The 69057-nt window shown below is 36.4% G+C and overlaps 2 protein-coding genes and 1 long non-coding RNA gene across 11 annotated transcripts; 1 reads left to right on the top strand and 2 right to left on the bottom strand.

Moving 5' to 3' along the window:
* Nucleotides 1–13251: 13251 nt before the first annotated feature.
* LOC131383341 (uncharacterized) lies at nt 13252–31195 on the bottom strand. The gene is made up of 3 exons (XR_009213326.1): nt 29927–31195; nt 22998–23074; nt 13252–13335 (listed from the first exon to the last, which is right to left on the bottom strand). It is a non-coding gene; the product is annotated as an uncharacterized LOC131383341 (long non-coding RNA).
* Nucleotides 31196–37250: 6055 nt separating this feature from the next.
* Nucleotides 37251–49406, bottom strand: ABHD13 (abhydrolase domain containing 13). Of its 4 annotated transcripts, XM_058438060.1 has the most exons (3): nt 48631–48822; nt 46841–46933; nt 37251–38408 (listed from the first exon to the last, which is right to left on the bottom strand). In XM_058438060.1, the coding sequence occupies exon 3, from the start codon at nt 38386–38388 to the stop codon at nt 37375–37377; it is 1014 nt and encodes a 337-aa protein (XP_058294043.1). In that variant the 5' UTR covers nt 38389–38408; nt 46841–46933; nt 48631–48822; the 3' UTR covers nt 37251–37374. The 4 variants fall into 4 exon arrangements, with proteins under 4 accessions (XP_058294043.1, XP_058294044.1, XP_032007200.1 ...); XM_058438061.1 differs by lacking the exons at nt 46841–46933; nt 48631–48822 and adding an exon at nt 49270–49406; XM_032151309.2 differs by lacking the exons at nt 46841–46933; nt 48631–48822 and adding an exon at nt 48937–49204.
* On the top strand, nt 49247–60132 carry LIG4 (DNA ligase 4). Of its 6 annotated transcripts, none has more exons than XM_058438058.1 (3): nt 49401–49434; nt 52983–53055; nt 56356–60132. In XM_058438058.1, exon 3 carries the CDS (start codon nt 56505–56507, stop codon nt 59037–59039), a length of 2535 nt encoding a protein of 844 aa, XP_058294041.1. In that variant the 5' UTR covers nt 49401–49434; nt 52983–53055; nt 56356–56504; the 3' UTR covers nt 59040–60132. The 6 variants fall into 6 exon arrangements, with proteins under 6 accessions (XP_032007198.1, XP_058294041.1, XP_032007197.1 ...); XM_032151305.2 differs by lacking the exon at nt 49401–49434 and adding an exon at nt 52093–52146 and having other exon boundaries at nt 56276–60132; XM_032151307.2 differs by lacking the exon at nt 52983–53055 and having other exon boundaries at nt 49247–49434; nt 56276–60132.
* Nucleotides 60133–69057: the final 8925 nt, after the last annotated feature.

The raw sequence follows: 69057 nt of genomic DNA, 5'->3' as shown, positions 1-69057 counted from the left end.
TTTGGGGAATAGGTGGTATTTGATTATATGATTAAGTTATTTAGTGGTGATTTGTGAGATTTTGGTGCACCCATCACCTGAGCAGTGTACACATTGAGCCCAATTTTTAGTCTTTTATTCCTCACCCCCCTCCCACCCTTTCCCCTGAGTCCCTAAAGTCCATTATATCATTCCTATGTCTTTGCATCCTTGTAATTTAGCTCCCACTGTGAGTTAGAACATACAATGTTTGATTTTCCATTCCTGAGTTACTTCACTTAGAATAATAGTCTCCAATCCCATCCAGGCTGATGAGAACATCATTAATTCATTCTTTTTATGGGTGAGTAGTATTCCATTGTATATATGTATCACAGTTTCTTTATCCACTCATTGATTGACAGGCATTTGGGCTGGTTCTGTATTTTTGCAATTGTGAATTGTGCTGCCATAAACATGTGTGTGCAAGTATATTTTTCGTATAACAACTTCTTTTCTTCTGGGTAGATACCCAGTAGTGGGATTGCTGGATCAAATGGTAGTTCTACTTTGAGTTCTTTAAGGAATCTCCACACTGTTTTCCATGGTGGTTGTACTAAATGATCAGGAAAATGTAAAACAAAAGCAAGGTGCAATGCTTCCATTTTTTCATTCACTTTTATTCTTTAAGTTCAAAGTATGAATGAAACATTTTTCAGTTACGAACAGTGCTCTAATAGATATTTTCTACAACTGTGCTTGTAACGTCTGCAAGCGTTTCCCAGCAAATGCCTACTGAGGGAGAAGCACATCTTCACTTTTACAGGCACCACCCAGTTACCCTCTGATGAGTTCCCATTTCCTCATTGTCTTACTACAAAATGACGCAGTCAGACTTACTTGTTTTTACCATTAGGATTGTTCCTTTTTTCTCTTTGCGTCTGCAAGTTTCCAAGACCTTTTTAAAATAACTTGTTATTATCCTGGCCCCCAAAAGAAGCTGCTTTCTAATTTTTCTTACCTATAACTCCCACAATAAGGTGACTGTGCCCCAGTCTAACAGGTACGTAGACAAAAGGTCCTCCATCAACCTTCTCAGGTGGAAGTCTTCTTTTATAAGGATGTTTGTAAACCCTTTTGCATCAGGAATGACACAGTACAATTCTTTTCTGTCAGTTCTTGTGCCAGATCAATGAGGGTGAGTCATACGGAGTAACCTTGCCATAAAAAATGGAATTCATATGGGGATTGTATGAAGGCCTTCTTACTGAAAGTAATTGAGATCCTTTAGATTACGTATTTGTGTATTCTCATGACTTAAATACATGCAGAAATGAAAGGAGGCAAGGCAGTGCTAGAAAGCAATTTCTCTCTGCGTTTCATTCAGGGTTTCCTGTAGCCACTGCTTCTCTCCGTCCATGGACATTCTCCCACTTCTGATGAGTCATTCCCCTCCATATCCCTCAGAGACAATTCTGAAGACAAGGAATGATTTCACCGCTTTAGGGAATTCCCTCTGCCTTCGTCACTCTGTTGGGCAGAGCCTTTCACGCCTGACCATCTCAAAAGAGAGTCACTGGCCAGCCTACACTCAGCCATTTTTAAACCAGTGGCCGATGTTTGTTGTGGCAATGAGCCGTGCCATGCATAAAATGGGCGAGTGCTTCTTCCACGAAGGGCAGCCATCATGTCCCTCTGGCTAGAGGGACAGCAAGCAGGGATGGCAATGTGCACGTCCTCCACAGGGATCTGACAGTTGCATTTTCTCTAAAGACAGGTAGAAAACGAAGTGACATTCATGACTCTTGAATCTCTGATTAGATGAACAAAAGGAAGTTATTACTCCATAAATCAAGAATGTGTTTCCTGAAGAGGAAATGGTTTGGCAATAATTTAACAGAAATTCTGTTAAACAAGAAGCATGTTCACGTTCATTGAATAATACACCACACCACAAGTTTATTCAGAGACAAAAGGCCACTGTATCTGAGCCACAGATTGTGCAGCGATCTTACTATACATTCAGTGTTTACTGTCAGTATTTAGCTGCCTTTTACACACATTTTTTCTCAATGTAAGTGTAAAGCATTCTTCTGTCATTCAATAAACAATTGAGATACTAGGGCTTTGTGATTGACGAAACTGTTCTTTCTATCTACTCAGAAATAGGCAGATAGGATTGAAAAGAATATAACTTGTGAGTTTGTCCGGGAGTCAGAAACAGCAGAAAATAAACATTCACTCTCTGACTATGTTCTTACATTGACAACCTCAAAAATATTTTTTAAAATCGATTATAAATTTCTGGCTAAATAGTGCTATAAAGAATTACAAGTTTGAGGAATCTCTCCTTTGCCTCTTTTCTTTGAGGAAAAGGGTGTTTTTAACAAGGATTTAGACCAGTCAAGCATGGCGACAACAGCTCTTCTAGATCTGTGAATGTACTAGATCTGTAAATGTACCTAAAATTATATCTACATAAAATTGGTGTCCTAAAGCACTCAGAATATGGAAAACAGTATGATATAGGTTAAGTATTGCATTTCAGGAAAATATGCTGTATCCCATATTTTATATTTATGTTTTTATATATTTATATATTTATATTTATGTTTATTATATGTTTTATATATAATATATATTATATATCATATATAACATATATGTTATATATAATTATATATGTTATAATATTATATAATATGTTATATTATTATTATATATATAACATTATTATTATTATATTATTAATATATAACATATTATATATGTTATAATATTATATAATATATAATTATATATGTATATATATGTTATATATAATTATATATGTTATAATATACAATTATATATGGCATATATAATTATATATGTTATGATATACAATTATATATGTTATATATAATTATATATGTTATAATATATAATTATATATGTTATATATAATATATAATTATATATGTTATATATAATTATATATGTTATAATATATAATTATATATGTTATATATAATATATAATTATATATGTTATATATACACACATATATAATGGAGAGAGAGAGAATGTGCATTAAGTTATTATGGTTATAGTTAAACTTGATTTGAAAGGCTAAATGTTAATCACTGTGTATAATTTTTAATTTTAAAAATTTTTAATTGACACATACCATATATTTATGAGATACAGTGTCATGTTTTGATATAAGTATACAATGTGTAATGATCAAATTAGGAAAATTAGCATATCCATCACCTTAGACATTTATCATCTCTATCTGGTGAGAACACTGAAAATCCTGTCTTCTAGCTCTATTGAAATATACAATATATTATTGTTAACTATAGCCGCCCTACTATACAACGGAACACTGGAAATCATTCTTCCTATCTAACCCGGACTTTGTACTAGATGACAAATCTCCACCCCAATACCTCCGGTAACCACTCTCCTACTCTCTACTTCTATAAAATCAACTTTTTAAGATTGCACATATAAGTGAGATTACACAGTGTTTGTCTGTGCCTAGCTTATTTCACTTAATATAATGTCCTCCAGGCTCATCCAGGTGGCTACAAATGACAGGATTTTATTTTTTATGGCTGAATAGTAGGCCACTGTGTTATACCACATTTTAAAAATTCATTCATCTATTGATGGGCACTTAGGTTGAGTCCATATTTTGGCTGTTGTGGACAGTGCTGAATCAACATGGGGATATTTCTTTGATACACTGACTGCTTTCTTTTGGATATAGACCTAGTGATAGAATTGCTCAAGTATGGTAGTTCTATTTTCAGTTTTTTGAGGAACCTCCACACTGTTTTCCATAGTGGCTGTACTAATTTACATTCTCACTAACAGGGCACCTGCGTTCCCCTTCTCCACATTCTCACCAGCTAGAGGTCATTATGCTAAATGAAATAAGCCAAGCACAAAAAGACAAATATCACATGTTCTCATTCATATGTGGGAGCTAAAAAGGTAGGTCTTATGAATATAGAGAGTAAATAGGTGGTTACCAGAGGTCAGGAAGAGTAGGAAGAAGGGTGGAGGGATGGAGACCGTTGATTAATGTTAGAAAAAATAAAACCGAATGCTTGATCGATTAGTAGGGCAACTATAGTTAGCATTAATCTGTTGTGCATTTCAAAATAGCTAGAAGAGAATCATTTTAATGTTCCCACAAAACAAAAAGATAAATATCCAAGATGATTAATATCCCAGTTACTCTGAATTGTTCTTTTCATATTATATGATGTATCAAATTATCACATATACTCTGAAAATATGTGCATCTGTTTTGTATCAATAAAACAAATAAATTAAAATTAAATAAACGGACTGAAAATATTTTAATGCTTTATTTGAAATTTTGCTTATTAAATCTTGAGAAGAGGATGCAGTTAGGAGTGTAGGCTCTGAAGCCAGAAGCGTCTGTATGCCCAATTTTGCTTCACCATCTTAACAGAATCTTTCTTGCCCCAAATCTAGAAGCTGACTTTGTTTAGGTATCTATCTCTGTGGGATGCTGACATAATCTCACACTTTAGGGAAGTCCTAATCATGAAATCTACTCATGATGACTCCATCCACATCACCACTGATTGCTAAGGGTGGACAAATGAGAGAGGCTTTTTACAGTTGGTTGTGAGGTGGTCTCCTGGGGGGACTGCTAAGAAAGAGTTCCTCATTCTTAAAGAGATTGACAAGGAAGAGATGCTCTTCTTCCACTAGACATTACAAGCCTGTCCGTGATCACCGAGAACTGCCATCCTGCAACTGTCGTCAGGCCCAGACTGAAACACTGACAGCAAGAACAGGATTCTGGAGGGAACCCGGCTCTGTAAGGACATAATTGTCCTGCTGGGTTACTCAACTCTTCATGCTTGTTATTTGGATCATACTATTTCCTAACTGTTTATGCCAATGTGAGACAAGATTAGGTGTTAATTCATCCAAAGACATCCTAAATCTGCTAGTTAGATTAGCAGTTGATTAGTATCCAAAGACATACTAATTCTGCTAGCTGTAAGAATTGTATTCTTACAACCAAAGAACTTTGTATAAGAGAGTTTTAAATGTTCTTTCAGAATTTTTCCAAACATCCACTTTTTGAAACTACGGCGTAAAGAGAAAAGGTCAACACCCACAAGCTAGAAAAACTAATTCATTTGTTAAGAAGAGTCTTACCTCCAGTTTAAATATAGTTATTTTTTAATAATTTAAGCTGTTTAACATGTTAGGAATCTTAAGAAAAAGTACTATTATGTGAAGATGTGTTTAATGAATCTGTCTTTTCTGTGTGGAACCAAAATAAACGTAGTCAACTCTTTCAGAAAAAAAAAATGCAAAATTAGAATTTGTGTATCTCCATGTAAGAAGGGAATAATTTCAAACTAAGAAAAAGTAAGAGAGGTATAGTGTATTCTGAGAAAACTGCAACATGAATGCATCTTTCTTCTCCTTTACTAACAACTGTAAATTATCTTTCCTCTCTGAGCCAAATTGCAGTAGAACTTAGAGATAATTGGGTGTTAGTGAGGGGCTTTTTGCTCCAATTGGCCCTAGATAGAGAAAAATAACGTTTGAGGTTTATTTCTCGAGAGTATTTGCAGTACTATATGTGAGACCCGAGTCTCAGTGGGTCTTAGATAGAATGGTTGAGCAGAAATCTGTGGGCCCCAGGCAGTGGCTAACATCAGTCTCACAGGAATATGCCAAGTTTCCTGGGCCTCTGAGCACCCACAAAGGGAGTAAGTGCTTAGGGTTAGTCCTCCCTGTCCCTAAAGCTGAAAGACTATCAGGGGATCACAACAAACAAAAGCCTCCCCCAGATGCCTCAGAGTAGACTGGAAGTTTCTCTGCTAGTCCAATCCTGGCTCATAGGGTTAGACAGGACTTCATTTCCCATCTCCTGAGGCTAGACTACCCCAGCTGGGCCATCAATCAAACATAGGAGGTGTTTAAGAGAGAAAGCTGGAAATTGGGATATTGGGAGAGATGCAAGAAGTGGCTGGATGTATAAGTAGTAGCTAGACTGTAGTGTTTTTGCATGCACAGCTATGGTGGTGTGAAATGTGAAAATGAAGCCATTTATATATTTTTTTAAAAAAGATTATGGCAGAGGGTGGGGTGGAAGTAGGGAAGATATGTATAGAAAGAAATGATAAACTAAGAGCGTTCAGCTCCATGAGTGCAGAAATGTGTGGTTTCTAGCCTATTGTATCTCTAGTGCCTGGAACACTTGTCCTTCATGGATTCTGTTATTCTCTGTTAAATGCTGACTAAATAAACATCTTCCAATGAAAATTACAAAAAAAAAGAGAGAGAGATAAGCCATCAAAGAAGGAGAGCACAGAACATCCCAGCATACACACAACGCAAAGGGATAGAGACAACTTGAATTTTAAAAACTAATAGAGGACTTAAGATTCAACTGAAGAAATTTTTTAGGAACTAAAAAATATCTCTATAGTTTTCAATTAAACAATTTAATACATGCATTGAAGAAAAGGATGGTCACTTTTGAGCACTGAGTTACTGGCCTGCAGGCTCAAATAGAAGTAAAATCTCTAAACTCAAGAGTGTTTTGCAACTCACATGCAAGAAAAATGGGAACATAAAAGGAGGGAGAGGATATAGATTAAACAGAGGCAATGATATAAAAACTTACAGGAGAAAAGAATAATGCTTGTTAATCTATGAAAGACCTGAAACTACAGTTTGAAATTGCTTATCAAGTCCTAGGTTAAAATGCTGAGAAAATCTGTATGGGTAGCTTTTTGGAAAAGAAAAGGAAGAAAGTAGGCCAGGCGCGGTGGCTCATGCCTGTAACCCAGCACTTTGGGAGGCCAAGGCGGGTGGATCACGAGGTCAGGAGATCCAGACCATCCTGGCTAACATGGTGAAACCCCGTCTCTATTAAAAAAATACAAAAAATTAGCCAGGCGTGGTGGCGGGCGCCTGTAGCCCCAGTTACGCAGGAGGCTGAGGCAGGAGAATGGCGTGAACCCAGGAGGCGGAGCTTGCAGTGAGCTGAGATCTCGCCAGTGCACTCCAGCCTGGGTGACAGAGCATGACTCTGTCAAAAAAAAAAAAAAAAAAAAAGAAAGAAAGGGAGGGAGGGAGAGAGGGAGGAAGGAAGGAAGGAAGGAGGGAGGGAAGGAGGGAAGGAAGGAAGGAAGGAAGGAAGGAAGGAAGGAAGGAAGGAAGGAAGGGAGGGAGGGAGGGAGGAAGGGAGGGAGGGAGGGAAGGAGGGAAACAAGAAAGGAAGGAAGGAAGGAAGGAAGGAGGGAAGGAGGGAAGGAAGGGAGGAAGGGAGAAAGAGAAAGAAAAGAAAGGTGCTGAGAAAAATCGACCCAAGTAAGGTCCGATGGTATTACTGAATATAGAAAGAGTTGTTAGGATAGGATGAAAATAAAGTATATAAAATCTTGTAAAATGCATTTAAAGCTATTTTTATGAGAAAAATGATATCTTTGATGGCATGTTTTAAAAAGAAGATGGAAAGAAATAATCTGACCATATAGCTCACAAAGCCCTAACAAGTTAAAAGGTGAAAACAAATTAAGCTTAAAGATAGGAGTAAAAAATATAAAAGAGATTAATGAAATAAATAATAACTATACAATAAAGAGAATTAAAAATTGGTCATTTGAAATAACAAATAAAATTAATAATTTGTAGTAAGACAGTACAAAGAGAGAAAGTATGAAATTTCGATAACAGAAATTTTAAAAGCGGGACATTTTAGAGCTATTACAGATCCTAAACAGGTAAGAGGATGTTATGAATAAATTTGTGTGTAAAATTAAGGGGAAATTGGAGTATACATGCATTTCTCTTGAGTACAAAAAAAAATGAAATAACAAAGTAGGTAAACCAATTGCAAAGGAAGGATATTCACCATCCACTCTTTCAGTATTGTTCTAGGTACTAGGCATACAAAAATTAAAACAGAGAGAAAAAAGTCAGAAAGAAAAAAGAAAATTCCTGTGTCATGGAGTTAAATTCTATTGTATAAGATTATTTTAAACGATTTCAATTTTTACTTGATAAATTTATACAAAATAGTTTCTCATCTGGTTTTCCATTTCTTTTGTATCTGTGGTTAAGCATTTTTTAAAAAAATTATCTGCATATGATTTCTCCTTTTATTCTTGAAAGAATAGCTAAAATTTGTCTTTTGTTAGTGTCAAATAAGTAATCAGCAGATGGTTCTATTTATTATCCTTATGATTTGTCTCATTCTACTTAAGTTTGTTTTGTTGTTTTCTTTAGTCTGACTTCTTCAGTTGAGTGTTCAAACACTAATTTCCTTTCTTATTTGTTGATAGGCTATTAAATTTCCCAAGAGCATTGCTTAGTAAAATTCAATGATATCAAACATATGAGCCAAAGCAGTACTCATTAAAAAAATTATAGCATTGAAAACAAAGCTACAATATAAACACAATGATGTTCAAAAGAATTGATACTCATCCAAAGAAATTTAAAAAGGAATAAGCCAAAATAATCCAGGTAATGAAATTAAATAAAGATAGCTAACACTGATGATTAATTATATATTGTTAGTTAAAATGTGAGTAAAAGTTATTCTATATATATATATATATGTATACTTTAAGTTCTGGTTTACATGTACAGAATGTGCAGTTTTGTTACATAGGTATACACGTGCCATGGTCATTTGCTTGAAAATGTAAAATAATAAGGTTGTTTTGGAAGCCAATCTAATGATACTAGAAATATTAAAAACATATCTACACTTCAACTCAACAGTCTCACTACTGAGAATTTATCCACAGTATCCATGGTGAAAAAAAAACATAGAAAAAGAGTGTGTGTGTGCGTGTGTGTGTGTGTGTGTGTGTACATGACGTCAAGTAAAATTAAATTCTATTTTGTTTAGTACTCTATCAGAGATCAAAGATTTCTCTTGTTTTTCTGCTACTCAAATATAAAGACTCTTGTCCTCAAATTGTTTTATTACCATGACTGATTGCTAAAACAGAAATATAATTTTATATGAAAACTCACAAAATCTGTTTTAGATACTTTCAGACAGTCATAAAACATGTCTAGTAGTGGAGACAGTATGAGTTCATAATTGCACTTGTCGTTAGTTACTTCTAAATTTACTAAATTTAAAATGTACTTGCTAATTTTTTTGTCTATTTAAAATATAAGCCTCTGGTTATTAGAAAGTAAACAAAAACTGGTGGGTGATTCCCAGAATTTTAACCAAAAGCATAATCTGTTATCTCATGGCAACAGCTGTTTACATACTTTAAATTGAATAATGAGCTTTCAACAATTTCAAAATTTAAACACAATCGAGACCAATGTTGATATTTCCACACCCAGGACAAGTGGCTCAGTGTAAAATTCATGTGAAAATCTCATCACTATCAACCACAAACACTAGCAACAATTAACCAAGGATAACAAGTCAAATCAAATAAGTATAAACTGTACTCTACTAGTGACTATTGAAAATTCAGCATTTCAGAACACTAATCTTCAATCCTTTATCAAAAGCATTTTTTGACTTTAAAAAATGTGGTAAAATACACATATATTATACAATTTACCACCTTCATTATTTTTAAAGTCACTCTGCAATTTCTCTTTAATATCATTGACTTGTGAATTTATAATTCGCACTCTGTCCCAAACAAGGAAACCTATTACATTTTGTAAACTTCTGCAGGCCATGAATTTTGCACCTCAAAGAGGATCTGTGTGTTGTTGAAGGCTTAAAAGAACAGTAGTGTGTGAAACAAAGTCCTGGACTAGCACTCAGAAAAAAATGTGTTCTGGTTCAGTTGTTTGACTACATTTAGTCATTTGACTCTTGAGTTTTATCTATGTATTCTTTGTGAAAAGATATTATCTTTTCTTTAAGGTCTTTTCCACTCTAACGGGTAGCAGAGAAAAGTGTTTGGATTCCCAGGACTGTCTTCTTTGCTTACAACATCTCTTTCAGCCCTCGATTTTTTTAATGTGATTTAAAAACACAAAACTTTAAAAGTTACCATCTTAACCATTTTAAGTGTACAGTTCAGTCATTTAAAGTATGTTCACATTGTTGTGCAATCAATCTCCAGAACCTTTTTAGCTTGCAAGAATGAAACTCTATGCCCACTGAATTAGCAACTCCCCATATATATAGTAAATATATATATTTATTTAAATATACCATATATAGTAAATACACATAGTAAATATATATTTTATATAAATATATCATATATAGTAAATATATATATTTATATAAATATATCATATATATAATAAATATATATTTATATAAATATACCCTACATAGTAAATATATATATTTATATAAATATACCATATATATAGTAAAAAATATATATATATATATTTAGTAATACCTGATATATCCCATATCTCCAGCTTTTTCTTTTTCTCTGGAAAGCTCTGACTAATCAAAATAATATTTTGTTCATCCATCCATCAATGTTCACTTGGGCGGCCTCCACCTTTTGGCTATTGTGAATAATGCTGTTATGAACATGAGTATGCAAATATCTCTTTGAGGCTCTGCTTTCAATTCTTTTGGATATATACCCAGATGTATAATTGCTGAAACATATGGTAATTCTATTTTTAATATTTTGAGAAACTGCTATATTGTCTTTCATAGTGGCTACATCATTTAGCATTCCCACCAAAAATTCACAAGAATTTCAATTTCTTCCACATTCTTACTAACATTTGTTATTTGTTTTTTTTACATTTACCATCCTAATGGTTTTGAGGTGATATTGCATTGTGGTTTTGATTTGTATTTTCCCTAATAATTAGTGATTAATCATGACATGTAAAGAAAAGATCTTTAAAATTGTTCTTAAGTGTAATACAAATGCTATTTTATCTACAATGTAAAATAAAGCTGTAGACCTTATAGACAACAAATTCTTGTTCACCGATCGGCAAATTTTCTCAAATATGCTGATTCATGGGCAAATATACTAGTGGGGTAAAATCAGAAGTACAAGGTTGCTGACTTGACCAGGGGATTTAGTTGGATTAATTTCATAGTTATCATCAACCAAGCTATCCTGATAAACCTACTTCCTCCACAAGGACAGGGTGAAATAGTCTGTCAATCTGATTTTTGTTTACTAAGCCACTTTTACTGACCAACCCCACTCTAATTAAAACATGATCTTTCCTTTGGATTTGTTATTCTTGTTTCATGAACTATTCTACTTTTTAAGGTGATTTAGCATAGATATAATCTATTATAACTAGTATTATAAAATAAAATATAAAACTGAAATGCAATGTACAAACCAGATGAATATCCTGTTTCCAAAAAATATATATTGAAACTACATGGATTTCAAATTTCTTTTGTATCAAAATAAACTTATACTAACTTGTTATAGTATGTCTAAACAAGATCCAGTTTGAGGCACTAAGAAGAATAAGACATCAGTTTGAAAAGAGCTCAGTCAGAGCAACATGAATTCTATAAATTGAAGCAAGAACAAACATCAAATTTGTGGTGAAGCTTGGGTGGAAGAATGGTGAAATCACTGATGTTTTGGAAGGATGGTGAAACCATTGATGATGTTTTATGAAAAGTTTATGGGGACAATGCCTGATATGATTTGGCTGTGTCCCCAACCAAATCTCATCTTGAACTGCAGTTCCCATAATCCCCACGTGTGACAGGAGGGACCCTGTGGGAGGTAATTGAATCACAGGGGCAGTTACTTCCACATTGTTCTCATGATAGTGAGTGAGTTCTCATGAGATCTGATAGTTTTATAATGGGTGTTGACCCCCCGCTTTGCTCTGCACTTCTCCTTGCTGCCGCCATGTGAAGAAGGACGTGTTTGCTTTCCCTTCCACCATGATTGTAAGTTTCCTGAGGTCTCCTCACCCCTGCTGAACTGTGAGTCAATTAAACCTCTTTCCTTTATAAATTACCCAGTCATGGGTATGTCTTTATTAGCAGCATGAGAACACTAAATTGGTGCCACAGAGAGGGGGCACTGCTGTAAAGATACCCAAAAAATGCAGAAGTGACTTTGGAACTGGGTAATAGGCAGAGGTTGGAACAGGTTAGAGGGCTCAGAAAAAGACAGGAAGATGTGGGAAAGTTTGGAACTTCCTAGAGACTTGGAGGGCTCAGAAGAAGACAGGAAGATATGGGAATGTTTGGAACTTCCTAGAGACTTGGAGGGCTCAGAAGATAGGAAGATGTGGGAAAGTTTGGAACTTCCTAGAGACTTGTTGAATGGCTTTGACCAACATACTGATAGTGATATGGACAAAGAAGTCCAGGATGATGTGGTCTCAGATGGAGATGAGAAAATTGTTGGAAACCAGAATAAAGGTAACTCTTGCTGTGTTTTAGCAAAGAGACTGGTGGCATTTTTCCCCTGCCCTAGAGATCTGTGGAAATTTGAACTTGAGAGGGAGAATTTAGCGTATCTGGTGGAAGAAATTTCTAAGCAGCAAAGCATTCAAGAGGTGACTTGAGTGCCATTAAAAGCATATAGTTTTATCTATTTACAAAGATATGGTTTGGAATTGGAACTTATCTTTAAACGGGAAGCAAAACATAAAAGTTCAGAAAATGTGCAGCCTGATGATGCAATAAAAAAGAAGAAAAAACATTTTCTGAGAAGAAATCCAAGTCTGCTACAGAAATTTGCATAAGTAACAAGGAGATGAATGTTAATCACCAAGATAATGGGGAAAATGTCTCCAGGGCATGTCAGAGACCTTCATGGCAGCCTCTCCCATCATAGGCCCAGAAGCCTAGGAGGAAAAAATGGTTTTCTGGGCTGGGCCCAGGACCCCCATGCTGTGTGCAGCCTAGGGACTTGGTGCTCTGCATCCCAGCTGCTCCAGCCATGGGTAAAAGGAGCTAAAGTACAGCTCAGACCATGGCTTCAGAGGGTGCAAGCCCCAAGCCTTGGCACCTTCCATGTGGTGTTGGGCCTGAAGGTGCACAAAAGTCAAGAACTGAAGTTTGGGAACCTCTGCCTAGATTTCAGAGGATGTACAGAAGTGCCTGGATGTCCAGGCAGAAGTTTGCTGCAGGGGCGGGGCCCTCATGGAGAACCTCTCCTAGGGCAGTGCAGAAGAGAAATGTGGGGTTTGGGCCTCCACACAGAGTCCCTACTATAGCACTGCCTAGTGGAACTGTGAAAAGAACTCCAAACCCCAGAACAGTAGATCTACCAGCAGCTTGCACCATGTACCTGGAAAAGCAGCAGACACTCAACACCAGTCATGAAGGCAGCCAGTTGGGGGGCTATATGCTGCAAAGCCACAGGGGTGGAGCTTCTCAAGGCCATGGGAGCCCACTTCTTGTATCGGCATGACCTGGATGTGAGACATGGAGTCAAAGGAGATCATTTTGTAACATTACGGTTTAATGACTGCCCTATTTGGTTTTGGACTTGCATGGGGCCTGTAGCCCCTTTGTTTTGGTCAATTTCCCCCATTTTGAATGGGTGTATTTAACCCATACCTGTATCCTCACTGTATCTAGGAAGTAAATAACTTGCTTTTGATTTTACAGGCTTATAGGTACAAGGGACTTGCCTTGTCTCAGGTGAGATTTTGGACTTGGACTTTTGAGTTAATGCAGAAATGAGTTAAGAGTTTGGGGAGCTGTTGGGAAGGCATGATTGCATTTTGAAATGTGAGAACATGAGATTTGAGAGGGGCCAGGGGTGGGATTATATTGTTCAGCTGGGTCACCACCCAAATGTCATCTTGAATTGCAGTTCCCATAATCCCCATGTGTTGTGGGAGGGACCCAGTTGGAGGTAATTGAATAATGGGAGTGGTCACCTCCATGCTGTTCTTGTGATAGTGAGTTCTCATGAGATCTGATGGTTTCTTAAGGGCCTTTCTTCCACTTCAGTCTGCACTTCTCCTTGTTGCTGCCATGTGAAGAAGGGCATGTTTGCTTCCCCTTCCACCATGATTGTAAATTTCCTGAGGACTTCCAAACCCTGCTGAAATGTGAGTCAATTAAACCTTTTTCCAGCTGGGTGAAGTGGCTCACACCTATAATCCCAGCACTTTGAGAGGCTGAGACCAGCAGATCACCTGAGGTCAGGAATTCAAGACCAACCTGGCTAAAATGGTGAAACCCCATCTCTACTAAAAATACCAAAATTAGCCAGGCTTGGTGCAGACACCTATAATCCCAGCTACTCAGGAGGCTGAGGCAGGGGAATCACTTGAACCCAGGAGGTGGGGACTGCAGTGAGCCAAGATCATGCCACTATACTCCCGCCTGGCTGACAGAGCAAGACTCTATCTCAAAAAAATAAAAAAATAAAAAACAAAAAAAAACCTCTTTCCTTTATAAATTATCCAGTCTTGGGTGTGTGTTCATTAGCAGTGTGAGAATGGACTAATACAATGGCCCCAAATAAATCAGCAGTTTACAAATAGATAACTCACTTTAAGAAGGGATAAGACGATGTTGAAGATAAAGCCTGCTATGGCAGACTATTTACAACAATTTGTGAGAATTTGTTTATGCTCTAATTGAAGAGAACTGATGATTACAGCAGAAAGAGTAACCAACACCATAGACATTTTAATGGGATCAGTTTACAAAATTCTAAGTAAAAAATTAAAGTTGAGCAAACTTTCCACTTGATGGGTACTCAAACGGTTATTCCCAGATCAGCTGCAGACAACAGCAGAGCTTACAATGAAAATTTTAAGCAAGCAGGATCAAGATCCTCAAGCACTCCTCCAAAGAATTGTAAAAGTAGATAAAGCATTGCTTTGCCAGTAAAATCCTGAAGACAAAATGCAATCAAAGCAATGGTTATCAAGAGGTACAAGTGGTCCATTCAGAGCAAAAGGAGAACAATAAAGAGCAAAAGTCATGGCAACAGTTTTGATGGGTACTCAAGACATTTTGCTTGCTTACTTTCTGAAGGACCAAAAAAACAGTAGCATGTGGTTATTATGAGAGATTTTGAAAAAGTTAGCCAAAGCTTTAGCATAAAATCACCAGAGTCTTCCTCCACCACAGCAATGCTTCTGTTCGTTCCTCTCACAAACAAGGGCTATTTTGCAAGAGTTTCAATGGAGTATCATTAGCATTCACTTTACAGTCCTGATTTGGCACTTTTTGGCTTCCTTTTTGTTTTCTAATCTAAAAAATTCTGGAAAGAGCACCTATTTTTCTTCTTAATAATGTAAAAAAAGATTGTATTGAAATGGTTAAATTCCAAGGACCCTCAGCTTTTTAGGAATGGACTAAATGACTGGTAATCATAGCTTACAAAAATCTTTTTGATGGAACTTATGTTTAAAAATATAGTTTACAGTTTTTAAATTTTTATTTTTAAATTCCATTTTCCATGAACTTCTTGAAGTTCCCTCATGTTTTTGTATGTGTGTGTAGTGTATAATATATAAATACACACACTATGTACTCTATATGCTATATTATATATAATGTATGTAATATATAATGTACATATACCCTATATAATATATAATAGTATATGTTCTATATATACCATATAGCCTATGTATATATAGTATGTATACACTATAGAGTCTATGTATGTATAGTATATATATATTATAGTATATGTAATATATAATATATGGTATATAACATAACTATATAACATATACCATAGTATATATGATATATATACTTATATACATGTTGTATATGTATTATATATAATATATAAATATGATTGGATATATAGCATATATTTAATGTACAGCATATTGTATTATACTGTGTATACACTATATTATACTATATATTACATATAAAATATTAATATATAGTATATACACACTATATATTATATAAACTATATATAACAGTATACATAGTATATATATATCACTTTATGTATATGACATTTTAGACTATTCTGTCACAGTTAGTGATTATAATTCCAAGTCTAAAAAAATTAAAAGTAACAGAAAGTCTAACTATAAATGCCATAATCCCTCTCTAGCTTAATCTTTATCTTTATCATAAATATGTTCACCTCTGCCACTTCTAAGGATCAAGCTAAGGTAAAGAAAAAAACATAAAGATTAAGTCTATTGCTATTTTTATTTTGAACCTAGTAGAGTTGACATTATTAAGTAAATAAAGGTGAAGAAATCCAATAGTAATAAAGGTTGTTGATAATACCTGTCAATAAACATGACCAAAATCCATCATCCAAAATAACAAATCTTACTTGAAAGAAAAAAAAAATTGAATTAAGTTGTATGTTAACAGATGTATGTTAACAGAAGTGTTTCAGAAAGTAGTCAATTGCTTTTGGTTGCATGTAAAGTAAATATGTACTGAGAATCTCCCCTTCCCTCCATTTTTTCCTGTGGATTCTGCACTGTAATAAAAGAAGACTGTTCTTTGCAGTAGCACTGATTTGCTAACCTTTTTCACCATGCTTCCATATAACTAATTTTATAAGCCATGTGTAATTACATGAGGAATTAACACTCAACAAGCTCAGGAAGCTCTCTATTTGAGCATTTAGCTCATTCATTCATTCAAATTTTGAGCAACATTACATGGCTTGATCCAAACTATCAAGTGCCAATTACTGTGTGAAGAGTTGAATATAATGTGTTATTCTCATTCCCCTTTAGGAACATCTTCTTCTGTTCTTTTACCCTTTAAGGTTCAAATGCTTAGGTTATTTCTTATACTATCCTTTCCTTTCATACTGTTGCCTTCAACATTCCTATGCATTATTTTCCCTATTATTGTGGAAATACACACACACACACACACACACACACACACACACACACCCCATAGTATTTACCACTTTAACCACTTTTCAAAATATAAGTCAGTAGTATTAAGAACATTCATATTGTGTACCCATCCATTCTTGTGGTATCATTGATAACTACCGAAAACCAATCTTCAGCCTAGATCTCTCTCCCAAAATCTATTAGTCTATTCAGCATCTCCTATTGGATATTGTATCATTCGGCTTTCTCATGGATGAAAGCAATATAAACTATCTCTACCTAATTTAAATAGAAAAATATTTTATTAAAGGGATTTGGGGTGATGCCCAGAATCTCTTGGAAGGACTGGAGATGCATGCTCCAAGATGACATAATTATTACCAAGAAATCTTTCCCAATCACAGTGCAAAGGTGAGCCTATAAAAATACCACAGCTGTTATCTCTAGGCACAGATCCTTCAGTCTGTACCACCATTTGCATTCATACCTCTGGAGACCTATTGCTGAACTTTCAGGAGCTAGAGGCTCTGTAATCCAGATACAACTTCTGCTGTTGCTTATGGCTACTGCTTGCCTCAACATAGACTTTATGTAGCCTTCCTTCTGCATGTCACCAGTTTCCTTCTCAAATTCCAGAGCAAGTGTCTCTGATTGATAAAACCTAGGTCATGCACCAATGGCCCACCCCCTTGCCCCACACCACCACCACTGCCAGTGTGAATGCATGCACAGAGGCCACCAGCCCCACACTAGCCAGCTCCCCAATGCTGCACCAACACTGCCACCAGTGCAAATATGAACATGGACACCAGGTGCCTGCCCTCAACAGCCCCCTGATGGGCTACAACTGCTGGTGCTGTGGAAGACCTCACAGCCGCCAGAAGCCCTGTGCTTGCCAGCAGCCCAGACCCAGCCTGTGAGCATGCACCACACTGTGCTGCTGCAACTGCTGGCACAAGTGAACAAGCGTAAGTCCCGCTACTACCACCCAACAAAGCACTTTGTCTGGCAACTCCCATTGTCATGGTGTGGACAGTGGTCCAGAAACACCTCACTTCCTCCAGTGTAGCAGGTTTCTAACCTCAAGGGGCCAGAGAACAAAGCTGGGGGCCTGATACCAGCCCCCAAGATTTAGAGGACACTGCCAAGCAGTGTTGATCTTAGCCTTGGCCCCCTAAAATCTTCAAGAAATGAAGCCAGTCTACTGAACCCACCTTATATCACAATCAAATCCCCAAGGATGTCGAAGAAGATAAAAAATATATATATACATCCAAAGGCCAGCAACTTCAAGAACTGAAGGAACATCTACTCATGGATGAGAAAGAGCCAGTGCAATAACTTTGGCAACTCAAAAAGTCAGAGTGTCTTCTTATCTTCAAATAACCATACTAGTTCCCAGACATGGTTCTTAACCAGGCTGAAATGGCTGAAATGACAGAAATATAATTTAGAATATTAATAGGAATGAAGATCATTGAGATTCAGGAGAAAGTTGAAATCCAATCCAATGATTCTAAGAAATACAATAAAACAATACCGGAGATGAAAGATGAAATGGCCATTTTAAGAAAGAACCAAACTGATTTTATAGAGCTGAAAAATTCGCTGCAAGAATTTCAGAATACATTCACAAGTATTAAGAGCAAAATTAACCAAGCTGAGGAAAGAATCTCAGAGCTAAGAAGCCAGTTCTCTGAAATAATTCACTCAAACAAAAATAAAAAAATAAATAATGAACAAAATCTCTGAGAAATATGAGATTGTATAAAGAGATAAAATCTATGACTCATTGGAATTCCTGAAAGACAGGGAGAAAGCAAGCAACTTGGAACAAGTATTTCAGGCTATCATCCATGAAAATTCCCCCAATTTCATTAGAGAGGCCAACATTTAAATTGAGGAAATGCACAGAACCTCTGTAAAATACTAAACAAGAATGTCATGCCCAAGACAAATAGTCATTAGATTCTCTAAGGTCAAAATGAAAGAAAAAATGTTAAAGACAGCTAGAAAAAAGAGGCAGGTAACCTACAAAGGGTCCTCCATCAGGCTAACAGTGGACTTTTTAGCAGATACCCTACAAGCCAGAAGAGATTAGGGATCTATTCAGCATTGTTAAAGAAAGAATTTCCAAACGAGAATTTCATATCCAGCCAAACTAAGTTTCATAATGAAGGAGAAATAAGATCCTTTAAAGACAAGTAAATGCTAAGGGAATTTGTTAATACCAGACCTGCCTTACAAATGGTCCTAAATGGAGTGCCAAATATGGAAAGGAAGGACAACTACCAGCTACTTGAAAACACAGTTAAGTACATAAACTAGTGACACTACAAAGCAAACACACAAACAAATCTGCGTAGTAGTCAGCTAACATGACAGGATCAAATCCTCACTTATCAATACTAACCTTGAATGTAAACAGGCTAAATGCCCCAATTAAAAAGCATAGGGTGGCAAGCTGGATAAAGAAGCAAGATATATGCTGTCTTTAAGAGACCCATCTCACGTGTATGACACTCTTAGACTCAAAGTAAAAGGATACAGAAAATCCTACCAAGCAAATGGAACGTAGAAAAAAGTGGCGGTTGCTGTTCTAATTCCAGACAAAACAGACTCTAAACAAAAATCAAAAAATAAGAAGAAGGGTATGATATAATGGTAAAGAGCTTAATTCAACAAGACCTAACTATCCTAAATGTATATGCAGCCAGCACTGATGCACTCAGATTTATAAAACAAGTTCTTAGAGACCTACGAAGAAACTTAGATAACCACACAACAATAGTGGGAGACTTCAACACCCCACTGACATTATTAGACAGATCATGGAGGCAGAAAACTAACAGATATTCAGAACCTGAGCTCAACACTTGACCTATTGGACCTAATAAATAACCTACAGAACTCTCCACCCCAAAACAACAGAATATACGTTATTCTCATCTGCACATCCGCATACTTTAAAACTCACCACACGACTGGACATAAAATACTCCTTAGCAAAGTTTTAAAAAAACTAAAACCATACCATGCACACTCTCAGACCATAGTACAATACTACTAATAGTACTGATTTTTATACCGTACAATTATATTTGCATTTAAACAAATGCAAAATCATACAATTATATGGAAATTAAACAACATGCTTGTGAATGACTTCTGGGTAAATAATAAAATTAAGGCATAAATAAAGAAATTCTTTGAAACTAATGAGAACAAATATACAACATACTAGAAAATCTGGGACACAGCTAACACATTGTAGGAGGGAAGTTTATAACACTAAATGTCTACATCAAAAAGTTAGAAAGATCTCAAATTAATAACCTAACATCACAACTAGAGGAACTAGAGAAACAAGAGGAAGCCAACCCCAAAGCTAGCAGAAGATAAGAAATAACCAAAATCAGATCTGAACTGAAGGAAATTGAGATGTTAAAAAAAAAACGTACAAAAGACCAATTAATCCAGGAATTTGTTCTTTGAAAGAATTATTGAGAAAGATAGACCATTAGCTAGACTAACAAAGAAAAAAGAGAGAAAAATCAAATAAACACAATCAGAAATGACAAAGCACATGTTACCACTGACCACAAAGAAATACAATAACCCCTTGGGGTGTGCTATGAACACCTCTATGCATACAAACTAGAAAACCTAGAAGAAATCAATAAACTTCTGGAAATATACCATCTCCCAAGATTGAACCAGGATGAGTGAAACCCTGAGCATATCAATAACAAGTTCTGAAATTGAATCAGTAATAAGTCTGCCAATCAGGAAAGCCCTGGACTAGGCAGATTTAGAGCCAAATACTATCAGATGTATAAAGAAGAACTGGAACCATACCTACTGAAAGTATTCCAAAAATTTGAGGAGGAGAGACTCCTCTCTAACTCATTCTGTGAGGCCAGAATCATACTGTCACCAAATCTGGCAGAGACACGATGAAAAACAGAAAACTTCAGGCAATAGAAATTAAATAGAAAAGAGAAAACCTGATGAACATAAATGCAACAATCTTCAACAAAACACTAGCAATCCATGTCCAGCAGCACATCAAAAAGCTAATCCATCACAATCAAGTAGGCTTTATCCCTGGGATGCAATGTTGGTTCAGCCTATGCAAATCAGTAAACGTGATTAATGACATAAAAAGAACTAAAAACAAAAACCACATAATTATCTCAATAGGTGCAGAAAAGCCTTTTGATAAAATTCACCATGCCTTCATGTTAAAAATTCTCAATAAACTAGGTACTGAAGGACTACACCTCAAATAATAAGGGCCATCTATGATGACCCCACAGCCATCATTATGCTGAATGAACAAAACCTAGAAGCATTCTTTTTAAAAATCAGAACAAAACAAAGATACTTTCTGTCACCACTCCTATTTGATACAGTGCTGAAAGTCCCGGCCAGAAGAATTAGGCAAGACCAAAAAAAAAAAGGCATCCAAATAAGAAGAGAGGAAATCAAACTACCCCTGTTTTCAGACAATATGATTCTATACTTAGAAAAACCCACACTCTCTGTGCAAAAGCTCTGAGATCTGATAAACCACTTCCATGAAGTTTCAAGATATAAAATCAGTGTACAAAAATCAATTGCATTCCTATACACCAACAACATCTAAGCTGAGAGCTAAATCAAGAATGTAATCTGATTCACTTTACCCACAAAAAGAAATACATAGGAATACAGCTAACCAGGGAGGAAAAAAAAATCTCTACAATGAGAAATACAAAACACTGCACAAAAAATCAAAGATGACACAAACAAATAAAAAAAAATTCCATACTCATGGATAGGAATAATCAATATTTTTTAAATGGCCATACTGCCCCAAGCAATTGCAGATTCAATGACATTCTTATCGAATTACCAATGAAATTATTCACAGAATTAGAAAAAAAACTTTTAAAATTCATATGGAACCAAAAAAAAGCCTGAATAGCCAAGGCAATCTAAGCAAAAAGAACAAAGCAGGAGGCATCACATTACCTGACTTCAAACTACAGTACAAGGCTACAGCAACCAAAACAGCATGGTACTAGTGCAAAAACAGACACATAGACTAATGGAACTCAATGGAGAGGCCAGAAATAATGCCCCACACTTAAAATCATCTGATTTTTGACAGTCAACAAAAACAATCAATGGGAAAAAGCCCTCTCTAGTCAATGACTGGTGCTGGGATAACTGACTAGACATATGCAGAATATTGAAACTGGACCACTTCCTTACAGTATAACCCAAAATTAATTCAAGATGGATTAAAGGCTTAAATGAACAACATAAAATTATAAAAAACCTGGAAGAGAAGACAGATACATAGCCAACAAGCATATGAAAAAATGCTCCACATTAGTAAACATTAGCGAAATGCAAGTCAAAACCACAATGAGATACTGTCTCATGCTAGTCAGAATGGCTATCATTAAAAAGTCAAAAAATAACAGATGCTAGTGAAGTTGTGGGAAAAAAGGGAACACTTATACACTGCTGGTGGGAATTCATATTAGCCCAGCAAATGTGGAAAACAGTTTGGTAATTTCTCAAAGAACTCAAAGCAGAATTACCATTCTACCCAGGAATTCCATTACTCAGTATATACCCAAAGAAATACAAATCATCCTACCGTAAAGAGACATGCACATGCATGTTATTCACAATGGCAAAGACATGGAATCAACCTAAATGCCCATCAACTGTGGACTGGATAAAGAAAATGTGGTACATACACACCATGAAATACTATGCAGCCATAAAAAAGAATGAGATGATATCCTTTGTAGCAACATGGATAGAGCTGAAGGCCATTATACTAAGCCAACTAGAACAGGAATAGAAAGCCAAATACTACATGTTCTTATTTATAAATGGGAGCTAAAAACTGAGTACATGTGGACACAAAGAAGGGAACAACAGGTGCTTGGGCCTACTTGAGGGTAAAGGGAGGGAGATGGGTGAGGATCAAAAAACTACCTATTGGGTACTACACTTATTACCTGGGTAGCAAAATAATCTGTAAATCAAACCCCTGTGACATGCAATTTGCCTATATAACAAACCTGCACATTTACCCCAAACCTGAAATGAAAGTTAATAAAAAATCTAGGTCACGTATGGAACCTGGGCCTTATCAATGAGAGGGGCATCCCATAGTGGGAGATGGGCTCTGACCCATTATGTGGAATAATTGCCAAAGCAGAGGACAAGAATTGACCATTTTAAATAATAAAAAAGTTCATTACCTTGTTTTATGGGAACTTCAAATTCATCATAAACCTGATTTGAACTTCTCATCTTTCTCCCAAATCCTTGTATTCTCCTAGGCAGAATTATAGAAGTATTAATTTTATACTTTCCTTCACCACTCCCAGTTACATTCCAAGTATATCTTGAATCTTTCTACACCTCTCCAGATCCGCTACTATCATTTCACTTCAACGCTTTTTTAACCTAGAATATCCCTAAATGGTCTCATTCATTATAACAGCTTTATTGAGATAGAGTTTACATGCAATACTATTTAATGTTTCCAAAGTGCAATTCAATATTTGGTATTTTCAGAGAGTTGTGCAGCCATCACAACTGTTCATTTTAGAACATTCTCATCACCCCAAAAAGAAACCTTTTGTCCATTAACAATCATTTCTCATTTCTCCCGATGCCCCTAGTTCTAAGTAACCACTGATCTACTTTCTGTCTCAGTAAAGTCACCTATTATGGACATTTTGAATCATTGGTATCATACAGCATGGGTCTTTTGGGACTGGCTTCTTTCACTTGGCATAATGTTTTGAACGTTCATGCATGTTGCAGCATCTATCATTACTCCATTTTCATTGCTAAATAACATTACAGCATATGAATCTACCATATTTAATTTATCCTATTATCAGTTAATGGGCATTTGTTTCTACTTTTTGTTATTACAAATAATGCTGCTATGAATATTCAGGTATAAGTTTTTATGTGGACATGTTTCAGTTCTCCTGGAGTATAAATCCTGGGTCATGTGCTAACTGCATTTTTAAGATTTTATGAATTGCTAAACTGTTTTCCAAAGTGGCTGCTCCATTTTACACTTTCACCAGCAGTGCATGAGTGTTCAAAATGTGTCCACATCTTCACTAACAGTTGCTATTTGCTAGTCTTTTTTTTTTATTATGGCCATCCTAATAGGTATAAAAATAGCATCTCATTGTTTTGATTCTCATTTCCTTATGACTGATGACATTGTACATCTTCTGTGTGTTTATTGGCCAACTGTAGATCTCGTTTGGATAATATGTATTCAAATCCTTGGCCCATTTTTAAATTGGTTTGTCTTTATATTATTGAGTTGTAGGTGTTCTTTATATATTCTACGAAGAAGTCTCTTATCAGATATATAATTTGCACAGGTTTTCTCCTAAACTGTAGGTTGTCTTTTCACACTTTCGATAGTGTCCTTTGAAGCATAATTTTTAAATCAAGCCCAGTTTATGTTTTTCTTTGTTTTGTTTTTGTCACTTATGTTTTTGTCATGATATCAAAGGAACCATTGTCTAACCCAAGGTCACAAAGTGATGCCTGTGTTATCCTCAAAGAGTTTCATCATTTTAGCTCTTAAATTTAGGTCTTTGCTCCATTTTGATTCAATTTTTTTGGATGGTATGATGTAGAAATCCAGATTCATTCTCTTGCATGAATGTTAACATTACCACTATTTATTGCAAAGACTTTTCCTTCCCCATTGAATTGTCCTGGAACTCTTGCCCAAACACCAACTGAATGTAAATATATGTTTGTTTATAGAATTTCAACCCTGGTCCATTGATTTATGTCTATTCTTATGCCTGTATGTCTTGATTATTGTAGCTTTGCAGTAGGTTTTAAAATAAGCATAGATAAGATCTCTAATTTTGTTCTTCTTTTCTAAGATCATTCTGGCTATTCTGGATCCCTTGCATTTGTGTATAAATTTTAGGATCAGCTTGTCTATTTCTAGAAAAATAAACAAAGCACCAGCTTAGATTTTGATAGAGGAACATATTGATCTATCTTTGGAGAGTATAGTAGTCTTCCCTTATCTGTATTAGGGCTGCCATAATAAATAACCAAAAACTGAGAGACAAAATCACAGATATTTATTCTCTCACAGTCCTAAATGACAGAAGTCTGAAATCAAGGTGGAAACAGGGCCATACTTTCACTGGTAGTTTCTAAATGATTCATGGGAATGTTTGGAGTTCCTGGGCTTGAAGCTGCACAACTCCAATCTCTGCCTCCAATGTCACATGGCGATCATATGTGTGTGTGTGTGTGTGTGTGTGTGTGTGTGTGTGTGTGTGTGCATGTCTATGTGTCTTCATGTGGTGTTCCACTCTTTATGTGTATATGTATCCATGTCTCTTCTACTCTTATTTATAAGGACACCAGTTATATTGAATTAAGGGCTCATCCTTCAGTAGGATCTCAACTTACATTTTAATTATATTTTCAAAGACCCTAGTTCCATATACGGTCACACACATAGGTTCCAGAAATTAGAATTTCAATATATCATTTTTGGCATAAACAAATCAACCCTCAATACTTCCCATTATATTAGATTTTTTATTAATAATATATAGAAATAAAATTAATTTTCCATCTTGATCTTCCACCCTGTGTCTTTATTGAATATGTATAATAGTTCCAATGTTTTTTAGTGGACTTCTTTATGGTCTTCTATGTACAAGATCATATGATCTGCTAATATACTTTTACTTCCTCCTTTCTTATGTATGTGCTTTATTATTTTATTTTCTTTCCTAATTGTCCTGAATAGAACCTCTAGTAAAATGTGGAATAGAAATGACAAGAGTATATTTTCTTGTCTTGTTCCTGACCTTAGGGGGAAGATTTCAGTCTTTCATCATTGGGTCTGATGTTCGTTGTATTTTGTAAATGCTTATTATGATATTGAGTCAGTTCCTGTCTATTCCTAGTTTTTTAACTGTTTTTTGTTTTGTTTTGTTTTAAGGAGATAGAGCCTTTAAGGAGGCAATTAAGGTTAAATGAAGGCATAAGGGTGGGCTGTAAACCCATAGTACTGGTGTCCTTCAAAAAGTAAGAGACAAGAGAAATATATATATTTCTCTTGTCTCTTACATATATATATATATCTATACACAGATAGATATATATATATATATCTGTGCATACACAGAGGAAAAGCCATGTGAGAATACAGTGAGAAGGTGATCAAATACAAGTCAGGAGGAGAACCCTCACCAGAAACTGAATTTGTTGGCACCTTGATCATGGACTTTTGCTTTCAGAACTGTGAGAAAATAAATGTCTGTTTTTTAAGCTAGTCAGTCTGTGGTATTTTGTCATGTCAGTCCGAGTGGACTAAAACATATGTTGTATTGCATTAGTTAATGCTTAGATTTTAAACCATCTTTGCATTCCTGTGATAGATGCCACTTGGTCATGGCAATTGATTCTTTTATGTATTGCTGGATTCAGTTGGCTAGTATCTTATGAGGATTTTGTACCTATATTTATATGGGTAGCTTGATCTTTAGTTTTCTGTCTTGTAATTTCTTTGTCTGGGTTTGGTATCAGAGTTAATACTAACCTCATAGAGTAATTTGGAATATGTTTACTCATCTTTTATTTTTTGGAAGAGTTTGTGTAGGATTGCTGTTAATTCTTCTTTAAAGGTTTGGAACAATTCACTAATGAAGGATCTGGAATTAGAATTTTCTTTGTTGGATAGATTTTGATTATTCAGTCTTTTTACTTGTTTCAGGTCTATTCTGAATTTTATTTCTTCTTCAGTCAGTTTTGAGAGCTTGTGTCTTTCCATAAATTTTGTCCCATTTGATCTAAATTATCTAATTTTTTGATTGTTGGTGGTACAGCAGTCCTGCCCTTGTCATTTCACTTTCCATAGTTCCAGTTACCTGCAGTAAATTGCAGCCCAAAAATATTACATAGAAAATACCAGAAATAAACAATTCACAAGTTTTAAATTGCACACCATTCTAAGTAGTGTGATAAAATATCATGTCATCCTGCCTCACTTTTTTTTTTTTTAATAGAGACAGGGTCTCACTGGAGTGCAGTAGTGCAATGATAACTCACTGCAGCCTTGAACTATTGGGCTCAAGTGATCCTCCAACCTTAGCCTCCCCAGTTGCTGGGACTACAAATGTGCATCATCACACCTAGTCGATCCCGCTTCATCTTGCCCATGACATAAATCATCCCCTGTGCTGCATATTATACCCAAACATTAGTCAATTAGTAGCTGTCTTGCTTATCAGATCAATCTGACATCCAACCATTGATATTGTTAATCTCGTGCTGAGCCAAATTGATAAATCTATCACAGGTATGTATGATAAGGAAAAAATATAGTATATAAAAGAGTTCAATATTATCTGTGGTTTCAAGCATCTACTTGGGATTTTGGAACATATCTCCCACAGATAAGTCGTTACTACTACATTTCTTGAAATCTTTTAATTTCAGCAGTAATGTCCCCTCCATTCCTGATGTTATTAACATAATTCTTCTCTCTCTCTCTCTCTCTCTTTTGTTTCATCAGTCTAGTAAAAGGTTCTTCAACCTTATTGGTCTTTTTCAAAGAAACAACTTTTTGTTTCCCTGATTTTTATCTATTGTTTTACTATTCTTTATTTCATTAATTTCAACACTAACATTTATTATTTTTAATCTGCTTGCTTTGTGTTCAATTTGCTATTCTTTCAGTGTCTCAAGGTGGAATATTGGTTCATCAATTTAACAACTTTAGAAAAATACAGTATTTTACATTTATAAATTTCCCACTAAGCTGTATGACTGTGTTTAGCTGCATACTAAGTTTTGGTGTGTTGCACATATATTTTCACTTATCTTTAAGCATTTTCTAATTCCCTTTGTGATTTATTCTTTTACCCACTGGTTACTGAGCAGTGTGTTCTTGAATTTCAACATATTTGTGAGTTTCTCAAATTTCTTTCTGTCATCGAATTCTAGTCTCAGCCCATTCTGCTTGGTGAATATGCTTTGTTATTTCTATCCTTTTAAATTTTCTAAGATTGGTTTTATAACCTAGCCTATGGAATCTTGAAAGATCTTCCACGTGCGCTTGAAAAGAATATGTATTCTGCTGCTTTTGTGTATTTTATCTGTGTATGTGAAGTCTATTCGGTTTATAGTTTGTATAAGTTTTATATTTTCTTGTTGGTCTTCTGCTGATCTGTTCTGTCAATTATTGAATGTGTAGTACTGAAGTCTATGACATGTTGAATTGTCTATTTTTTTCTTTCACTTTTGTCAGTTTTTCTTTTGTGTATTATAGGGCTCTATGGTTAGGTGTACATATGTTTACAATTGTTATATCTTTCTGATGGATTGACCCTTTATCAATATAAAATAACTCTCCTTATCTTTGGTAATATTTTATTTTTACAATCTATCCTGCCTGTCTTAATTTTATATTGGTACTCTAACAAATTTTTAAAGACTTTGTGGCTTAAAATATCAATTCATTCTCTTACTTCTCTTACTTGTCTGCGGTCAGAAATCAAAAATCTGTTTCTTGAGCTAAATTCAAGATGTTGGTAGGCTGGTTCCCCTGCAAACTCTGAGAGAATTACTTTACTTGCCTTTTTAAAGCTTCTAGTAACTGTCTGCATTTCTTGGTTTGTAATTCCTTCCTCATATCTCTACAATCTCTTGCTTCTGTTGTTACATCTCTAACTTATCACTCTGACATCCTGGTACCCTCATAATGACTCTCGTTACTACATGAAGCTCACTTGATAATACAGCATAATCTCCCCATCTCATCTGGGGAATATTCAGTCATCCTAACACAGTGTCTGATAGAAGCATAGCCACTTAAGTTTTCTTATAGTTACTGTTTGCATTTGTTGTATCACTTACCATTATTCTACCTTAAACCTATTTGTAGCTTTCAATATAAAGTATGTCCTCTAGAGAGAACATTGCTGAATCCGATTGCCCATCCTAATTGATTGTCAGCAATCTCTGACTTTAAATTGAACTATTTAATCCATTTGCATTTAATGTTATCATTTGGTATAGTTATATTTATATCTGCCATTTTAGTTTTTGTTTTCTATATGTCTCATATCTTTTATTTTCTCTATTTCTCCTTTACTGCTTTACTTTGCATTAATGTTTCTGAGTGTAGCATTATTTAATTCAATTCCTTTAATAATTTTTTCACTATGTATATATTTTTTCACTATTTTTACTGTATTAATATACATATATATTTCTTTTAAACCAGGCTGACAAAGCTGGAGGGCAGTGGCAAAATCATTGCTCACTGCAGCCTCAAATTCCTGAGCTCAAGCCATCCTCTTGCTTCAGCCTCCTGAGTAACTTGGACTACAGGTGTACACCACCATGCCCAGTAAATTTTAATTTTTTTTTTTTTTTTGTAGAAAATGGGGACTTGCTATTGCCCAGGTTTTTCTCAAACTCCTGGCCTCAATTCACCGTCTTGCCTTAGCCTCTCAAAGGGCTAGAGGAGCTACCACACCTGGCCTCACAATATATTTTTAAGTGATTTCCTTATTGGTTTCTCTAAGACTTAGCATACTTATCATAGCTTATCAGAATCTACTTCAAATTTATACTAACTTAATTTCAGTAAGATACAGAAATGTAACTTCTACATAGCTCTCTTCCCTCTTTCCTTTTTTGATGATATTGTTATACATGTAAACATCTATGCATACTATAAAACCAAAATCAAAATAAATTCTTATAATTTTACTTTATACAATTTTATATTTACTAAGGAGACTTAGGGATAAAAGCAAAGCAAGTATATTTATAGAGTTTGTTATAATAGTCTTCTTACTTACCATTTTAGGTCCACTTTTTTTCTCCTGTGGATTCACGTTACTATCTGACGTCATTTCATTATTCCATGGCAGCTTTGCTCCTACCCACTTCCTTTGTTTTTATTACCAAATTACATATTTATTTGTTGTAGACTGAATAATACAATTATGCATATATATTTTATGCAAGTTATTTACATAATTTAAGAAAAGGAGAAGAAATATGCATGTATACTGTCTTTTCTAATTACATAATTATCTTTACCAGTGCTTTTTGTTTTTTTGTGTGTGGATTCAAATTACCATATATGATTACTTACTTTCAGTGTGAATGACTTCCTTTAGTATTTCTCGCAAGGTGGGTCTGCTCACAAAAATTATGTTTTTGTTTCTAGGAATATTTTGTTTCATGTTCATTTCTGAAAGTTTTGTCGAATATAAGATCTTGTTTGACAGTTCTCTTTCAGTACTTTGAATATTTAATACCACTACTTTCCGTCTTCCGCTAATCAATTCTGAAGATTAGTCAGCTGTTAATCTTATTGGGGATTTCCTTATACATGATGAGTTGCTCTACTTTTGCTGCATTCAATATTTTCTCTCTTGTTTTTCAGCATTTTTCCTTTGCTGTTTCTAGGTATGGATCACTTTGTGCTCATCCTACTTGGAGTTCCTTGATCTTGGGTGTATAGATTGATGTTTTTTATCAAATTTGGGGGATTTTTGATCATTATTTCTTTGGATATTTTTTCTGCTCTTTTCTCTCTGGCACTACCATTATGCATATGTTGGTGCAGTTCTTTGAGGCTCTGCTCATTTTTCTTCATTCTTCTTTGCTCTCTGTGTTTCAGATTGCCTAGTCTTGATCAAGTTTATATAAACTTTATGACGTTGATATTCAAGTTTGCTGATTACTTCTGCCAGTTTGATTCTGCTGTTAAGCCTGTCTAGTGAATTTTTCATTTCAGTGATTGTGCTTTTCAACATCAGAATTTCCAGTTAGTTCATTATTTAAAATAATTTCTATCTCTTTTGATACTTCTCTGATGAGACAAACAGAGACAGTTTGATGTAAAACCATTTGATGTAAAAACTGTTTTTACAAAAAGGAAATTATCCCATGCCATAGTAATCTTCCAAGTGTTTACTTTGCTCTAGAATATGACTATAAAACTGGAGTATCTATAGCATTTAAATTGATCCAAGACACATACATTTAAACACTGCTGACAAATTGTCTTTTTTTCCTTACGACTGGATAAAGAACCAGGTGAACAAAAGTTGAATGTGCATTTATCCATAATGTACTACAATGAGCATTCTTATTCAAAGTAAATTCATGTATTTTAAAGAAGACATCCTATACTTTTGATCAACCTTATGGAAATCTAAAATAGCTTGATTTCTATATACTAGGAATCATAGAAAGCCCTTGCTAGGCCAGGCGCGGTGGCTCACGCCTGTAATCCCAGCACTTTGGTAGGCCGAGGTGGGCAGATTATGAGGTCAGGAGATCGAGACCATCCTGGCTAACACGGTGAAACCCCGTCTCTACTAAAAATACAAAAAATTAGCCGGGCGAGGTGGCAGGCGCCTGTAGTCCGAGCTACTCGGGAGGCTGAGGCAGGAGAATGGTGTGAACCCGGGAGGCGGAGCTTGCAATGAGCTGAGATCGCACCACTGCACTCCAGCCTGGGGGACAGAGTGAGACTCCATCTCAAAAAAAAAGAAAGCCCTTGCTAGATGTGGCCACTGGAACCAACTGAGCCAAACGCCCACTTTTCACAAGGCCCTGAAAGGTAGAAATATCATCCCAAGATCACACAACTTCTTAAATTATAGAAGAAAGAATCACTTTCAATAGCAGTTCAATCATATTTACAAGCTTATTAAATAAAATGAGACTTTTTATGAGAAAACTGTGACATTTGATAGAAATATAAACCACATTTGTAGGCAAAAAATAAACATTTTATATAGCTTGACTTTAAATTGTTAACCGCATCACTATTTTGACAATCCAAAAGGAGGAGAAAAATACAAGGCTCCTTCACCACATATTCTATTTAAATTTCTCATTTTATATGTGGAACAGTGAAGATTAGATTGTGGGCTCTTTAATTTCAGGGTTCCTCTGTGTAAAGTATACTTGTTGACATCTTACAAGGTAATTCTAATCTAATCTAATATTCAGCTTGTCTTCCTCTTACTTGACCTAAGAAGCACAGCACCTTTGGTGAGAGTCCAGTGATATTCAAAGGAACCATGTAATGTTACCAGACGGACTATAGGCCTCAGCTTTCTCCAAAATGCTGATGATCGAGGCACTCCTACCATGCCCCTCACTTCTTTCTGAATCCACACCAGAAGCCCAGTTAATGTCCACATTGCTACCAACAGTCTCTTTAAGGCAATCTACACTTTTCGTAGTGCATTTCTCAAAATTTTTCTAGCCCTATTCACTAACTCCAAAGCTATTTCCCCATTTCCTCTACCAAAATCTGTATTATCTCCCTATGAAAGCCATAATAAGTTACCACAATCTTGGAAGATTAAAACAATGGGGATTCATTCTTTGGTCATTCTGGAGACCACAAGTCTGAAAAAAAACCAATGTGATAAACAAATTTTGTAAATACATCATATTCACACACTGTTTTTTTTTTTTTTTTTTTTTTGAGACAGAGTCTCGCTCTGTCACCCAGGCTGGAGTGCAGTGGCATGATCTCGGCTCACTGCAAGCTCCGCCTCCCGGGTTCACGCCGTTTTCCTGCCTCAGCCTCTCCGAGTAGCTGGGACTACAGGCGCCCGCCACCACGCCTGGCTAATTTTTTTGTATTTTTAGTAGAGACAGGGTTTCACCGTGGTCTCGATCTCCTGACCTCGTGATCCGCACCTGGGCCTTATATTTGAAGATACTCAAAAAATTTCTTTACCTTCCTCTCCCCTTAGTAAGATAGGAGTTATAGTCTCTGGCCAGATCTAATTGTTCATGCTTTTCAGTGTGTGACAGAATGTAACGAAAGAGTTGGACAGTGAAATGGGAATGTGAAAAAACTTATCTTTCAAAATTAAGAAATAGTAATCTAAAAACGACTTCACCCTGGGATTCAAGTTGGCGATCTTTCAGGGTAGTACATGAGACACCCTAGTTCCCCCCAGATCTACCCATACAAAGATGGACTCCAATATGTGAATTCTTCATCTTCCCTTTCAGGGGACCATTTAAGATTCATCATACACTTCCTATTATCCAACTCATTCTGACATATTCAAGCATGCACATTTCTTGTTAGGAAAAGCAAGGTATAGGCCCCTAAAGGCTGAGTTAGTATCAGGCCATTATTTGATCATTAAAAACCATTAACTAAAACACAAACAAGAGGGGGGAAAAAGCAGAAACTTTTTAAAAAAGCATTTTATGAAATCTGAAGGCAACATAATTATGAAGTTAAAATGTATTCATTCCTAGATTCAATTAACTAAAGAAAAGCATTAGGGATTAGTCATTCACCAGTGGTTCATGTATAGTTTTAATATTAAAATGTAAAAAGGATAATACTCTCTGGGGAAGGAAATATAAATCTAACTTCTATTTTTTATCCACACCATTACTAGAATAAAATTCATTAATTTCAGTGCAAATTCAGGAATTTTACATAACCATTGAGGAAACTTTAATGTCCTACCATAAAATTCTAGATTAACAATTTTTTAAAAAAGATTGAATACAAACTATCTGAAGACATTAATCAAATTTTTAATGTACCAATTTATTGCATATGTCAGTACAGAAAAATAGAAAGTATATTTTAAAAGAAATTTATTGTAAAAAACAAATGTAAATGTTTGCTTGCCATGGTTAGCACACAATGTACTATGACATTCAAATTTGAGTTATAAAATTTTATTACTTCAAATAAAATATGGCAAATAACAAAAATATGATTTACATTATGAAATGGGATTAACTTATTTTATACTGAACATACTTGAATATGTTAAAAACAATTTGAATTTTCCATATACGCTGTACTGACAGAAATCATTATAAATTATGTTAAACACACACTCACCTGTTACATATGTATATATGGCACTTTTTGTAAAAAAGTGTCTCATACATAGTCCTATTTTTAAACTGCATTTTAAGATACAAAATATAAATGGAGGTATATTTGTGCCATTTGGCAAAAATGTGTAGACTAGTATTAAGATGACTGCATTTATCTTGCCATACAAATGAATATATTATTTCCAATTTGCTAAAACGATGTGTGTATATATATATATAGTATTAAGAATAAACAGAAGTACATTTCATTTTCTACCCTATCAATTTAAAAAATAAATGTCTGTGCTCTGTCATTTCCATCTTTACCTGAGTAATATGAAAATACATAAATTTAACTGGATAATTCAAAAGGGTTATTTATGACTAATTTTTCCTCTCACAGTTTTTAAAAATACATATGATTATCAAACATAATAGGAAAATGGGAGAGGAGAATGAGTGGAAGATTTCAGTATCTCAATCATGACTTAAATTAAAAAGTGACTTCTGTGACATTCTTTTTACAACTTTACCTCACCTATCCCTATCCTCAAGGAGAAAAGGGTCTCCTTAATATAAACTGCTCTTAAGCTATCTGAGCTTGAAAGATAATGCATAAAAAATGAAATATGGCCTTCACTCTTTAATTCCCCCACACCTATTCCCACGAAGCCAAATCTTACAAACATAAGAAATTAATATATAAGCATCAGATGGTATGAATTCTCAACAGGTATTACAGCGTAATTACTCCAGTGACATATTACCAAAGCTGTAATCTATGTAATTATCAAGTGTCTACAGGTAATCATAAATTTAAGCAGCCCTGTAGCAAAACTCAGAACACCATTTTTATGAAAATATCCATTTTAACAGTCAAAAACATAATTGCAAAACAGGGTAGTTGCAAGTGCTCCAGTCACTCTTTGTTAGAAATGCTTTGCATTCAAATGTTTTGCACGATTTCCTTTCACCAATCTCATTAACTCATTATTTTCTATATCTAAATTTAAAAACTGTGTCACACTTTCCTTTCTAGTTGTTTCTATCCTACTAGTATTCTATTACCTGTCACAAATTATTTCTTCTCTTATTTTGCAGAATTCTTTTTAGGGTCCTTTTTATATTTCTTTTTCACCAGTTTCCCCCACCAATCATTCCCTTTAAAATAATGGATGTGAGATTTTATTCTAAATGAGCTGTATCTTGCCATATTTAAGATCACTCTAGGATTCCCAAATTTATAGTAACTTAATAACTTAAAGTTCTTTTGTAAACTCCTATAGCTGCTCTTGTATAAGTACGTCAGAAGTTAATACACAAGATAGATACATATACTTCCATTCCCACTAAGCAATGGGTCCACAGTGAAGGAGTGACTCCTGAAGAAGTCTCATTTTACTAAACCAATTGCTTTGGCTACAAAACTAGAAATATTTTCAAAAATGATGCCATGGGCTTCACGGACCCCTGATACTAAGTTTGTTTTCCACCTCTTACCCAACAGTCTCAAATACAGACGCTAGTGAAGAAAGACATGGTATAGCCCTAGGCATAACCTCTGCCCTTAGCTGCAGAAAGAAAGGCTCCTTAACCCTAAGAGAATGAAGGTAGGGGACGGCAAACAAGTACTCTACAATTTTTGAAGTCCTGGCTTAAAATTTAAAAATATAGTTTATAAACCTGGAGTATCAAAAAGAAAAAGCAGCATAAAAGCAAAATACTGATGAAGAAATTGCTTTTATACCTCATCAGCATATTTAGAACTAAAGCTGATACATTTCTCCATAGTGTAATGACTGATTACATAAAAACATAAGGTGTTTTTTTGTAAACTTTAAAGAATGATACAAATATAAGGTATGCCATGTAAGCTCGTGTCTAAATATACATTTTTGTGTTTTCTTTTTAATACATTAATATTTAGATTAGTCATTCTACATAGCAAGGACTGACGAGAATAGTCTTTAATTGTGGTGAATTTATACATACAAAATATGCCTTCCATGATATGCATTACCAACTTGTTTTAAAAAGCAAGACTTTTTACAATTAGTAATTTATAGAAAAACATTATTCTTAGAAATCTTACTTGCTATAATTTATTTTTTCTAAATACTGGCATAAAGTGATTAAGAATGCTATTTGGCAAAAGTATTTCTAGCCCTATCTCCATTGAAAGTTTTAAATTGAGGTCAAGATTACTGACCCATTATTTCTCTGTTCTAGTTGCTTGCAGAAAGCCACTAAATATAGCTAAAATATTCAAAATATTATATGTTAAAGCTGACATAATATTACACAAAGCTCAATTACATCTAATTTTTGAGGACTGCATGAAACAACCTGGCACAATTATGACTCATAGCGTGTATTTTTATTAAGGTAAATCCTGCAAGTTTCAAGGGGCTTTTTTCTAAGCAAGATTTTCTTACTTTTCTATACATCTAAATCCTACTTCCCACCTATAGCCATTTAACTGCTAAATGTTGTAATAGGTTTTGTGTCAAAAAGCTCCAGAATTCCTTCATCCACACTCCTACATGTAAAACTTTTAAAATAAATAAATAAGACTTCCTAAAACTGTCTTTTGATTGTAGGAGTTCTATTTCACAGCAACTGGAACATTAAAACCAAGAACATTGTTTTTTTTTTGTTGTTGTTGTTGGATTTTGTAACTTTTATTTTCAAGAAGTCCAATAAATGATATCTTTCCTTTGATAGGTTAGATATAACTAGGTACTGGGATTCAAAATCAAATGTGAGAATTTTTATAAAGCAGTATGTACAATCCTGTAATGATAAAAGACTTCCTAATTTAATTCTAAGTAGTGCTAATCTTCACTATGACTGCTATTAGTGGTTCAGCTGAAGACTTACAAAATCGATAGAAGCTAAAATTCTCTTTGCCACCAAAGTTACAAATGTTAAAAAGTTCAAATATGCACATCAAAGCTGCAGTAAAATTCTAAATTTCTATTTCTGCATGCCATGATCCAGACTGTACCTAACAAAAACACGGTACATTTATATTGGAAAACAGGGTCCCATTTATTTGTAAGAAAAAGCTGGATCTCAGCATTCACCAGAGCAAAATTCAATGGCAACCTGCACATAAGTCTCAATTTCACTTCTTGCCAAAAAACAAAATAGAGTTTACATAAAAATAGATATAACCCAGATAACCATATACATCAGTATATGACCAGTGCTATTTACATGTAAAATGTTGCATTGCATAATTCAAGGAATAAAATACCGTCATGCATTTCATTTAACTTTTAAGGTGAAAAATGCAGTTACAGAACTAAGTTTGCTTACCATGATTGTCCCAATATTTACTTAAGAAATAATACCCAAAGGTTTCTTGTTTACATATCTCTTTCCACATCTAGCTATTCATCTGTGTAACAGATTACACCACTTTAGCAACAAGAAACTTTTGAACAATATCTATTATACTGGCATATTAAACTAAAGATATGAATGCATAACCACATTGAAAGTTTTGATGAAAATGTATGAAATAATCCCAAGAATTATAGTTTTTCCAATGTAAAAAAACTATTTGGAATATCGTAAAGGAGCAGTGAAGTCCTTTCAAAGTTTAATGTCACTCTTCAGACAGGTACAGACATAACACACTCCTAAAAGGAACATTCTTTATCATTCTGCACAAATTAAAATACAATGCAATAATCAAAAAGGGAAACATTATATAATTGTTACATTAGATGAAGTTTTTGCCATTTCTTCAGGAGAATGGCTCTTTACGACTTCTTTGATGAACTGTTCAAGTGCAGTGAAATAGCCTTGGCACTGCCATGTATCATTGTGAGTCCCATCTGGAAAAATGGCTAATCTCTTAGTCCGAGATGGGGAGAGTTCATAAAGTTGTTTCATCATTACTGGTGGAATTAATTGATCTGAGAGTCCAGAGATGAAAAGAGAAGGCATTCTGCACTGAGAGATTTTTCTGTAGGACAAAAATTTATTTTTGTAGCACCATAAAGGAAGGTAACGCATCGGAAAGAATGAAAATAAAGTGCTGGCCATATGTGGTATGCTTAAAAATGTGTTCTCCACCATAATGGCTGAAATCCTATGTGAATTTTCAGAAGCCAAATGAATAGCCACTGCCCCACCCAAAGAACGGCCAAAAAGAAAAATTTTTGTTTTATCAAGGTCAGGTCTAGTCATCACATAGTCTAACACAGCTTCAGAATCTAAGTAGAGTCCTTCTTCACTTGCTTCTCCTTCACTTTTTCCATATCCTCGATAATCAACCAGCAAAAGGTTAACTTTGAGGTTAACCAACATAAGTAATGCATTTGGCAACCTGTGACCTATGTTGCCTGCATTCCCATGAAAATAAATTATAGTTGGGGAATAGGGTGAATTGTCTCCAGTGTATCGTATCAAAATAAGATTCAGACGTATTCCATCTTTGGTTCTGATGAAAATGTTTTCATGTGGAATGCCAGTGGGCATGGGAACATAAAGACGTGAAGAGGATGGCTGTTCTGGAAAATAAAGCAATACATCCTGGAACTTATACAGAATACCTGCTATTGATATGAATATTAACAAAAGTAAGATAATGCCTCCATACAGATGAAAAGTCACTATTAAAGGTAAAAGAGAAATACGGCAGAGAGCCCAAGACCATGAAGCCAAGGCTATTAGCCATCTTTCAACAAAGTTCCACAGCATCCAGGACTTTTCCATTGTAGCTCTCTGTAAGTATCCTAGAGAGAGAGAGGGAGAATATCAATAATTCAACATCTATCTATTTTTTTAAAAATCCGTAATAAAATAAACTATGGTACTAGGCCACATGTAATTGTTAAATATGGTAATAGGTACAGTCCATCCACAAAAGTAGCTGCTATAATTTCCCTTGTCCTTTCTGTTCTCAACAGTTTCCTTTCTACCATATCCCTCCACTGTCATATTTATGAAACACTAATATTCTTCAAATTAATTTATTTTTAAAAAGTGCTTATTTACTGCCGGCTATCTTCATTTATATGTTCTCACTGATTTGACCCCCAAAAAAGTTGATGCGATAGTGTCTTTTTTTTTTTTTTTAATGAGAAAACAGAAGCTCAGGGGCACAAGTAGACTGGCTATCATCTGGTTCTCAATGTAGATGAGCTGGGAGGCAAAGAAGCATGATTCTAGAGATCGTGGTACATCTGCTGTTAGGTTACGTATGTCCAGGGCAAATTGCACTAAAAAGGCAGTTCAGAAATTCTAACATAGCAAGACCAATCTAATATACTTTGTCAATTTTTTTCATATACTGTAGCAAAAACTAAAGAAACTAAGGTAAGGAGTTGGGCAAAACAAAGCAAAATAAAAAAAACAACTAGGGAAAGAAAGAATAAAAGTATCCCCCCCTCTACCTCGAAGTTTTAATACTAAACTTAAATAATTTGCTTAAACACTAGATTCTAATATTGTATTAGTTTTAAAAAAAGATTAATGATTTATCTTTCCTATGTAATTAAAAATAAATATCATATTGCTAGTGTCATGAGATCGGCAGTATCTTTTATATACTCTTTATTGAAGTTTCACGTCCTGGGGCCAATAGATTGCTAAAATGTATTGATAAGGCAATAAATACTTGAGGGTTCAGTGTGAAACAAATACACAGAAATCCTCTGAGAACCAGAGATAAATAAAGTAAAATGACTCACTGGATAACAATTTTTAAAAAGATTACTAAAATATGTAACTGATACAAAGAAAGTAAAAACTATTAAAAGAGAATTTTTTGTTATCAAAAGGTTTATACATGTTGTCTTAAAAAGGCAAAAATATTGAGATATGTTACAAATTTTCTTATGTACTATTCGTCTACTTATGCTTATTTACTGAACTTTTAAAAATACTACATTTCCTTCTTTCCCACTAACCAAACTGCTACAAAGAAGTTATAGATTGATTATACAAATAATGAGTTGGATGATTTAACAAATTTGATTTTTTACTATTATTTCACTAAACATAGACTTTTACATTTGAATTATTATTCAAATGAACTGAACCTTTATGAACATAAACCAAAATTTTTCTGATTTCCCAGAAATCAACACTGCCACCCAGTGGTAGCAAGTTTTATTACAGTATCACATCCTCCCTGAATAACTATCACCTATTTCCACTCTCAATTGCCTTTTCAGTAGAATGAGAATTTTTAAAATGCTTACCTATGAGTATCAAGTAAGATATCTATTAGTATCAAGTAAGATTAATAATGAGATCATTCATAAATGTTATAGACATGTTAATTTTATTTGCTTTTGTGACTGGTATTTCTGGCTCTACTACTTTCTTACTGTGTTCTGTTCAAATTAGTTCTTTTTTAAAAAACTATTATAAAACCAGATAAAATAGCTCTAAATACACGAATAAAGCATATTTTAAAATTTGAATCTTATATTTACATTTATATCAATTTACATAGTTAAATTTTCAACTAATGAACTTTGAAAAGTTATTTTTGTTTTAGTAGCCTCTAACATCTAATTTTAGCAAACAATACTGAATTAAAATTTATAAGGCTAGGAAGTGTATTTCTCTTTTTCACTATTGCATCTCTAATGTCTAGTACAGCACTTTATATATACTTATGACTAAAACATTTTTAAAATAATCTAATTACATATATGAATTATTCAATTTATTTTTAAAAAAAGTATTCTGAGCAGTGGGCATATATGTTTCAAACAACATCAGAAAAATGGGCATATTTGTTTGGGTCTATTACTGCCTAGGAATAATAAGGGATAAACTTACAGTTTTCCACAAAACATTCCTGAAAAGTCACATTAACTAAACTGTTTTGTGATAAACAATCATAACCTTACAATGAGTTGTTGCACTATGGAAGTCGGAATAAAAGTCCATTCATCTTGAGTAATATCAAGTGAAAGTCATTTTTAAGAACAGGTTAATAAAAATTGCTCTGGGGTGGTGGAGTGCGTGGGCATGGGCATCTTTTCTCCTTAAGATATTCTTATATTGCTGGTTTAGAGTAAGAACTCCCCTCACAGATAGCCTTATTTTTACCTAACCCCACTTGCTAATAATCTCTGTTCCCTAGTCTGTATGATATATATTTCCATCTCAAAGATAATCTTAAAGGAACCAGGACAAGTGAACAATATCAGGAAGGATTTTTAATTTACTGAATTTGCTGAAAGTATCGGAAAAGCACAATTACCATGCGCCATCTGCTGAGATGTAAAAACAACTTCATACCCAGATGTTATGACAGTCAATAGAAACAAACACTGCCTCTACTAAAGTCGACTGCATGGATCCTACAGCCAGCATTATGTTTTCTGTTGATTTTGTCCATAAATTAGTGTGAGTAAACGGTTAACAAAACCTTTCTCCCTCTTTAGATAAAAAATGACCTCTCCTTAACCTTCCTGCACTGTTTCCCTGGAAACCTGATAAAGGTGGGATATCAGCTGTGTTTCTAAGCAACAGTGTAGTAAAAATGGCTCCTACTGATGAGCTACATCTGGACTGAGAGGACAGTGAGCAGGGCTAAACATGCCCAGTGGGAAGTGTAAACAGGGGCTTTTCTGAATCGAATATGACTTGTAATTGGCTTGTCATTTGCTTAGTCCTGGATGCTATACTCATATGCTGTCATAAAAGGACACTGTTTCCTGTGGAGCATGAAGCAGCTAAGCCAGGGTGGCACTCACTCCCACCCTTGTATCATTTTCCACTAGACCTGAGCTATCATCTGAGAACAATACACCTAACACTGACATGTTGGGTTTTCAAACAAGCAGAGAGGCTGATGCACAGTACGGTCCACTATGGTCTACTGGGTCTTGTGAGTATCAATGTCCAGTTGACCCCAAGAACACTGCTTCTAGTCATGAAGAATGAGTGAAGCAATCAAGTATGTCCTATGTGGTAAAACACCTATAAAACGTGTCTTCAGAGGAGATGTATTATTTGTCGGGTTCTTCTGCATGTGAAATGCATTTGCTGGTAACATCTTAGCATCATAAAAATCAGGAAAAAGAATGCATTTAATACACTCAAACTTATACCAACTAGAAGGGCTGCTGAGTGGGAGAGCCGATTAGATCTGTTCTATGTAGAATATAGAAATGTAGTTAATCAATAACTTCTCATCTTCCAGTCTTCTTTTACATCATTATTGTATGTATTTTTAACCTTATGTCTACATCTTAAATGAATACCTGACAGTCCCATTTCTCAATTTTCTGTTTGCTATTTTATCAGATCTGGTATTACATGTCAAACATTTCTAAAACCCACCAATCTGTGGTTTTAACCACCCCCAGTAACTCCTTAACCATTTACTATCTGGAACTTGCTGACTGACTTATCATAACGATCTCTCATAAAATGTAAACTTCACTTTAAACCTAGTGGATTTTTCTCAATCCACACTGCAACACCAGACCCCCAAAGTGTCATTTGCTGTTGGCTTCTCCTCTATACTCAAATTGCTGTTTCTCTCTGCCCTATACACCGAAAAGCAGGCATTTTCCAAGGTCTTCTCCACTCTTTTAGGTTATTATGTTCCTTCCCTCAGTGATTTCATTCCTTTTCATGGCTCCAATTATCACACCTGTGTATGAATTATTCCCAATCTACAAGTCTACTCTTCATCTACAATCTCAATTTACCTGTTCCTCACGTACCTGATGCTTCACTGATATTTCAAACTTATCCAAAACTAAACACATCCTGCTCCCTTCCCAACGTTTTGCGGGCTTTATGTTAATTATACACAAAAAAAGCATGATGTGTAAACAAATATATTTTTTAAAAACCCGGGATATGTAGCTAAGATTTAAGTATTACAGTTTATTATAACCTGTACCAGTCTTGTATTTGAATGAAAAAAAAATCAATCTTAGAAACAACTTTTGTGCTTTCTAAATGAAGTGGTTTGAGGTGTCACATTGATATTAGTGAGTGTGTCTCAAAAAATAATCTACTGAAAGCATGACTAATCTTTATTATCATGTACTGTATAAATTAAATATGATTGTTTTCCTTTTACAAGAATGGTTTTGTAGTATTAGTGACATCCTGCTATACTACATAAGTAGTTTGATCATCTGATGCAATTTAATATATGACGCTCATCTTGAGAATTTATGGTCCTAATTGGCTTGTTGTAGTCACCTCTAGTGCTCCCTACTTACTATCTCTAAATTTAAGTCCATTGCGGGTATAAAATAAACAATTTGAGACTAAAAATAAGACCAATCTAGAACTGTAAAGCTCTCAGACCACCTTGCTGGCTAACAGTGTTAGCTGAATGGTAAGTCAGCTAATGGCATGAGTGATGGCCATGCTTATCTGACGTCTACTAATCATCTCCTGTGTTCATATAGGATCACAAATGGTTCCATTTTTAAGGAAAAATACTTCGTTTAAATAACTATTTTATAAACTGATTCTTTAAAAAAAGAGATCAATATTGAAGTCATGCCCACTACGAATGCTTTGAATCCTCAGAATATCACTGCAGGCTCCCAGGGGAGCTGTGAAACCCAGCGTGGACCACTGAAGCAGGCCTATAGTTGATTTCCCAGCCTCTTCCGGAAGAGATGGTCATCAGATTCCAATGCATCCTAGTAAACTATACAGTCCTTGCTCTCAAGTAGCTTGTGATCTACTCAGTAATGTTCAAGCAACTCTTGAGGTACTCGGGAGGCAGATATGGATATAAATAACTACATATCTAACATAAGTTCATTTAATTATAGAGCAAAGAAAAATCAAAGAAATATGACAATTGTCATTACATATAGCAAAGGAAAATCAAAACCTTAGCCATATCTTTCCTTCACAACATAATTTTAGTAGTCTCTGGATTTCATCAAGGTTGATTACTTAGAGAAACCAAGTGGAAACTTATGCAATGTTTTAAAAGCAGGACAAAACGTAACTCCAGGATTAAGAATCTCTATTACTTTCCATCAAACAGCTGTCTGTGACACTTATTTTTATTCATTTAGCACAATTATTCACAGAAACTGCAAGTATTCAGCATAATCTAAATAAATACTTGGCAAGGATAGCATAGAGGAATTTAGAGCTGTTAAACTGGATGAACTTTGAGGGCTCTATTAAATCTGAGATCTTTCTATGCCAGTGGTTCTCAAAAGGTGGTCAGAAACCTGAGGGTCCCCAAGACCCTCTAATGGGGTCCACAAGATCAATATTATGCTCATAATCATACTAAAATATCATTTACTTTTTTCACTGTTTGACATCTGCACTAATGATGCATAAGCAATGATGGGTAAAATTGCTGGTGCCTTTACAAGAATCAAGGTAGTGGCCTCACGTGTTGGGAGTCACTGTATTCTTTATCACCATGAGCTCACAGTAAATAAGGGAATAATCCAGTTTTACCTAATAATGTCAAAGAAGCAGCAGTAAAAATTATTTTATCTCAATTAACAAGTACATATCTTTTTAACACATTGCGTGACAAATGTGTGACAACATTGAAGTGCACATAAAGCATTTTGTGCTGTGTATTGAAATACATTTGAATTGTGAGCTGAGCTAGCTGCTTTGTTCAGGTGACAACATTTTTATTTAAAAAGACAACTGACAAACTATGGTTGTTCAGACTTAGAGGTCTGGCAGATATTTACTAGAAAATGAATGAGGTTGCTAATAGCTCCTAGACACTTAAGAGACCTTTTTGATGGCACTGTGGTAATCTATTAATATTAAATGTGTCACCATTTGGAAGAATCTGCATAACTCAAGAAACCAATATATTCCAAATGACCAATGAATGGTGTCACAAAATCAAGCAAACATGAGTAAAAAATTCACTACAAACCAACAGATTTTGATGTAACAAGAGACAAAAATTTCTCTGATGTAGGTTTCAGATGGCACGATATAACTGACCTTTAAGGAAGTGCCTCCTGTTGGGTGATGGAGCCGTACCAAAGAGTATCCACAATTCTCTATTACAATACTCTTTCCTTTACAACTACAAATTTGTGTGAGCCTGACTTTCTTCACGTTTCACTTAAAGAGCCTAATAATCTGCCTGTCTTCTATGAGGCAGACATGAAAGATAATTACAAAAATATAATCCCACACCTCTATTTTTTGTAATTACAATTGTTTTATATAAAATTTTATTTATGTGAGTATGTAATGAACTTACTACTGCTATTTTTAAATGAATTAAAACTTCCAGTTTTAATTTATACACTTTATAAACTTCCAGTTTTAATTTCTAACACAATAAATATCTATATAATCCACATACATACAAAAAAATCTTTGGGATCTTTACATTTCTAAAATGTAAAGGGGTCTGAGACCAAAAAGCTTGAGATCCACAGTTCCATACTATTTAACCATATAACTGTATTGCACCTTATGCCCCAGAGACTTGCCTTCTTCAAATTAAGAAAGATATATTACATTTATTTAAATCCTTTCTGCATTATAACATATATAAATATATTTAAGGATTTTACCCAGTAATATTTTCTCCAAAAACTAAAAATAAAAACTTATATATATCAAGAACTGAAACTCAAAAGTATAGGAGTAAATACATTTTAATTATTGCCGTAAGGTTAGTAGGAGAGTAAACTAGACAAATCTATTATACCATAGATAACATTTAATGAAGGTCAGAACTGCCCTACAAATTAAATTCTAGTTACTCTAATTATTTTTAATTAAAAAGTGTACATTGGGCCAGGCGTGGTGGCTCATGCGTGTAATCCTAGTGCTTTAGGAAGCCAAGGCAGGTGGATTGCCTGAGCTCAGGAGTTTGAGACTAGTCCAGGCAACACGGTAAAACACTATCTCTACTAAAAATTACAAAAAATTAGCCGGGCATGGCGGCGCGTGCCTGTGATCCCAGCTAGTAAGGAGACTGAGGCACAAGAATCACTTGAACCCAGAAGTCGAGGTTGCAGCGAGCTGAGATCGTGCCACTGCACTCCAACCTGGGTGACACAGTGAGACTCCATCTCAAAAAAAAAAAAAAAAAAAAAAAGTGTGCATTGTATTGCATATTGTATATCGAGTTACAGATTCTGCCACCAGCAAATGGTCTTTTAAAAATACATAAAAGTGCATTACCCATAGGTGAATTACAATGAATTTCCCAAAAACAATGTGGCAAAAGGCTAAACAATTTCAAATACAATTAAAACTCCTAAGTCATAAATGCACTATTATTTCTGTAAAGATCTTTAAGTCCATCCTAAATTGATAATTTTGGGAACAGCTTGTTTAAAAATAAAAACTTTCATATATTTAAAAAAAAAGATGCCTACAAGTGGAAAGAACAATGTGCAGGTTCAAGTGAAGACTGTAAAAAGTGGAAAGGGAGTTCATGTGTCAATGCCAACATCCACATCCCAGCAGAGAATGAGGACCCCACACCCCATGATGCTCATTAATTACTCTGGGTGAATCACAGCTTCTAATCACATGTGAAGTAATGTGGAACTCAGATTCAGTATTCTTATATCAATCTCTCTCCTCTTCTGTTAAGCATTGGGAAGTTAAGAAACCATGCCAGCTACACAGCTGAAATGGAAACACAAATAGCTGCTATCAAGGTGTTGCAGACACCACAGAATGAATTATCTATTTCCCTAATGGTTACCCACATGCCATCAATAATGAAAAAGTGTGTATTAATAGTCCTATGGGACAAATGAACAGTAACTGCCTATGGAGATGCTGGATAATAACTGGATAGTTCAGACAGCATTTTTAACTAGGATTTAAATCTGTATGAGCAGATAGCTCAAAAATTATACCAGGCAGCAACTTAGTAGCTTTCTCGTGCTTGAAAATCTTGGCAAATAGAGTCAACTCTGGCAGAAGTAAAATGAGAGATTATTGTTGTTACTATGGAAGCCAACCACAATTTGTTCTGGGATTATAAATATCTGAAATGTTTAAAAAAAAAATCCACAAGCTAAAACTGTAGTGATGCTAGACTGATAATGAAATTCACAAAGTTTCCAATTTATAAATGGGCAATGTTCTAAAACTTTACCTATAAACTAGATGGATGAAACTTAGAATATTTGTTTTGTATAAAACCAGTGTTATATAACATTGAGTATGTGAAAGTAAGCACAACTAGAAGCCTTACTAGAAGTATCTAGATTCTCAGGCTAGCTCATAAATGCATGTAGTCCATGTACTGGAAATACTACATCTTTGCAAGGGATTTCAGCAGAATACACTGTTGTAGGAGTTCACACCATGCGAAACAGAAACATAAAATGTAATAATGTATTACAAAATCTGTCATTTGAGGAAAAATATCTTACTTAGAAGAACTAGAGCATTTTTTAAGTCTACACGAAGAAAGGCTATTTAAAGGTCTTAAGACTTTCCTGGGGCAACTAAACAAGGATTAGAAAGATTTCAGAATCTGGGTAATACATTAAACAGAGAAACAGAAATAGATTCCCCTGAGATAAGTTATGAGGAGAGGTCATGGGAAAATGTTAGATCCAACAGTTTCCTGTACCTATCACTAAGTCATATTGGCAGCCCAGGGCAATTTGGTTAGTAAACCCTCTTATTCACATGCCAAGAGGTCTTTGATGTGCCCAAGAAGAGGTCAGTGTGCCAAGAGCTACCTGTAGGTACCTGGCTTGCTTTCATCACTCCAAGTTAACTATCAATGGGAGGCAGTGTGGTGCAATGGAAAGGAGACAGTCTTTGGGGTCATGGTCTGTTAATAGGTAGCTTTTGCCAACTCGCTTAGCCTCTCTATATATTTCCTCATATGTAAAAGAAGGATGAAAGATTAAATTGAACTACTGTTGAGATAAAATGTAATAGTGTGTTAAGTGCAGCTACTTCTATGAGACAAAATTTAAATTACTTAATTATGTACTATAGCAGAGTATGTGAAAGTAAGGACAACTAGAAGCCCTATTACTCCTGGATTAAATAATGGATATGATTCCCTAGAGGTACCGTATCTGAACACAGGAAGTAATCAGAGCAATGCACTTTTTCTGTTAAGACCAAACTCAGGCAGTAGATCCTCTAGAAAGCTTTCCTTGGACCCCTATTCCCTCCTGCCATCCATTCCATATTCTGTAGTTTGTGCAAACTTACGTGGCAGAAGTTACTATTACGGTGTAATTAAGCTGCTTACACAGGCTGTGAGTTCCTCAATGACAGCGACCTCACCCTATTATTCAACTCAACATTTTCAGTACGCAGCAGTGCCTGATACATAGTGGGCCTCTATTAACAATTATTTAATTGAGCAGCTGATGTCTTAGGATATCATGACATTAACACTAAATGGGCAATCATGAAATCTTACACAGTAAAATAAAACTTGATATTTTAGTCAAAGACGAGTGATTTCCCTAAGCATGCATACAAGTATTGATCCACGAACCCTTTCCCGTCAAAAGAGATCAGTGAAAATCCAACATCCACACACAAAGCCAATATACTCGTCTTTCCATCCAGTTACTATCACATAGTAAACACAAATAAGAGTTGTTAAATGGGGACGGACTTTCTTTTGGTTTCGATACCTTGGGCAGTTAATACTAGTAACTCATTTTACTTAAATGTTGACTAAAATCTACAGCAAAATTGACTTCGATTGTATGGGGTGCTTTTTTGATGTTTCCTGAATACCCCAGAACTTCCTGCCATGATATTCACAGGTCTAAATCTGTCACTGACGTGATTAGATCGGGGCTCTCCGTCTCTCCAACCTAGTAGCTAGAATTATTCTATTTTACTTTTCCTGTCTGTGCGGGAGGGTGGGGGAGCGGAGGGTTGGATTTTAAGGATCGTAGGTTTGTACACATTACTGGAAATACAATTGACATAGAACACTAAGATACGTTTTAGGTTCCAATTACAAAACGACACCCGGCGAGCCTCTGGCAACGCGCGCACCTTAGTTTCCAAAACAGGTATGTGGCTTCAGTTGGCTGCCCCTGGTGAGGGGTGAGCGGAGTCGGGGCGGCCGGCAGGGCTGCAACCCGGACAGACACGGCGCCCCGGGCTGGTCTTCCACAACCCCCGGCGCTCGGCCCCCGCACGACCCCCCCGGGAAGCCGCACTAGCCCCGGGGCTCCCCCAACGGCCTCCCGGGAGGGTTTAGCGCCCGCCTGGAGGAGCCGGCGGCTCCCCGCGACCCTCCTAGAAGGCGCGGACCGGCGCTCGGGCCCCGCGGGCTCGAGGTCCCCGAACCTCACTTACTCAGACTTGCGGACAGGCTGCGCAGTCGGCCGCGGGCACGAAACCGGGCGCCGCGCAGCAGCGTAGCCCCGCGTCGCTTCCGTATCTCTTCATCATCCTCCTCCAGCCCAGGGGCCGCTGCCGTAGCCACGGTCTAGCCCGGAGCTCCTGCGGCGAGCTGTGGCCCCACTTCCGGCCCCCGCTCGGGTGTTGCCGGCAAATGCCCCCGCCGGCTCCCACATAACCTGTTCTCTGTCTCCGCTCCCGGAGTGGGAACCCTGCCCAGTCTCCTAAGCATGCGCAGAAGCCGCTGCCTGGGAGCCCCCGCGACGGTGGCCCGGACGGAAAAGATACCTCGGCGGCGTGGGCCCGGCTCCCTGCTCCAGGACCTGGGGATCTTGACCTTCCGCCCTCCTCCGAGCACCAGGACTCCCTGCAGTTCCGTACCCGAGGCCTCCGGGGTGAAGAGGTGCCGGACCCGATGAGCTCGGTAGTCCACCACCGCTCTGCAAGCCGCAGGTTTGCGGAGGAATTTGTTCTGCCTGATAGGGTTGTTAGGGGTGTCACAATGAGGTCCAGGATTTAAAGCGCTTCCATAACTATTTTTCTCCTTTTACCTCTACCAGAGTGGACTGTCAAAGGCGAATGCAGGTTTTGTGAGGCCTGAACCTTGTGCCATTTGGAGAGCCCTTTGAAAGAAAAATAATGTAAAATTATCTTATTTTTGCAAATTTTACCGAGGTACACGACCATAGGAACACCTCGTTAGGGCCCCTCTCAAGGCCTTGGAAGTGTTCACCACAAAAATGGGCCCTTAAAACTTGGGCTTCATTAGCTTCACTGTCAACCCCCCTACGCACTGAAGTGTACACACTTGTTTACAGATGTGTGCCTCCCCCTCCCTTGGGCTTTCCTTATTCTATGCCCCCTATTTTATATATACGGAGGATATTTCATAAATCTGTGCGTTTTTTTTTTTTTTTCCTTTTGAGACGGAGCCTCGCTCTTGTCTCCCATGCTGGAGTGCAGTGGCGTGACCTCGGCCCACTGCAACCTCCGCCTCCCTGGTTCAAGCGATTCTCTCGCCTCAGCCTCTCAAGTAGCTGGGATTACAGGTGCCCTCCACCACGCCCCGCTAATTTTTGTTTTTGTTTTGTTGTTGTTTTGAGACGGAGTTTCGCTCTTGTTGCCCAGGCTGGAGTGCAATGGCAAGATCTCGGCTCACCGCAACCTCCCCTTCCCGGGTTCAAGCGATTCTTCTGCTTCAGCCTCCCAAGTAGCTGGGATTACAGGCATGCGCCACCACGCCTGGCTAATTTTGTATTTTTCTTTAGTAGAGACGGAGTTTCACCATGTTGGCCAGGCTGGTCTCAAACTCCCGACCTCAGGTGATCCGCCCACCTCGGCCTTCCAAAGTGCTGGGATTACAGGCGTGAGCCACCGCGCCCGGCCTAATGTTTGTATTTTTTAGTAGAGACAGGGGTTCACCATGTTGGCCAGGCTGGTGTCAAACTCCTGACCTCAAGTGATCCGCTCACCTCAGCCTCTTAAAGTGCTGGGATTACAGGCATTAGCCACCGGCCCGGCCTGTGGCTAATTTTGTTTTTGTTGTTTTTGTTGAACATATGTGTCTTGCTACCAGATCGAGAGCTCCAGGTCAAAGCTGGGTTCTTGATTCATAGCTTCCTAATGTTGATCACGGAATAAGTGCTAAGCATATATAAAGTAGACCATTTACATAAATAAATTAATAATCATGGCAACTCTAGAAGATACTTAGTGAAAAAAACCCTTGACTGTCTTTGAACCAAGCAACTAAAATAACATGATAAAATGGAGACTGGGCTTTGAATCAATTTGGAGTTTGCCTGGTTTCATAATTCATGGTTCCTCTCATGTAACTAATACAAAGTCCAGCTTCTGACATTGTAGGAGCTCAGTAGAGGTTGAACAAGCTACAAATGTACACGGATAGGTACCCTCTCGTAAGATTGGCAAGTGGAGGCTCCTCTACCTTAACACCATTCATTTTTCCTCCAAAATAAATTGATAACTAAATTGAAGAGTAGATACTCACAAAACAATATCATGAGACTTTACAACATCACAGATGATTTTAGATATTCAGGCATCTTAGGTCAATTAGACATACAAAGCGAACAACTGAATGTTCTTGGGCTAGATGGAACCCTCAGTTCTAGCTCCACTACAAACTAGCCCTGAATTAAATGTGTCAGTTTTGAAAAACGAGGTTTTTATACATTACGCAACCTCTAAGGGCACTTAACAGCTCCAATATGTTTTATCAGGGCCCATTGCAGCAAAATTTGTTATATCGTAAAGCAATATTTTATGCTAAAATAAAATAGTTCTAAAAGTTGTTTCCACCACTCTATGAATAACTTCTCACTTCTCCATGGCGAAAGAGGACGGACCACAGCAAAAATTCGGTGGAAACCAACAGCTCCTGGAACATAAAAACTGGGGTTGTTTTTAATCTCTCCAGCCTGAATATCTAGCACCATTACTATATAATAATAGGTGCTCAATAAAGGTTTGTTAAATAACTTTATTTTTAAACCTTGAACAGATACTAGAAGAGTCCATAGTTGATTTCTGGTCATGCAACGGTTTATTTCTGTATTGTAAATTATGTATTGTTATGTATTATTTCTGTATTAAGAGAACTCAGACCACACTAGCAAACATCATGAAAAAAAAACAGCTCTATATAGTTTGCAAAAGCCTATTTTTTAAAAGTTTAAATGAAACAACCAACGTTTTGAGTTGGGGGGGATGCCCTGTTCTCTCTTGGGAGCTTTCACAACCAGCGAAATCAGTATAGTTACCACTGTTTTACGTACAGAGAACAAGAATTAGATGCTATCACCAGCCAGGGCGGAAAGTGATCTTAGGTCTCCCTCAAGACAAAATCCACTGGCCTGTGGATCAATTGCTTGCAAAGAGCATCTGCTGCTGAGGCCAATGGGAGCCGTGTGTACTCAAGACCCTAACCAGGATCCTCCAGGTCCCGCCTCCGCAGCCCTGCGGGGCTGCCGGCCCTCCCACCTCCCACCTCCCATCGCGAGCCTGGCTGCGCCGGCGTGCTTCAGCAGGGTGACTGCACAGCCCCCGGGTCTCCCCTGCGCCTGCGCGGCGAGCAGCTGGCGGAATCGGCATCTTCTGGCGCCAGCTTCCGGCTTAGCGGCTGAGCCTCAGGCTTGACGTCAGGTGGGAAGGGTGTGGGATGGCAGGTGGGAGGGGGTTGGGAGGTGGGGGAGGGGGGTTGGCAGGTGGAGGTGGGGGTGGGTGGTGGCAGATTGAGGGTGTGGGGGGAGTCAAGTGGAGGGTGTGGTCCAGCAAGCGGCGGGAAGTCTGTGGGGCAGCAGACCGGGGGAAGGTCTGTGGGGCGTCAGGCGGGGTGTCTGTGGGACGTCAGGTTGGGGTCTGTAGGGCGTCACGTTGGGGGTCTGTGGGGCGTCAAGCAGGGAGTCTGTGGGGTGTCAGGCGGGGGTTGTGTGGGGTGGCAGGTGTGGGGTGTGTAGGGAGTCAAGTGAGGGGTGTGGGGGGGTGGCAGGTGTGGGGTGTGTAGGGAGTCAAGTGAGGGGTGTGGGGCGTCAGGTTGGGGGTCTGGGGAATCAGGTGGGTGGTGCCTGGGACGTCAGGCGGGGGACGGGGGGTCGTCAGGCGGAGGTTGTGTGAGGAGTCAAGTAGGGGAAGTGGGGTGTCAGATTGAGGGTCTGGGGGATCGGTTGGTGGGGGTGTCTGGGACGTCAGGCGGGGGGCCTGGGGGGCGTCAGGCGGGGGGCCTGGGGGGCGTCAGGCGGGGGTCGGTCTATGGGGCGGCAAGCAGGGTGTTTGTGCAGCGGAAGGCAGGTGGTAGGGGTTGCCGAGTTCACAGCGCTGTAGACTGTGCCGCATTAGAAGCCTGGCCTCTTGATGCTGTGCTCTTCATCTAGACCCAAGCCCCAGGTCGTGGGACTATTTCTCCCATTTTCGACTCCCTGGAACTATGTTGCCTGCTTTACCTGCGTACATGCTGATTCTTTCTCATGGCAACCCCGCAGGAAAGCATCAAGATCTCATTTTACCGCTGGGATTCTCTGGTTCACAGAGGTAGTGGAGCTTGCCCGAGGCCAGGTATTCACTGGGAATCCCTTAAGGGTTGGGGGAGAGTAGGGGGAACGGAGAGAGGAATGATGTAGACTCCTTCGGGATTTTCCGGGAGGGTACAGGGGGCACTGGAGCGGGAAACCTTGGAGGGAATTACTTTATTTCTCTTCTTACACTTGGTCTTTCATTAACTTTTGGGATCCCAGAGCCCTTCTAGCCTCTTTGTCGGCTCATTTCTTTCTGCTGAGATTGTCCCAAATTGTCACTAAGTGCTGTGGAAGATAGGCAACTGTAAACCCTTTGTTTCCTAGGGAAACACAGCTTGTCAAGGGTTGCATGAAGGATACTTCAGTTGCATTAGTCACTTTCTCCTTTTTTTCCTCTCTCTTCTTTAAGTGCAATAACATAGCACTTAATCACCTTCCACAGTCACTGAATAAAACCTGCCGGTTTATTTTCATGTGTCACTTCAGGACAATTTAGTCAGCAACTGAATGAATGATGAATCGTTATTGTGTACTAATTGCTTGCATTCATTCTCCTGAAAGCTTTGCTTATTGTTAAAGAGTAAAGCTTCTTCCCACCTTTTTATCTCGTTAGTATTTTGCAATATTTATATTTTAAATGTTGCTTGGATCAGCAAGCATTATACTATTAAAAGTATCAAGACTTACTACTTTTTAAAGCACATTTTATAGATTATCTGATTTTATTTTCATTCTAATTTCTGCATAGTTTTTAACCCCATTTTATACTTTAGGAAACTGAAGCTTAGAGAAATTAAGTAATTGCCCAGTATCACACAGCTGTTAAGTGTTACCATCCAAATTTAAACTCAGATTTATTAGAGTCTAAAACCTGAGCCCTAACCAGGAACCTCCTCATTTGTCTTACTGCAAATGGAATGAATCAGCTAAAATCTTCAGAATCCAAAAAATAAAATTAGCATGTAAAAATGAATGGAAGTCCTAATCTTTGACTTTTTATGCTGTTGTAATGAGCAAAAGTACTTATGCCTAGTTTATAGCAATTTTGGAATCCTTGTTATCTGTGTAGCCATTTTAGGATACATGTGTATCCACACCATTACCTACATTTTGTCATTATAAAGTAATTTAAGTCCTTGCCTGGGATTTGTTGAGCGAAACTTTAACTTTGAGACCATATAGAATCTATAGATATATCTGTAGAAACTGTATACCAATATTTGAATATTAAAGAAATATTAGTTAACCTACTTCATTTTACATAGTTTATATAGAAATTGTAGATATAGCATTGTGTATCATGATGTACTCCCCCCTGAGGGAGCATATTTTGAGAGATAGGGCAGTGAACATACATAACCAGGTGTTACAGTCAGTTATGCAAACTAGATTCAGAGAGAGGAAACAACAGTATATTCAAAGATAAAAGTTTCAGGAAAGTGGTCTCTCATGCGCTTATCCCTCGATCTAACCCACTCAGTAGAAGTTGGGTTTCCTTTGTCAGAAATTAGACTGAGAAGTGCAGCTTTTTTCTCTATAGGCCACCAAATGGCTGTTGTGAACCATTGCCAGGGCAGTCAGAGCTACTAAATATTTTTAACCAAACTGAATCTCACCCACTGTGTGTCTGCGTGCGTGAGTGTGTGGTATGTAACCAGACCATAGCTTTCCCTAGTGTGCTTATCCAGGAGTCAACTCTAGTTGTTCAGTAATTCATTCAGCAAACCTGGTAGCACAAATTACAGCACAATTTCTGGCCTCTAGAGACTGACAGTATAGTAAATGTAGTATTGTAATTAGCCATTTGATTTATTTTACTGGATACTAGATAATGTAGCCTTGTGCATGTGTGTGTTGCTCATTTGTTTGCTGTGATGGAGAATTGGAAGATGGGGAGTCACATGTTTTCTGCACTGTAATAGATCTCCCCACTCCCAGCAAAACTTCTCTGACTCCACTGGGATACATGGTGGTGTGCCAGGAGGTGTCTGAAACCACAGGATAAAACATAGTTTCTATTCATGGAGCATACATTTTACTTAAAATCTTTTTTTGGAAAGTTATTTTAACGTTTTTACATAGTTTAAACCATATTAAAATTACTCTAATATATTTATCTTCCAGTAGAACTTGTATGAATATTTAAAAGTAAAGAAATTTACACTTGTGAAATTTTAGGAAATATTCTTGCCCTAGCTCTGCAAGGTACCCTTTATTTGTTCTCTGACTTTAGCAGATACTTTAGGGAAAATCTCTCCCTTCAGGACATTTTACGTTTGTTTTATTTTGTTAAAGCACTTGGCATTTTATTATACTCAGTTTCCATTACACTCCCCCACCTTTTTTTCTTTTCTTTTCTTTCTTTTTTTTTTTTTTTTACAGAATATATGTTCTTTTAAAGCAGAAACATGAAGTATTTTCCCCTAGCACAGTGTATGTAGCACATCTCATATGTAGTCATTAAATACTTAGGGAATAACTGGCATGGAAATATGAAAAAAGAAGCATACTAATACATTTATACTTATAAGGCAGTAAGTAACTACGGTAAAATAGATAAAGTGAGGATTTTTTGGGTAGGGCATTTTGAGTTGGGACTGAATGCTGGTGTGATTTGGCATAGCTAGCAGTGAAGAAGTGAAAGGAAACATAGACGTAGGCTTTGTTTGGCTGGAAGAAGAAGGTGCCAGTTTTTTCCTTTGTTTTGTTTTTTGGTCAAGGGCCCTGCCTATGATTAGGATTTCTAGGAAGTCAAATTTCAATTCAGCAAACGGGTAATTTGTTAAAAACATCTGTTTGAAGATCAAGTTCATTTCTGGTGCTATGTGGTAGTCTGACAGGGAAAGAAGAGACATACATGAAAGGCCTTCCCTCAGGAGCTCAGAAGTGAAGTGAATTAAGCCTGATGACTATTTTTTGTCACCACTGTTAGCAATATTTGTTTGTATTATGTGCTAAATAATTTATAGAATAACTGGAATTTAAGGAGAAAATTAAAATGATTTCTGTATTATAAATACAGGAAATACAGCTATACAGCTGATGATACTTTTCATAATAACTTCAAATTAGAGTTGGAGCAAAATCGTTATTAAATGTAGAGGTTGAAAAGATACATCATTTAGAGCATTGGTCTATTTTATTTAGCAAACATTAATAAACATTTATTATGATCTCAGTGATCTTTGTAAGATCTTTACATTAAATATTTAGTTGAATCTTATCTTTTACTTAAAGTTATTCTCTTTTTGCTTTACTAGTTAAACGAGAAGATTCGTCACCGCTTTGATGGCTGCCTCACAAACTTCACAAACTGTTGCATCTCATGTTCCTTTTTCAGATTTATGTTCAACTTTAGAACGAATACAGAGAAGTAAAGGACGTGCAGAAAAAATCAGACACTTCAGGGAATTTTTAGATTCTTGGAGAAAATTTCATGATGCTCTTCATAAGAACCAAAAAATTGTCACAGACTCTTTTTATCCAGCAATGAGACTAATTCTTCCTCAGCTAGAAAGAGAGAGAATGGCCTATGGAATTAAAGAAACTATGCTTGCTAAGTTTTATATTGAGTTGCTTAATTTACCTAGAGATGGAAAAGATGCCCTCAAACTTTTAAACTACAGAACACCCACTGGAACTCATGGAGATGCTGGAGACTTTGCAATGATTGCATATTTTGTGTTGAAGCCAAGATGTTTACAGAAAGGAAGTTTAACCATACAGCAAGTAAACGACCTTTTAGACTCAATCGCCAGCAATAATTCTGCTAAAAGAAAAGACCTAATAAAAAAGAGCCTTCTTCAACTTATAAGTCAGAGTTCAGCACTTGAGCAAAAGTGGCTTATACGGATGATCATAAAGGATTTAAAGCTTGGTGTTAGTCAGCAAACTATCTTTTCTGTTTTTCATAATGATGCTGCTGAGTTGCATAATGTCACTACTGATCTGGAAAAAGTCTGTAGGCAACTGCATGACCCTTCTGTAGGACTTAGTGATATTTCTATCACTTTATTTTCTGCCTTTAAACCAATGCTAGCTGCTATTGCAGATATTGAGCACATTGAGAAGGATATGAAACATCAGAGTTTCTACATAGAAACCAAGCTAGATGGCGAACGTATGCAAATGCACAAAGATGGAGATGTATATAAATACTTCTCTCGAAATGGATATAACTATACTGATCAGTTTGGTGCTTCTCCTGCAGAAGGTTCTCTTACCCCATTCATTCATAATGCATTCAAAACAGATATACAAATCTGTATTCTTGATGGTGAGATGATGGCCTATAATCCTAATACACAAACTTTCATGCAAAAGGGAACTAAGTTTGATATTAAAAGAATGGTAGAGGATTCTGATCTACAAACTTGTTATTGTGTTTTTGATGTATTGATGGTTAATAATAAAAAGCTAGGGCATGAGACTCTGAGAAAGAGGTATGAGATTCTCAGTAGTATTTTTACACCAATTCCAGGTAGAATAGAAATAGTGCAGAAAACACAAGCTCATACTAAGAATGAGGTAATTGATGCATTGAATGAAGCAATAGATAAAAGAGAAGAGGGAATTATGATAAAACAACCTCTATCCATCTACAAGCCAGACAAAAGAGGTGAAGGGTGGTTAAAAATTAAACCAGAGTATGTCAGTGGACTAATAGATGAATTGGACATTTTAATTGTTGGAGGATATTGGGGTAAAGGATCACGGGGTGGAATGATGTCTCATTTTTTGTGTGCAGTAGCAGAGAAGTCCCCTCCTGGTGAGAAGCCATCTGTGTTTCATACTCTCTCTCGTGTTGGCTCTGGCTGCACCATGAAAGAACTGTATGATCTGGGTTTGAAATTGGCCAAGTATTGGAAGCCTTTTCATAAAAAAGCTCCACCAAGTAGCATTTTATGTGGAACAGAGAAGCCAGAAGTGTACATTGAACCTTGTAATTCTGTCATTGTTCAGATTAAGGCAGCAGAGATCGTACCCAGTGATATGTATAAAACTGGCTGCACCTTGCGTTTTCCACGAATTGAAAAGATAAGAGATGACAAAGAGTGGCATGAGTGCATGACCCTGGACGACCTAGAACAACTTAGGAGGAAAGCATCTGGAAAGCTCGCATCTAAACACCTTTATGTAGGTGGTGATGATGAACCACAAGAAAAAAAGCGGAAAGCTGCCCCAAAGATGAAGAAAGTTATTGGAGTTATTGAGCACTTAAAAGCACCTAACCTTACTAACGTTAACAAAATTTCTAATATATTTGAAGATGTAGAGTTTTGTGTTATGAGTGGAACAGATAGCCAGCCAAAGCCTGACCTGGAGAACAGAATTGCAGAATTTGGTGGTTATATAGTACAAAATCCAGGCCCAGACACGTACTGTGTAATCGCAGGGTCTAAGAACATCAGAGTGAAAAACATAATTTTGTCAAATAAACATGATGTTGTCAAGCCTGCATGGCTTTTAGAATGTTTTAAGACCAAAAGCTTTGTGCCATGGCAGCCTCGCTTTATGATTCATATGTGCCCATCAACCAAAGAACATTTTGCCCGTGAATATGATTGCTATGGTGATAGTTATTTCGTTGATACAGACTTGAACGAACTGAAGGAAGTATTCTCAGGAATTAAAAATTCTAATGAGCAGACTCCTGAAGAAATGACTTCTCTGATTGCTGATTTAGAATATCGGTATTCCTGGGATTGCTGTCCTCTCAGTATGTTTCGACGCCACACCGTTTATTTGGACTTGTATGCTGTTATTAATGACCTGAGTACCAAAAATGAGGGGACAAGGTTAGCTGTTAAAGCCTTGGAGCTTCGGTTTCATGGAGCAAAAGTAGTTTCTTGTTTAGCTGAGGGAGTGTCTCATGTAATCATTGGGGAAGATCATAGTCGTGTTGCAGATTTTAAAGCTTTTAGAAGAACGTTTAAGAGAAAGTTTAAAATCCTAAAAGAAAGTTGGGTCACTGATTCAATAGACAAGAGTGAATTACAAGAAGAAAACCAGTATTTGATTTAAAGCTAGGTTTCCTAGTGAGGAAAGCCTCTGATCTGGCAGACTCATTGCAGCAGGTGGTAATGATAAAATACTAAACTACATTTTATTTTTGTATCTTAAAAATCTACGCCTAAAAAGTATCATTAGATATAGGAAAACAATAATTTTAATTTTTAAGGTTGAAAAGACAATAGCCCAAAGCCAAGAAAGAAAAATTATCTTAAGAGTGTAGTATTCAATGATTTCTTATGATTAAGGTGAAATAAACAGTCTAAAGAAGAGGTGTTTTTAGAATATCCGTATAGAAATCTAGAATTTTTACTTAGATACTAATAAAATACATTTAGAAACTTTTAAAGTCATGAAAAGCATTAACCTTCTAAACAGTATATTCTAAAAAATCAAAACTTTAATAATAGTTTTTATCTAAAAAAAGCATTGCAAGAAAATAGGGTAGAATTGTTACAGTTGGACTTGTAAAAATATGTCTTTTTACTCAGAGTTTAAAATGTCCCTTTTAAATGTGAAATGTAAACAAATTTGTTTTTTAAAGTTAAGGCCAAATGTAACAATAAAACCCTGCCAATGATGGTTTTAGCTAAACTAGAGGAAGTTGTATGAGACTTAATGATCTAAAAACTTAAAATTGAATGGGTTTGGTTAAAAATAAAGCTTGCAATTTTAAAAGCTCACATTTAATTTCTTGCATGAAATAGAACATGCTTTAAAGGAAGTATTTTTATGTGAATTTGCATTCCAGTATAAATAGTATTCACAAAAAAGAGATTTTCCTAGATTTTATCTATTGAATAGGTGTCAGTATGGCATGCATATTGTAACTTTCATTAGAAATAAATTGCTTTGACTTTTAAAAATGACTTTTATAGTTAGATTATTTAAAGTCAATGTATATAGTATATATTTTGTATGGATTTATGTACCGAATTTTGGAATACAGCCTATCTCATGACCATATTGAAATGAATGGAATTTGATCCGTGAGATACTATGTGTGCATTATTTGAAAGTTATTGGAAATTTTATCCAAACCGTGGAACAAATGTATGTGATTTTGTTATAATTCTTAAATAAAATATTTAATGTACTATTAAAATAATTTCTTATGTTCTATTCTTTTTAAAACAATTCATAAGTTGTATCACATAGATTTTTTGGTGTCAGTAAAAAAACTTTTTTTTTTTTGAGACAGAGTCCCGCTCTGTTACCCAGGCTGGAGTGCAGTGGTGCAATCTTGGCTCACTGCAACTTCCGCCTCCTGGGTTCACACCACTCTCCTGCCTCAGCCTCCCAAGTAGCTGGGACTACAGGCACCCGCCACCATGTCTGGCGAATTTTTTTTTTTGAGACGGAGTCTTGCTCTGTCACCAGGCTGGAGTGCAGTGGCACGATCTCGGCTCACTGCAAGCTCCGCCTCCCAGGTTCACACCATTCTCCTGCCTCAGCCTCCAGAGTAGCTGGGACTACAGGCGCCCACCACCGTGTCCGGTTAATTTTTTTTTGTATTTTTAGTAGAGACAGGGTTTCACCGTCCCTCGATCTCCTGACCTCATGATCCACCTGCCTCGGCCTCCCAGAGTGCTGGGATTACAGGTGTGAGCCACCGCGCCCAGCCATGTCCAGCTAATTTTTTGTATCTTTTTAGTAGAGACGGGGGTTTCACTATATTAGCCAGGATGGTCTCGATCTCCTGACCTTGTGATCCGCCCACCTCAGCCTCCCAAGGTACTGGGATTACAGACGTGAGCCACCGTGCCTGGCCCAGTGTCAGTAAAATTTTTGACTGGTGCCAATCTATTTCCTCTTTAAGAGCCTTTGTATTTCACATTACCCATGAGCTGTATTTAAAATTTTAAACTTAAGAAAAGTACAAAATAAATATTTAGTGTAACACATATGTATAAAGCAAAGTATATGCTTCATTTAATCAGCTTTTCTCAATGAATTTTGAAAATATTTACAATTCACTAAAATATAGCTCTATCATTTAAAATTGTTGTGCAATATTTCATTGAATGCCCTTTATGTAGCCCATTATTGTTCAAATTTTAGACTATTTCACCATGCCACCCCCATCTTTTTTTTCCTTTTCCTTTTTTTTTTTTTCTGACAGAGTCTCACTCTGTCTCCCAGGCAGGAGTGCAGTGGTGTGATCTCAGCTCACTGCAACCTCCACCTCCTAAGTTCAAGCTATTCTCCCACCTCAGCCTCCCAAATAGCTGGGATTACAGGGGCCACTAGAATAAAGTACATGAATAAAAGCACTAGGTGAACTATTTACAGGATAAATATTCTGAAGCCAACTGAAAAACACACTTGGTTCTTAATTCTCCAAGGCTATGGGGCTATGGTTTCTTGCCGGAAAACAGGACAACAGATTTACCAAGAACTGCTCCACCCTATTCCATGTATGTGATGACTTAGAAGTGTCCCCAAGGCGTTCATTTCAGGCTGATGGCAACTTCTTTGAAAGTCAGGTGGCTAGAGTAGCTGCCTTATACTCATGTGCTTGACCTGGGATCTACGTGAACAGGGCTCCTTTGGCCCCTTGGAATTCTCACTTTTGGGAAAATACATTGTGTTTAAAATGTCTGACATGGAATTATTTGAGCCCCAGAATGTATCCTGTAAACAACACTACAATTCACTTTCATTCAGTAGAATAAGTTCTTACTCTCATTAGTAGCCCTTTGGGTAAAAAGAGGGATAAAGCAATCCCTGCCCTCAGAACTCACAGTGTATTGACAGATAAAAATAATTGGAATACAAAAGGTAAGTGTATTCCTGGTTAAAGGAATGATGGATTGTCCTGGAAAGTCATATGGTGTAGGGGAAAGAGCACAAGCTTTAGAATCAAGTCATTCCAGGCTCAATTACAGTTCAGCCACCAATTATCTGTTATTTTGAGCAATCACAACTTCTTTGAAACCCTTAGTTTCTCAAGTTTCAAATGCAAATGACACCTGTCTTATCAGAATGTTTGAGGACAGAACCATAGCCCCCTGCACATACTAAGGACTCTAGATTTTACCTGCTATTCTTACCCACAGCCAGGTTAGTAAGTGAGTAACTGGGGGAAAATGGGTAGAATTTCATCAGGCATAGTGGTATGGAAGGTTTTTCCTGGCAGAGGAGAGATTACAAATAAAGCCATAGGGGATACAAAAATGTGTGGAAATACTTGTAAAGCATTGAGATTTAGGGGTGAGGGAGAGAGATAGATTAAAGTAGTCTAGGGTAGATTTTGAAAGGTCTGAAATGCCACACTACAGAATATGTAGTGTGCTCAAGATAAATGCAAGAAGAATTGTAAGCAAGACATTTTAGCCTCTCGTGTAAGGCTATCTTTTTATTTCTTTTTTTTGTTTATTAGACCACTTAAAGTATGATAAACATACAAAAAGCAGTACATCTTTGATGTATACAACTTGACGAGTTTGGAGGTAAGTATACACCTTGTGAGACCACCACATTCAGGCCATAAACTTATCCATCAGCTTCAAAAGTTATCCTCTTCCCCAGTATTTATTGACTGAGTCCCCACCTTGCCTTCTGTTATTTAATGATTCACAAATATGAGTGCCTCTTGAATTCTAGGCTTTGTCCTAGTCCTGGACAAACAGCAGTAATCAAAGTGGGCAGAAATTCCTGCCTTCGCTGAGTTTACATTTTAGTGGATAAAGAGAGGAACGAGAAAAATTCATGCTTCCTTCTCTCTCTGATTCTTCCTCTTTGGAGGCTATTTCCCTCAGCATTTCAAAACCATATATTTTCTGGCTGTTTCTTTTCACATGCAAGCATTTCTAAGAATTGTCTAAACTTCTAGTTTCACTTTCTGGCTTTTCACTCTTAAAATTACATATATAATGTTCTAACAAAGTCTTTGACCTCTTCATTGATACACCCCATAAATGTTAAAGAGCTTGTTGGGTGTTCCACTAAAGGAACGCAGGCACTTACATAGCGTTCACCAGGAAGAAATGATAATCATGTTCTGAAGTTATGTATTTGGAGTGAACATTGAAGGAAAAAGATAATCTACCCAACTAGTCAGCTAGATGAACCAAATAAGCGTTAGTAATTCTGACTGATAGACATCATGAGGAGGTTGCCTTTGATGGAACACATGCCTCCTTTGATATTTGAAAAATTTCGGAGCATAGAAAAAACATGGAAGCCTTCCAAAATCATTTCTTAGGGCTTAGTAATCTTGATATCACCCTCTATCAAAAATAGCATAGAATGTGGTGCGACCAGAACTTTCATATGTTGCTAGTGGGAACATGCAATGGTGCCACTTTGGAAAACTGGTGATTTTTAAAGTGATATACCTATTCTGAGACTCTTAAACATGTGATTTGCTCATTTTACTCTGAGTAAATTGTACTTCAAAAAATTATTTAAATAAATATTTGAAACAACTATTGATTGTATAGTTACATAGATAAAACATCCCAATAATGTATTTTAATTAATATTGCAGTAAGAGGAGCAAGAAAATGTTTCCAATGTTTTAAGAAATGTGAGGATAATACAATATTATATATATATTATGGCATGTAGCTGTATTAATAGACTAAATGCAGCAATAAAAAATTGGTATATGCAATTCAAAAGCATTCTTTTTTAAGCAATAATAACAAAAATAATTTAAATAAAAATTCTTAAAAGAGATAATGCTACAAAAAAAAAAAAAAAGCCGGTAGCTTTTGGGATTTTAGGATGATGGTGGCAGTGGCATCATAGTTTTTGAATTCCTATAAATTCCCACACAGGAATGAAACACAACTGCATAGCAATCAAAAACCCGTGAACAACATTTACAATAGGACTAAGTGATGAATAGATGAAAACAGACAGGTGACCATAACACTTGCATGGCATGCATATGTGTGTGAAGAAAACAGACGGACCTGAGAAAAGCAGAAACTCCTTAGTCAGCAGGGATTTACTGGAAAGCACAGTGGGCAAGACTGAGAGCAGCACTTGAAACTAAGAGGGATTTTGCCCAGTGGAATAGCAGGTGAGGGAAAGGAGCCCTGGGTAAATCTGAAGGTACCTATGAATTCTCAGAACTGAGCCACCACTGATGCTTTCCAGGTCAGGACCTGATAATGAAGAAAAACTGGTGGGAATGGAATAAAAGGTGAGCAAAATAGGGGCAACAGAAAGACAAAGGAAATAGAAGGTCCACATGAAGGTGAAGAGGAAGCAGCCAACATTTTAGGAAGCAAACCATTATGGTTCTGAAAAGCAACACAAGTAGGAATTCTGTGACATTAGAAAAATTACCATTAACTACATTTTCTTCTAGATGTTCAGTGAAGCTAAGCTAACCTAAAAACAAGGAACCAAATGATATGGGGGCTAAATTTACACAAATAAGAAGAAAATAGTGTAATTGAAAGAACACATTTCCACAGAGAATGAACTCACATAAGAAAGAAATGCCCCTAAAGCATTTGTAACCTGTAGCTTCAAAACATCTGAAAGATTTTTTTTTTAAATACAAGATGTGAAAGAACAACGTATTATTTCAGAACTGGAAAAACTCAGAAATTAGCTGGCAGAACTTAGGAACTAGATATAAAAGAAAAAAAATCTATGAGCTATTGGAAACTTAAACCCATAGAAGTAATTAATATGTGTAACATAAAACATATTAAACTACATAAAATATTGAACCACATAAAATATCATTAAGTCAGCATTGGTGGGGGTGGAGCAAGAAGAGGTCTGGGACATCTGCCTTCTTCCGACATCACCCTTCCCTAAATCTAACCCATTAAAAGGCACGTAACCTCCTGGTCCTTGGTAGTTCAGTAGGACATAAACGTGATGATCTCTGAGGTCCTTTCCAACTTTAACACTGTGGTACATCCAAGAACCATTTACTGGCAACCTTGAATTAGTTTATTAATGCACCTTTTATATTTATTTATTTACCTACTTACTTGAGATGGGGGTCTTGGTTTGTCCTCCAGGCTGGAGTGCAGTGGTGAAATCGTGGCTCACTAAAGCCTCAACCTCCTGGCCTCAAACGATCCTCCTACCTCAGCTTCCTGAGTAGCTGGAACTACAGGCACATGCCACCATGCCCTGATAACTTTTCAAAAAAAATTTTTGTAGAGATGGGATCTAGCTATGTTGTGTAGGCTGATCTCAACATCCTGACCTTCAGCAATCCTCCTGCTTCAGCTGCCTGATCTTTTATTTTTATGGTGAGATCTTGAGCTAGTATCCATGGTTGGTTTGGGAGATGGGACTGGGTGGCCAGCTGATAGAGTGATCTTGGGGAGGTGAGGGAATCTGTATACATGCATCTAGCAATGGCTTTTTCAAGTCATGGTTTTTCCAAGGAACGGCTCTTCATTTCCATCAACCTTTGGTTTGGATACACGAGATTCTTCTATCTTATGTAAATAAAATTCTTTCATAGATTTGATACTTTCATTAATCTCTAACATCAATATGTGTATGAACAAACCACTTCCTAAACAAATGCACCTTTGAGACAAATAATCATGTCCTTTTCCCCAGAATACAATTAGATGGAATTCTCTCCCTTTTGTAGAGAGACTGTGTATAAAAATTCAGGAGCAGCATTGCCTAGTGATTAAAAGGCAAACCTTACTTACATAACGCTGGCAGAGGATTGTTGCTCAAATAATACTGAGTTTTGTTTTTATATTAGTGCTAACATGCTTTCTGTTATGGGATAAGATAAATAAATGAAACAAAAATCATGAATTCTTGAGACTCTTGATGAGCTGGAATTTAATTACCCAGTTTGAAATAATGATGGTAAAATGGCCAAAGCTCTTGATGCTCTTAGTGAAAAGCACTAACATTTCTTAGATTTTTCTACTTGCTGATTAAGGAATAGATAGACATCTGGCAGCTACTGTTAGATTTCAGGGGTACCCTTGCAAGATATAAAAGGAAATTGAATTCAGTGACTAATACGAGTCTTCAAATTCTTACAAAATATATATCTTAGTATTTAAGGACAAAAATATCATTCAGCACTATGAATTCCTGAAATTCGTAAATTTAAGGGAGTAAGGTACATTCTTTCCTTATGACTCTAACAGTGGTTTCTACAATTATTGGAGCAAGACTGTTGGGGTTGCTGAAACTAAATTACCAAAAGAAGTGTACTGATTTTTTTTCCATTTCATTCTGTTAATTATTTCCTTTCTGCTGGAAAGTTGGTAGTGGTAACAGCTGTAGAGCATGCTGTGAGTTATGTAATTTAGTCTTAAGTGACAACAAGCTATTTATAGGGTGTCTGGCTTTGGGGTAGAGCATCATTTTTCAACAGATAGTTTGGGAACCTCAAGGGTGTACAAAGAAGTTTCCATTAAAGTTAGTAATGGTTTTAATATCTTTGGCTTTTTATATAAATTGATAAATAACTAATAATGTTTCCTTTAAAATTGAGTAATTTGAAAGCCTCTGAGTAGAAATTCAGTAAGCACTTGTAATAGTTGAGGCTGACAAGTGGCGAATGACTCATTTACTGAATCATATCATCATTCAGCTGAACATCCCGTGCTGACATAGAGGTTATGGCCATTATTCAGTTTTGAATAGTTTTTATTCCTAATCATATACAACTTAATTTGTCTCATAATATATATTTAATAAAAGAAGGAAAAATAAGGTACATTAAGACAACACAAGTTAATGAAGAGCATGTACATAATATTACAAATACATACCAAGATAATTGTCACCAGATTAATAAATTGTATTCACCTGATCAAAATTCTTATATATCATATCAAATTTTTCCTAGCAGTTCCAAAAGCAGTGTTACACAAAGGAGAAACTATATTGGTAATCATATCCAGTTTACCTTTTACTTGTTAGTAATAGAACACCATTCATAACCTCAATGTATTTATTTGTAGAGTTGTTTTTACAAAGAACTCCAAACATTCTCTTTTTCTAGCCACTTAGAGAAAAACCATGACCTTTTTCAAAAATCTAGTCCACTTGACTTTTTGGAAGTCCAATTTGCAAAAATTAAAAATCAGAAAATTAAAGTATTTTAATATATTCTTGGTGCTGAAACATACAGTTAATTTTTAGCATATATTTAAATATGCAAGAGGATATAGTATGCTATTTTAAAATTTTTTCCAACAAAGCACGGCTACTTTCATAATTTATTTAAAGAGAATTCAACTGAGTTTGCTTATTAAAGAAACAAAAATTGGACTTATGAATATTGTTCCAGTTACTATTATTACACAGCAAGTTGATCCAAAACTTAGTGGTATAAAAAGCCATTTTAATTATGGTCAGGTATTAAGTTTGTTCACAGCAGGAATGTCTTACATGGTTCTATTATGTCTGGGGACTTAGCTGGGTGTAACCTTCTTCTCACTCCTTGCTGGCTTTGAAGATGTGACAGAACATGGATCTCACGGTCTCCAAGAACTGAGTTCAAGCAACAGTCATGAGAGTAGGGAAGTAATAGTTCCCCAGTTTAACCTTCAGAAGAGAAAGCAACAGTAGAAAACTAATGTAGATTTTTAGTCCCAGAAGTGGGGTGCTGCTTAACAAATACCTAAAAAGTGACTTGGGAAAAGAGTAAACGCTAGAGTCAGAAGGAATGTTGAGGTGTATAACACAAGAAGGGTAAGTTACTAAGCAGACGATCATTAGAAGTCTGGATTTCAAGGTCACTGCCAGTGAAGTCTCAAAAGGAAGCAAGGAATATATTATTGGAAAGTGAGGGAAGAGGGATCATTGTTATATACTGGTAAAATCCTTAGGCAAATTGTCTCCTGTAGTTATGTAAAAATCAGAACTTGTAGGTGACAAACTCAGTTATAGAGCCACAGAGATTTTCAAGCAAAGCGCTGGTCTCTTGTTGCTTATAAAATATGGTAAGATTTAAACAAATCTGTTTTTGTCTTTTAAACAAAAAAGAACTGAAGTTCATGATATTGAAAATTCTCAGCATCCCCAGAAAGCAAAAACTGCTGAAATTAAGAAATTGCTTCCAAAAATATGGTATGCAGAAAATTCCAGAGGTATGATTGTGCAAACTTTGCTCTAACCTCAGATATACCTAAAGATCGGATTATTCAATTTCACAGAGTCCTTTCAAGAGATCCTCTTAGATCTTCACAAGCAAGCTATGGGGCCTGTAGGAAAGTTAAGTATGTTGTCTTTAAGCCATCTGATATGGTTTTGCTGTGTCCCCACCCAAATTTCAACTTGAATTGTAGTTTCCATAATTCCCGATGTCATGGGAGGGAGCCAGTGGGAGGTAATTTAATCATGCGGGCGGTTACCCTCATGCTGTTTCCATGATAGTGAGTGAGTTCTCACAAGATCTGATGGCTTTATAAGGGGCTTTTTCCCCTTTTGCTTGGCACTCCTCCTTCCTGCTGCCATGTGAAGAAGGACGTTTTCTTCCCCTTCCTCCATGATTGTAAGTTTCCTGATGCCTCCCCAGCCCTGCAGAACTGTGAGTCAATTAAACCTCTTAAAAATAAATACCTAGTTTTGGGTATGTCTTTATTAGCAGCATGAGAACAGATTAATGCACCATCTCAGCAAGAAGATGAAGTAGAAGAAGACTTATATTGCACTGATCTATTGTGTAGCTTTTGTTTAGTGGAACAAACTCAGTTAAAATCTTCAGGAGTCAATATTGTTGAGAAAATTATTTTAGCATAAACACTACCAGCTTGGAGTACAAGGAACAGAGAGACTATAAAATAAAAGGAGTCTGAGGGACCATAAAAATTCTACTGGTGGGAAGCAGTCTCAGAAAACTACTCAGCTGCAAACATTTGCTTTCTTTCATGAAAAGAAAAGAACCAAAAATGGCATATGATCTGTGACTTTAGAGATGAATAGCTTTTAGAAGTTTGAGGACTGCCATGGCATGTACTCAAAGAAGGCATTTCAATAGAGGAAACAGGATATAGTTGGATTTTGAAAGAGTAAAGCATAACAAGTCAAGAAAGGACAAATGCATTTTTTCTCTAATGTACCT

The sequence above is a fragment of the Hylobates moloch genome, unplaced genomic scaffold, assembly GCF_009828535.3.
Source record: "Hylobates moloch isolate HMO894 unplaced genomic scaffold, HMol_V3 SCAFFOLD_4, whole genome shotgun sequence".
Taxonomy (NCBI): Eukaryota; Metazoa; Chordata; class Mammalia; order Primates; family Hylobatidae; genus Hylobates; species Hylobates moloch.
The sequence above is the reverse complement of the archived record's forward strand: the minus strand, read 5'-3'. Positions and strand labels throughout refer to the sequence as shown.

Excerpts from the sequence above, each read along its gene's own strand:
- ABHD13 (XM_058438061.1), bottom strand. The coding sequence starts at position 38,388 with ATGGAAAAGTCCTGGATGCTGTGGAACTTTGTTGAAAGATGGCTAATA.
- LIG4 (XM_032151303.2), top strand. The coding sequence starts at position 52,968 with ATGGCAACCCCGCAGGAAAGCATCAAGATCTCATTTTACCGCTGGGAT. Across the intron at positions 53,056-56,355 it reads TGGAGCTTGCCCGAGGCCAG|ATTTATGTTCAACTTTAGAA; the intron begins GTATTCACTGGG and ends TTCCTTTTTCAG.